The 72089-nt window shown below is 47.9% G+C and overlaps 2 protein-coding genes across 2 annotated transcripts in view; one reads left to right on the top strand and one right to left on the bottom strand.

Moving 5' to 3' along the window:
• LOC129693558 (vitellogenin-like) overlaps positions 1–11447 on the top strand; it is a 40655-nt gene extending 29208 nt beyond the window's left edge. The window contains exons 14-19 of the mRNA XM_055630355.1: positions 1844–2036; positions 4729–4820; positions 8021–8115; positions 9039–9189; positions 9286–9447; positions 10417–11447. Of these exons, the coding sequence (XP_055486330.1) occupies positions 1844–2036; positions 4729–4820; positions 8021–8115; positions 9039–9189; positions 9286–9447; positions 10417–10526 (803 nt within the window). The 3' untranslated portion in view covers positions 10527–11447. The remainder of the gene's footprint in view (positions 1–1843; positions 2037–4728; positions 4821–8020; positions 8116–9038; positions 9190–9285; positions 9448–10416) is intronic.
• Positions 11448–29825: 18378 nt separating this feature from the next.
• LOC129693562 (vitellogenin-like) lies at positions 29826–60933 on the bottom strand. The gene is made up of 34 exons (XM_055630358.1): positions 60762–60933; positions 60385–60635; positions 57696–57947; positions 56960–57121; positions 56039–56187; positions 54869–55028; positions 53366–53523; positions 51998–52163; positions 50930–51055; positions 50613–50831; positions 49786–50003; positions 49513–49610; positions 48554–48678; positions 48364–48465; positions 47870–47989; positions 46926–47109; positions 45645–45729; positions 45350–45535; positions 44241–44391; positions 42931–43153; positions 41822–41976; positions 40846–41376; positions 39902–39955; positions 39276–39422; positions 38257–38469; positions 36842–36984; positions 35971–36109; positions 35633–35762; positions 34153–34345; positions 33256–33341; positions 32427–32521; positions 32192–32342; positions 31936–32097; positions 29826–30656 (listed from the first exon to the last, which is right to left on the bottom strand). Exons 1-34 carry the CDS (start codon positions 60931–60933, stop codon positions 30556–30558), a joined length of 5607 nt encoding a protein of 1868 aa, XP_055486333.1. The 3' UTR covers positions 29826–30555.
• Positions 60934–72089: the final 11156 nt, after the last annotated feature.

Raw genomic sequence — 72089 nt, 5'->3', positions numbered from 1 at the left:
CGGACTCAGCTGTTGAGGACGTCGTCCACTGGCCCGCGGCCGAACCCCGGACTCAGGCCGCCGCCGCCGCCAGAACTCAGGCCGCCCACACGGGAACATCTCAGCCACCCACGGGAGCGCCGTTTCCCTCGGGCTGGGCCGCCCCCATGGGTCCGAGCCCAGGGCGAGTCCTGTCAGGCTGCCTCCGGAGCCTCGAGGTCGCCAGCTCCGCCATTAGGCCTCAGCGCAGACGGAGACAGAGAAGGGTGATACGACAAAAAAGTGACATTCCCCCGAAAGGAGAGACAGCAAGCCCCGTTTCATTCCCCCTGACGGGAGAGACAGCACCCCCCCCCCCCCCCCCCCCCCCCCCCCCCCCCCCCACACATAAACACAGCCTAAAAAAACAAAAACTTAGCCAGGCAAAACGAATAAAACAACACAAAAAAGTAAAAACAAACGGACAGCAGGCGAGCCGCAGCCGTTCCCCAGCCCCGACACTTCCGGACAGTGGAGAAAGTGAAATAAATATCTATCAGGTAACATGATCTTATTTTCCATATTACAAAATGGATACAGTTCAGAGATTAAATTGACGATACTGTAACTGCTGGTAGACACCAAATGCTGGAGAAACTCAACGGGTGAGGCAGCATCTGTGGAGAGAAGGAATAGGCGACGTTTCGTGCCGAGACCCTTCTTCAGACTGATCCCAGGGGAGGGGGCAGAACTAGTTATGGTTTGCGAAGGGCCTTTCCTCTGGAGATAAGGACTATTGAACTGAGTTGCAGTGCAGAAACAGGCCCTTCGGCCCACCGAGTCCGTGCCGACCAGCGATCCCCGCACACTAACACTATCTTGCACACACTAGGGACAATTTACAATTTTACCAAAGTCAATTAACCTACAAAACCTGTGCGTCTGTGGAGTGTAGGAGGAAACCAGAGCCACCGTGCTGCCCTAAGTCAATGTTATTAAAGTGTTTGATAAGGTTTGAGAAGATGCTTTTTCTTGTGGCCACAGCTATGAACTTTCATGAACGAATCCAGGAGGTCCTGAGAGATGAGGAACTTTCTCCCACTAACTGTGGACAGTTCCCTGAAGGTGGAATCTCATGTAGATAGGGTGGTAAAGAAAGCTTTTGATGTGCTGGCCTTTATAAATCAGAGCATTGAGTATAGAAGTTGGGATGTAATGTTAAAATTGTACAAGGCATTGGTGAGGCCAATTCTGGAGTATGGTGTACAATTTTGGTCGCCCAATTATAGGAAGGATGTCAACAAAATAGAGAGAGTACAGAGGAGATTTACTAGAATGTTGCCTGGGTTTTAGCAACTAAGTTACAGAGAAAGGTTGAACAAGTTAGGGCTTTATTCTTTGGAGCGCAGAAGGTTAAGGGGGGACTTGATAGAGGTCTTTAAAATGATGAGAGGGATAGACAGAGTTGACGTGGATAAGCTTTTCCCACTGAGAGTAGGGAAGATTTAAACAAGGGGACATGACTTGAGAATTAAGGGACTGAAGTTTAGGGGTAACATGAGGGGGAACTTCTTTACTCAGAGAGTGGTGGCTGTGTGTGGAATGAGCTTCCAGTGAAGGTGGTGGAGGCAGTATCATTTAAAATAAATTGGATAGTTATATGGACAGGAAAGGTATGGAGGGTTATGGTCTGAGCGCAGGTATATGGGACTAGGGGAGAATACGTGTTCGGCATGGACTAGAAGGGTCGAGATGGCCTGTTTCCGTGCTGTAATTGTTATATGGTTATATGTTATATGTTACATGGTTAAGATGGAAGTTGATGAGATGGGAATTTGGCCCAGACCTTCCACTAAACTTTAGATGTTGCTTTCTTCTTCTGCAGGGGCATGTGAGGCCAACAATGACCAGGTCATCACCTTTGACAGCAACGTGCTGAGTTACAAAATACCCAATGACTGTTTCTACGTTCTGGCCAAAGACTGCTCGACTTCCCCGACCTTTGTGTTGTTGATGAGGCGTGCCACGGGTCAGCGGGACAAGAAGGCGATCAAACTGCTTCTGTCAGCGCCCAACACGTAAGTAACCAACGCTCTGAGATGTTAGTACGGCACGGTGGCGCAACGGGTAGAGCCACTGCCTCACAGCGCCAGAGACCCATGTTCCATCCTGACCACGGGCGCTTGTATGTGACTGCGTGGGTTTTCTCCAGGGGCTCCGGTTTCCTCCCACACTCCAAAGTCGTGCAGGTTAGAATAAAGGGGAGGTCATCTTAGAATAAAGGGGAGGTCATTTAAGACTGAGGTCTTGAGGTGAGAAAAACTTTTTCACCCAGAGAGTTGTGTGAATTTGTGGAATTCCCTGCCACAGAGGGCAGTGGAGGCCAAGTCACTGGATGGATTTAACAGAGAGTTAGATAGAGCTCTAGGGGCTAGTGCAGTCAAGGGATATGGGGAGAAGGCAGGCACGGGTTATTGATAGGGGACGATCAGCCATGATCACAATGAATGGCGGTGCTGGCTCGAAGGGCTGAATGGCCTCCTCCTGCACCTATTTTCTATGTTTCTAAGTTTTTATGTTTCTATGGTTTGTAGGCTAATTAGCTTCTGTAAATTGTAAATTGGATCTTATGGAAACATATATTTATTAAGGGATTGGTCAGGCTAGATGCAGGAATAATGTTCCCCATGTTGGGGGGGTCCAGAACCAGAGGTCACAGTTTAAGAATAAGGGGAAGGTTAGTTAGGAGTGAGATGAGAAAAAAAAAATTTTCGCCCAGAGAGTTGTGAATCTGTGGAAGTCTCTGCCACAGAAGGCAGTGGAGGCCAATTCACTGGATGTTTTCAAGATAGAGTTAGATAGACCTCTTGGGGCTAACCGAATCGAGGCATATGCGGAAAAGGCAGGAATAGGGTACTGATTGTGGATGATCATCCATGATCACATTGAATGGCGGTGCTGGCTCAAAGGGCCGAATGGCCTTCTCCAGCACCTATTGTCTATGTTTCTATGTCCCCAGTGTGTAGGATTAGTGCTGGTGTAAGGGGTGATCGCTGGTGGGCCGAAGGGCCAACTTCTGCACTGGATCTCTAAAGTATCCACTCCAATCAAATCTAACTTTATTTGTTAAGCACTTTAAGACAACCAATGTTGACCAAAGTGCTGTACAGAATAATAAACAAGACATCATAAACAGACAACATAACAGAACATAACATAACAGCTCACATAAAGCACAAAAATTGCATATGAAATACAACATTAAATTAAAAGACATAAAACATGAGTAAAAATAATAACCACGCAATAAAGCAATCATAAAATAAATTAAATCAAGTAAATAAAGTCGACATCTTACTGGGTATCAAAGGCCACGGGGAAGAGATGGGTTTTTAGAAGTGATTTAAAAACAGACAGAGAAGAGGCCTGTTTAATGTGGAGAGGCAGATCGTTCCATAATTTGGGTGCCGACACAGCAAAGGCACACGGTCCCCTCTGAGCTTCCGCTTAGTTTTAGGCCCACTCAGGAGCAGCTGATTATCTGACCTGAGAGAGCGGGCGGGTGTTTTGAGGGATTTGGGGTATCAATAGTCCAACAACCATCAGGCCAGTAAATACTTCAACCCCCAAATGAACTACACTGATGTATCAGGCACTATAATTATTTGTGTTTTTATATAAACTGAACGTTTTGTTATTTATTCTGTTGTTTTACAGCCAATATGTTTACAGACACTGCGGTTCTGCCACTAAGAATGTCTTTGTTCAGTTTCGGGACATGACAATAAAACACTCTTGACTCACAGCAGCTCAGAAACATGGCAATAATTGCCTCATCATTCCCCCTAATTTGATGAGACCGCACTTAGCGTAGTGTGTTCAGTTTAGGTCACTATTCTACAGGGAAAATGCTATGAAACGGGAAAGGGAGCAGAGGAGATTTTTGAAGATGTTGCCAGGACTCGAGGGCTTGAGCTACAGGGAGAGGTTGGCAGGCCAGGACATTGGTCCATGGAGCGTAGGAAGCTGAGGGCTGATCATTGAAACTTACAGAATAGTGAAAGGCCTTGGATAGAGTGGATGTGGGGAGCATGTTTCCACTTGTGGGAGAGTCTAGGACCAGAGGGCACAGCCTCAGAATTAAAGGACGTTCTTTTAGGAAGGAGATGAGGAGCAATTTCTTTAGTCAGATGGTGGTGAATCTGTGGAATTCTTTGCCACAGACGGCTGTGGAAACCAAGTCAATTATATTTTTAAGGCAGTGATAGATAGATTCTTGATTAGTACGGGTGTCAGGAGTTACGGGGAGAAGGCAGGAGAATGGGGTTAGGAGAGATAGATCAGCCATGATTGAATGGCGGAGTAAACTTGATGGGCCGAATGGCCTGATTCTACTGCTATCACATGACCTTATAGAGGTGTGTAAAATGAAGGGGAACAGATAGGATGAATGCAAGGAGTCTTTTACCCAGAGTAGGGGAATCAAGAACCAGACATAGGTTGAAGGTGAGAGTGGAATCCGAGGGGTAACATTTTCACACGGAGGGTGGTTGGTGCATGAAACGAGCTGCCAGAGGAGGTAGTTGAGACTGGGACTATCGCAACGTTTGGACAGGTATATGGACAGGAAAGGTTCAGAGGGCTGCGGGGCAAATGGGGCTAGCTTATGTGGGTCAGGATGGAGAGTCGGGCTGAAGGGCCTGTTTCCGTGCTGAATGACGTTATAATTCCACTTTTACCCAGTGCTGTTCCTGTGTTTAACTTCACCAGCATCATTGAAGCCTTTCCCACACGGGATGGAGTGAAGGTCTTAGTGGATTCCGCTGAAGCCCCTCTGGGTGAACAACCACAGGTGTTGAGAGGTGAGGACCTGGACAATGTTTATTTAACTTTTTATTCCAGAGGATTACAATACATAAAACAGGGATGTCATGCTGAGGCTCTAGAAGGTGCTGGTCAGGCCGCATTTGGAGTATTCTGAGCAATTGTACACAGAAACATAGGCAACAGGTGCAGGAGTAGGCCATGTTATAGCAGAACTATCTGCAGACACACCAACATTACTACCTGCAGTACTACAGAACTATCTGCATACACACCAACATTACTACCTGCAGTACTACAGAACTACCTGCATACACACCAACATTAAGACTTAACCAATGTATTTCTTGTACAATTCGACCACATAAGAACATTGAAAAATAGAAACAATTAACAATCTGAAATTGAAATGGATTCTTAGCATATTTCTATTTTAACAAAATAGTAACACAGCAGATCATGTGGCATGTAAGGCAGGGATACGCACATTTTGGGCCCCATATCTAGTCTAGAGCAGCGGTTCCCAACCATTTTTTGGCCATGCCCCACCTAATCACCTCTAAAATCCTGATGCCCCCCCCCCCCCCCCCCTTGCTTTCCCTTGAGAGAAAACGGAGGAAATAGATATTATAAGGGTAACTTAGCAAAAGCTCTTTGAATCGCATTTCTAAATCCAATTCAATAAATAAGGTTCTCCCATGACCTCGCGCGCTTCGTGCGACGTGCATGAAGAGCGATGGCGCGGTGATTATGTAATAACTACACAATAAAGACCTTTTTTACCCCCAAAAAAATTATTTACTCAAAATAACATCTGAAACATGAACTACATATGTTTACCTGATGGAAAATCCCAAAAAAAAAAAAATCGAAAATTTGGACCCAGACCTCCTCAGTCGCACTCAATTGCCCCCCTTAAAAATCAAATTGCCCCCCTGTGGGGCGTACGCCCCACGTTGGGAACCACTGGTCTAGAGAGAGTCTAGAAGTCTCAGGCTCGGAAAAGAAGGATCTACCTTTAAAAAGGGGATGAGGAGGAAATTCTTTAGAGGATGGTGAATCTGTGGAATTCCTTGCCACACAAGTCAGTGAATACATTTAAGGCAGAGAGAGATAGATTGTTGATTAGTGCTGGTGTCAGGGGTTATGGGGAGAAGGCAGGATAATGGGGTAAAGGATAAAGGAGGGAGAGACAGATCAGCCATGATTGAATGGCGGAGTAGACTGGATGCGCCGAATGGCCTAATTCCGCTACTATGAGCATCCTATTGTCTTAAATGAACATCTTATCTTCAAGGGTCTGTGAACATTCAGGATTATTTTCCGTTAGGAGAGGGTGGTGACACTGGTCAAGGTTGAGGTCAATAGGGTGGAACTCATTGCCACAGACGGCTGTGGAGGCCAAGTCAGTGGATATATTTAAGGCAGAGATAGGCAAATGCTTGATTAGAACAGGTGTCGAGGGTAATGGGGAGAAGGCAGGAGAATGGGATTAGGAGGCAGAGATCGGACTCGATGGGCCGAATGGTGGAGTAGACTCGATGGGCCGAATGGCCTAATTCTACTATAACTTGAGAACTTGTGAACCAAAACATCGTCAAATGTCCCAGGTGTGGATCTGCTATCATTTATTACAATCTCTCAACTCTTAAGTCTTTATTTACCATTATTCCCTTTATCCTGTATCTGTACACTGTGGACGGCCTGATTGTAATCATGTATAGTCTTCCCACTGATTGGATAGCACGCAACAAAAGCTTTTCATTCTACCACGGTACACGTGACAATAATAAACTAAACTCAACCTATCTATGTTCTCCAGTTAGACATAAAATGCTGGAGTAACTCAGCGGGTCAGGCAGCAACTCTGGATTGAAGGATTGGGTGATGTCTCGGGTCAAGACCCTTCTTCAGACTGAGAGTCAGGGGAAAGGGGAATGAGAGATATAGCTGGGGGGCAGTGTTTGCTGTGAGGAGGATGCTAGGAGGCTGCAAGGTGACTTGGATAGGCTGGGTGTGTGGGCAAATGCATGGCAGATGCAGTATAATGTGGATAAATGTGAGGTTATCCACTTTGGTGGCAAAAACAGGAAAGCAGACTATTATCTGAACGGTGGTCGATTAGGAAAAGGGGAGATGCAACGAGACCTGGGTGTCATGGTACACCAGTTATTGAAAGTAGGCATGCAGGTGCAGCAGGCAGTGAAGAAAGCGAATGGTATGTTAGCATTCATAGCAAAAGGATTTGAGTATAGGAGCAGGGAGTTTCTACTGCAGTTGCACAGGGTCTTGGTGAGACCACACCTGGAGTATTGCGTACAGTTTTGGTCTCCTAATCTGAGGAAAGACATTCGTGCCATAGAGGGAGTGCAGAGAAGGTTCACCAGACTGATTCCTGGGATGGCAGGACTTTCATATGAAGACTGGATAGACTCTGCTTGTACTCGCTAGAATTTAGAAGATTGAGGGGGAATCTTATAGGAAATTACAAAATTCTTAAGGAGTTGGACAGGCTAGATGCAGGAAGATTGTTCCCGATGTTGGGGAAGTCCAGAACAAGGGGTCACAGTTTAAGGATAAAGGGGAAATCTTTTAGGACCGAGATGAGATAAACATTTTTCACACAGAGAATGGTGAATCTGTGGAATCCTCTGCCACAGAAGGTAGTTGAGGCCAGTTCATTGGCTATATTTAAGAGGGAGTTAGATGTGGCCCTTGTGCTAAAGGGATCAGGGGGTATGGAGAGAAGGCAGGTACAGGATACTGAGTTGGATGATCAGCCATGATCATATTGAATGGCAGTGCAGGCTCGAAGGGACGAATGGCCTACTCCTGCACCTAATTTCTATATTTATATGTTTTTATGTAGAGAGATATAGAACAAATGAATGAAAGATATGCAAAAAAGTAACGATTTTAAAGGAAATATCCCATTGTTAGCTGTATGTTAGGTGTGAACGAGAAGCTGGTGCAACTTGGGTGGGGGAGGGACAGAGAGGGAGGGGAACGGGGTTACGTCAAGTTAGAGAGATCATGACTCATACCGCTGGGTTGAAAGCTACCCAAGCGAAATATAAGATTCCATCGTGGGTTTAAACCAGCATGTGCCTTCCTTCACACATGTTGTCCAGTTCACTGTTCACTTGCTGTTCTTTCACTTCACGCTGACCTGCGACCTCTGTGCAGAGGATGAAAGTATCTGTTGTACGAAGCGGCCATCTATCTGCCTGTCTTCCAGATATCGTGACCATTCAAAGGGACGGAATGGGAATCACTCTGCAAGCCCCGTCCATCAATATTGAAAGGCTGTACTTCAATGGAGACCAAGTTCAGGTACCTCATCAAGCATGGAACATCGAACGCAGAACAGGAGACCCCAAGAGCACGATGTCCGTGCCCGACATGACGCCTGGTGGAAATAATCCCCTTGGTCTACACGTGATCTATATCGTGCCATTCCCTGCATATCTAAACGCTTCTTACTGTAAACACCACTATTGTATCTGCCTCCACCACCACCACCCCCCAGCAGTGCGTTCCAGACACCCACCTCCCCTGTATGAAACACCTGCCCCGCTCATCTCCATTAAGCTTTGGCCCTCTCTCCTTACAGCTCTGCCATCTAGTCTCTGACATTTCCACCCTGGGATAAAGGTTCTGACTGTCTCTGCCTCCCATTATTTTATAGACTTCTATCAGGTCTCCGCTCAACCTACGATGTTTCACAAAGACCTGTCTGAGTTTGTCAAACCCTTGCTTTATATTTAATGCCCATCAATCCAAGCTGCAACCCTTGTCTAACAATCCCGTCTAACCAAAGTATTATAGTCTGGAGGAGGGTCCCAACCTGAAACATTGTCCTTCCATGTTCTCCACAGATGGTGCCTGCTACACTGAGGTATTCCACCACTTAGTGTTTTGTTTTTTTGTTCACCATCATCTGCAGTTCCTAGTGTCTATAAGCTTTTATAAATGTATTTATAACGTTTCATAAATTTATTTAAAAAACATTATAGACGGACGGAATTGCAGGTGGAGGCTTACAAAAGTAGACGCAATGTATTGGAGTAACTCATATAATTCTTAGACTCAATGCCTTGACCAACGAAGGCTCAATGGTTTGATCTCTGGTCCTAGACTAGGGGAGGTTGGCCGATGATACTCGGCCGAGTCTAATCACCGATCACTAACAGATTGAAACTTTCAGCGGTAACTTTGTGGTTGCACTGTTCTGATGTATCTGCCTTTGTGTGAAGATTGTCGTGGACCAGATGATGAGCAAGACGTGTGGAATCTGTGGCCTTAACAACGATGAGAAGAAAATGATGATGCCCAGCCGGGAGGTGGCCGAGGACCAGGACCGTCTCTTTGAGTCCTGGTTGTGTTCGGGAACGTCGTGCAAGGACGGTAAGAGGCTCCGCCTGGTTGTGTCATCGTTCCCCCCCCCCCCACCCCCAGCCGCTGCTCGGCTCCCTGACAAACCACACTCTGTTTGTCTTTCAGATTGCAAAGTAAGGCGGGACTTTGTGGAACTAGGAACTGTGGTGGAGTTTGAAGGACAGGCATCCAGATGCTATTCTGTAGAACCAGTACAACGGTGCCTGGCAGAATGTACACCCATGGAAACACGATCTCGCCGTGTCCGCTTCCACTGTTTGGCAGCCAGTGAGTTCACACCACCGACCAACACATAACATTACACTTGCACATAATAGTGAGCAGAGAAAGGCCTGGACAGAGTGGGTGTGGAGAGGATGTTTCCACTCGTGGGAGAGTCCAGGCCCAGAGGCCGCAGCCTCAGACGTTCCTTTAAAGGACGTTCCTTTAGGGAGAATTGACTATTGAGGAGGAATTTTATTAGTCAGATGGTGGTGAATCTGTGGGATTCATTGCCACAGACGGCTGTGGAGGCCACAAGTCAGTGGAAATATTTAAGGCAGAGATAGATAGATTCTTGATTAGTACGGGAAGAAGGCAGGAGAATGGGATTAGGAGGGAGAGATGATGATTGAATGGTGGAGTAGACTTGATGGGCCGAATGGCCTAATTCTGCTCCAATCACGTATGAACATGAACTTAAGAGCAGGAACGCAGCTGGTGAGGTCGATTTGTTTGTGCAATAGACCAGGGACCACACACGTTTAGTTTAAATTAGATTATTCATGTCACATATACCAAGGTACAGTGAAAAGGTTTTGTATTGCGTTTCATCCAGTCAACGGGAAGACAATACATGATTCCAAACAAGCTGTCTACACTGTACAGATACAGGATAAAGGGAATAACGTTTAGTGCAAGGTAAAGTCCAGAAATGTCCGATTGAAGATAGTTCGAGGGTCTCCAATGAGGTAGTTGGGAGGTCAGGACCGCTCTCTAGTTGGTGAGAGGACGGTTCAGTTGCCTGATAACAGCCGGGAAGACACTGGAGGTGTGCGTGCGTTTTCACACTTCTGTGCCTCTTGCCCGATGGGAGAGGGGCGAAGAGGGAGTGACCGGGGTGAGACTGGTCCTTGATGATGCTGCTGGACTTGCTACTGAACTTATGGTGATCACGGTGAATGGTGGGGTAGGTTCGAGGGGCCGAATGGCCTTCCCTGCTGTCTGTCACTCACGCCCGTGTTAATCCGTCAACAGATCAGACCGTGACCGCCTCTACCATCTCCACCTTCCGCTGGAAGCCCGGGCACGTGAGTTACCCCACGCAAACCCACGCTGACTGCTGGTGCCAGTGTTCCACAGCGTGAAGACCTCTCGTCCAGCCCGCGTAGACTTGCTCCTTCTCGTCTCCTCTGCCCAGCCCTGCTACACCATGTGGGTCCAGCTCACCATTGATGCTCTGCTCAGCCCTGCGTCGTTGAGCTTCTGCTGATAGCGTGTAATTCATTCTGCAATGTTAAAATCCAAATAAAACATTGATTTCTCAGCGAGTGCGATTAATACATCTGTCGTGGGTGGTTATTTCACTCAACTAATGATGGCACTCAATGCCCTGCCTTCTTTCAAAAAGTATAGTTTAGTTGAGTTTACTTATACAGTGTGGATACAGGCCATTCAGCCCACTGAGTCTATACTGACCACCATCACCCATACACTAGTTGTATCCTCCACACTAGGGGCAATTAACGGACGTCAATTAACCTACAAACCTGCACGTCCTTGGAATGTGGGAGGAAACCGGAGCTCCCGGAGAAAACCCACGTGGTCACAGGGAGAGCATACAGACAGCTCCTGTACTCCAGTTTAGTTTGTTGCCATGTGTACCGAGGTACAGTGAAAAGCTTTGTGCTGTCCAGTCAGCGGAAAGACAAGAACATGGTTACAATGGAACCGTCCACAGTGTACAGATACAGGATAAGGGGAATAACGTTTAGTGCAAGGTAAAGTCCGATCAAAGACAGTCCGAGGGTCTTCGATGAGGTGGGTGGTGGTTCAGGGCTGCTCGCTGGTTGTGCTAGGATAATAATAAATAATAATAATAATTTTATTTATAGAGCACTTTAAAAACAATCATAGCTGCAACAAAGTGCTGTACATCACTAATCATTGACAAAAAAGTTAATACACACCAAAAATAACAATCAAAAGAAATAGTAGGAAAAGACATGCAAAATAAAGAAACATCAAAAACACCAAAAACAGAAGCAAAGCCTCAGGCACGGTCAAAAGCCAGGAAGTACAAATGTGTTTTAACACTGGATTTGAAGATGGACATAACGTCCAGAGTGCCGGGTACCTCAGGAGCAGCAGCAGCGGCAACCAGAGAAGGCTCGGAGCGGAGGCCCATTCAGGATGTTTTTAAAGACAATAAAACAGTTCTTAAAAGAAATCGTCTGGGTGCAGAACTTGGCGATTATAGTGCAAGGGGTAAAGGGTCACCGAGAGAAGGGTGGCCTCCGGTAGACCTCGGTACCTCCAGGGCTGCTCGACCAGGTTGCCTGCTAGGATGGTTGAGTGGAACAGTCAGAGGTAAGGCGGGGCGAGCCCATTCAGAGATTTAAAAACAAATAACAGTATCTTAAAATGAACTCGAAAGTGCACCGGGAGCCAGTGTAGGGAGGCCAGAATTGGCGATATGTGCTCCCTCTTTCGAGTCCCTGTTAAAAGGCGAGCAGCAGCATTCTGAACCAACTGGAGACGAGCCTGAAGAACGAGCAACACCAAAATAGAGCGCGTTACAGTAATCCAGCCTAGATGTAATAAAGGCATGGATTACTGTCTCAAAATGGATGGTTGAGTGAGTCAGGATGGACCCTGTGTCTCTGGCGCTGTCAGGCAGCAGCTCTACCCGCTGCACAACTGGACGGCCAGGACAATGCGTAGATAAATGATTGTACAATTCCCACTCCTCAGTTCACGAGTCTTCAAATGTTGTATGTATTGACAACAGAACAATGAAAGGATCTCTTGCTGCATCTTAACAGGCCAGTAAAAACAATAACTGATTAATATATAATCATTATTTAAAATTCAAGAGAGGTTATTGTCATGTGTCCCAGATAGGACAATGAAATTCTTGCTTTGCTTCAGCACAACAGAACATAGAAGGCATGAATACAGAACAGATCAGTGTGTCCATATACCATTGTATAAATATATATACACATGAATAAATAAAACAGATAAAGTGCAAATTCAATGCATTAATGACTGCAATGCTACTGCAACCACAGACACAGTCCGTATAAGATCACAGTCGCTGAGGTTAGTGTTGTGTTGTGTTCAAGAACCGGGTGGTTGTTGGGAAGAAGTTGTTCTTCAACCTGGAGGTGATGGTTTTCAGGCTCCTGTACCTTCTGCCCCGTGGTAGTAACGAGATGAGAGGGTGGCCAGGGTGTTGTGGGTCTCTGATGATGCTGGCTGCCTTTTGGAAGCAGCGACTCCCATAGATCATTTTGATGCTCATAAGGAATAGGACCCGAATTAGGCCATTTGGCCCATCAAGTCTACTCCGCCATTCAATCATGGCTGATCTATCTCTCCCCCCTAACCCCATTCTCCTGCCTTCTCCCCATAACCCCTGACACCCGCACTAATCAAGAATCTATCTATCTCTGCCTGAAATATATCCACTGACTTGTGGCCTCCACAGCCGCCTGTGGCAAAGAATTCCCACAGATTCACCACCCTCTGGCTGAAGAAATTTCTCCTCATCTCATTCCTGAAAGAACGACCTTTAATTCTGAGGCTGTGCCCTCTAGTCCTAGACTCTCCAACTAGTGGAAACATCCTGCCCACATCCACTCTGTCCGGGCCTTTCACTGTTCAGGTGGGGAGGTCAGCACCTGTGAAGGACCGGGCAGTGTTCACCACTTTTTGCAGTCGTCTTTGACCCTCGGGCGTTCAAGTTGCTGAACCAGGCCGTGATGCAGCCACGAGCCTGGGCCTACTGACTGTCTGCAGCAGCGGCACTCTGCAAATAACCAGGCTGTCCACATCCAAATGCAGCAAGACTTGGATAATATCCAGGCCTCGACAAGAGGTGACAACTACCTCTTCTGCCCAACAACCATCAGTCTCTTGAACACTGCACAACACTAACGTCAGGTGACAAGGTGGGGGAGAAGGCAGGAACGGGATACTGATTGGGGAGGATCAGCCATGATCACATTGAATGGAAGGGCCGAATGGCTCGAAGGGAAATCGAAGGTAGACAAAAGTGCCGGGGGAAACTCAGCGGGTGCAGCAGCATCTATGGAGCGAAGGAAATAGGCAACGTTTCGGGCCGAAACTCAAAGGAAATAGGCAACGTTTCGGGCCGAAACTCAAAGGAAATAGGTAACGTTTCGGGCTGAAACCCGGAAGGGTTTCGGCCCGAAACGTTGCCTATTTCCTTCGCTCCATAGATGCTGGAAAATCGTAGGTAGACAAAAAATGCTGGAGAAACTCAGCAGGTGCAGCAGCATCTATGGAGCGAAGGAAATAGGCAACGTTTCGGGCCGAAACCCTTCTTCACACTGATGGAGGGTGGGAGGGCGGGGAGAAGAAAGGAGAAAGGAAGAGGAGGAGCCCGAGGGCTGAGAGAGAGATGAGAAGGGGAGGAGGGGAGGAGACAGCAAGGGCTACCGGAAATTGGACAAGTCAATGTTTATGCCACTAGGGTGCAGACTGCCCAGGTTGAAACCACATCGCCCAATCTTTACCACGGGCATCCAGCCCCGATACACTTCCCCTCCCAATGAGAAGGTACTAGACTGGGACTGGATATCAGGCATCAATACCGTTTCAGTACATGTTACAATAAACTAAACTTGAAAGCACGCACCACCTGATTCAGGAACAGCTTCTGATGGGTCATAGAGTCGCCCAGCATGGAAACAGGGCCTTTAACATATAGCCATATAACATATAACAATTACAGCACGGAAACAGGCCATCTCGGCCCTACAAGTCCATGCCGAACAAATTTTTTTCCCCTTAGTCCCACCCTTCTGCACTCCAGGTACCTGCCCACCCCTCATTCCCTACTCTCCATATGCCTATCCAATCGTTTTTTAAATGCAAATCTTGCTGGAGGAATTCAAAAACAGAAAAGTGCTGCAAACACTCAGTGGTCGGACAGGTACTGTGGATAGATACATGTGGGAAGGAACTGCAGATGCTGGTTTACACTGAAGATAGACACAGAGTGCTGGAGTAACTCAGCGGGACAGGCAGCATCTCTGGAGAGAAGGGGGTGACGTTTCGGGTCGAGACCCTTGTTCACTCTGTTCCGACCCAAGACGTCACCCATTCCTTCTCTCCAGAGATGCTGCCTGTCCCGCTGAGTTACTCCAGCACTCTTTGGCCCAACATGGCCCCACTGACCAAGCTGCTCCATCTACACAAATCCCACCTGCCCGCGTTTGGCCCATAATCTTTGAAACTTTTCTTATCCAGGTACCTGCCCACCTGCCTCACCTACCTCCTCCGGCAGCTCGTTCCATACACCCACCCCCCTCTGCTGGAGGGACTCCGCTGTGTGTCAGAAAACTGTGGATTGGGAATCAATGCAGAACCTTTGTGGGACGTGCTGATCCCGTGAATGAATTGCCTTTGTGGTGATAGTGTTCACCTGCAAAATCGTCTGGAGTTCCTTCAGCGGGACAGGCCTGTTGACTTGCGATGGCATTGATGTCACAGTGACCCGTGGGACTGACGTGGTGAAGATCGACCACCCTATGTCAACCTATGACTTGGGCCAATCCTGCAGAATCAATGAATATTATTTTTATAAAAGCCGAGGTTACTGGCTTTATAAATGTCAGGTTGTCCTTCTGGAGTTTGTTGAACAATGTCCTTGTCAAATAATCAGAGAGTCCAAAATGAATTTATCAATATATGAAGGACAAAGAGTGGTGTACAATAGACTATAGGTGCAGGAGTAGGCCATTCGGCCCTTCGAGCCAGCACCGCCATTCAATGTGATCATGGCTGATCATCCACAATCAGTACCCCGTTCCTGCCTTCTCCCCATATCCCTTGACTCCGCTATCTTTAAGAGCTTTATCTAACTCTCTCTTGAAAGTATCCAGAGAACCGGCCTCCACCGCCCTCTGAGGCAGAGAATTCCACAACTCTCTGTATGAAACAGTGTTTCCTCGTCTCCGTTCTAAATGGCTTACTCCTTATTCTTAAACTGTGTGTGGCCCCTGGTTCTGGACTCCCCTAACATCGGGAACATGTTTCCTGCCTCCAGCGTGTCCAAACCCTGAATAATCTTATATGTTTCAATAAGATATCCTGTCATCCTTCTAAACTCCAGTGCAGGAGTAGCCCAGCCGCTCCATTCTCTCAGCATATGACAGTCCCGCCATCCCGGGAATTAACCTGGCTGATCATACGCTGCAGTACCCCATTCTGCTTAGCAAGAATGTCCCTTGACTCCACTAAATTTGGAGAGCAAAACTAACACTCTCTCTTTGAAAGTATCTAGAGAACCGGCCTCCAGAAGGGCCCTCTGCTCCTTGAGAGATTCAAAAATCTCAAATGTATGAGAACAATTGTTTCCTGTTTTTTCCGTAATTTAAATATTCTGCAGAATAGGTGCCTCTCCTCTGATGTCCCCTGGTGTGCACAAAGAAAATGGAGATGCTTTCTATCTTTATACCCTTCTCCACTATGGGGACTACCTCATTCTCCCCATCCAGTTTCGTCCAATCATAACATAAAGCCCACATTCCCACGAGAAAGTCCAGGAATGTCTCGGACCATCTCCTGACGTCAAAGACTCCCAAGGCTTCTGCTGAAGTTGTTATCTGTTTGCTACTTTTTATCTAGAATTTCTCTCTGTTCTGTATATTGTTACTTTATTCCTCCAATTTGGAGACCAAAACTGCACACAATACTCCAGGTGTGGTTTCGCTAGAGCCCTGTATAACTGCAGAAGGGCCTCTTTGCTCCTATACCAGGGAAAGAATGGGGGCCCCTCAGAAACCAAACTGGTCAATTCAGCACCGAGCCGCTGAAGATGGAGAAGGTTCTCAATCAGTGTTTCCCTTGTTTTTACCGTGGAGAAGGACATGAAGTCTGGGAAACCTGCGTCACTTAATGGAAATGGCCTTGCCTTTGATAAGGTTCCACATGACAGGGGAGAAGGGTTGAGAGTGGGGGGGGGGGGGGCCGGGGGGTGAGTTGAAGCCCAGCCGAGTGGCACTACCCCACTACTGCACGGTGGCACAGCAGTAGCGTTGCTGCCTTCAGGGACTGTCCCACTGCACGAGTTTACCCAAGAGCTCTCCCGAGTTTAAAAAAAATAATCAAACTCGTGGTAAGTACGTAGAATGTACGTAGCGGGTACGTCGGAGCTCGGGACGTCTCTTAGCGGCTCGTAACGCTAACGGCAGGTACTCGGGAAACCCGGTAAGCTCGTGAGGTTTTTTTCAACATGTTGAAAAATGTCCACGAGAGCCCCGAGTACCTACCACTACCAGTGGCTATTACCGTAATTCTCCCAGTTCAAATCAGGGGAAAATCGGGAGAACTCGTGAATTAATTCATACAGTGGGACAGCCCTTTTAGTTCAAAGTTCAAAGTTCAAAGTAAACTTTATTGTCAATTCAATTATGCAACAGTAATTACACAGAGGATTGAAATTACGTTTCCCCATACTCCAAATGTGCAAGTAATATTAAAAACACAGACAGCCAACATACCAATAAAAATAGACAATAGACATTACATTATTTAAAGGTATTTAAATATTTAAAGAGGTATTTTAAAAAGGGTGCTGATAACTCCCATACGGAGTTTGTACGTTCTCCCCGTGACCTGCGTGGGTTTTCTCTGAGATCTTCGTTTTCCTCCCACACTCTAAAGACGTGCGGGTTTCTAGGTTAATTGGCTTGGTGTGAATGTTTTTGTTAATTGTCCCTATTGTGTGTAGGATTGTGTTAATGTGCAGGGATATGCTGGTTGGTGCGGACTCGATGGGCTGAAGGTAGCCGTGGTAACGGGGATGGAGGCCCAGGCAAGACCCGACCCAAAACGTCACCCCTTCCTTCTCTCCAGAGATGCTGCCTGCCCCGCTCAGTTACTCCAGCATTTTGTGTCTACCTTCGATGGGCTGAAGGGCCTATTTCCGCAGTGTGTACCTCTAAACTAAACTCAACTCAGCTGTGCCCAGTGAAACTCCTTGAGCCAGTTCTGGGCTCACTTGCCCAGCTGACCAAGATCGCACGTGGTTCTTGATAACTAACTTCATCATCTGATCTGCGATCTCCTAAATAAAGGGCCTGTCCCACGATGCGAATTTACACAAGAGCGAGTATTATTTACTCTTGGAAACTTTTCACAGTGTTGAATAAACTTCACGAGTGTTTCACGAGCTTACCGCGTTTCCCGAGTACCTGCCGTTAGCGTTACGAGCCGCTACGAGACGTCCCCGAGCTCTGACGTACCCGCTACCATATAAACCATATAAACCATATAACAATTACAGCACGAAAACAGGCCATCTCGGCCCTACAGGTCCGTGCCGAACAATTATTTTCCCCTAGTCCCATCTGCCTGCACTCAGACCATAACCCTCCATTCCTTTCTCATCCATATACCTATCCAATTTATTTTTAAATGATAAAATCGAACCTGCCTCCACCACTTCCACTGGAAGCTCATTCCACACCGCCACCACTCTCTGAGTAAAGAAGTTCCCCCTCATGTTACCCCTAAACTTCTGTCCCTTAATTCTGAAGCTACGTACATTCTACGTATTGGTGCACTGACCTCCAGGTGGCAACTGTCACACACCTCATGCTGCCTATCCTTGGATCGCAACTCCAGACTACCGCCTAATTTACTATCGGCAGACAAAAAATGCTGGAGAAACTCAGCGGGTGAGGCAGCATCTACGGAGCGAAGGAATTTGTAAATAGAATACAAAGTCTTTGTAAATATAGTTTGTGATGCCCGGGAGATTTATCTACCTTCATATGTCCCGCAAATCTGTAATGTGGGCTGTGCACGAGACATTTCATGTTCAGAAGCCATAGGAGCAGCAGTAGGCCATTCGGCCCATCCAGTCTACTGCGCCATTCAATGATGGCTGATCTATCTTTCCCCCTCAACACTATTCTCCCACCTTCTCCCCATAACCCCTGACACCTGTACAAATCAAGAATCCATCTGTCTTAATAAATATCCACTGACGGCCTCCACAGCCGTCTGTGGCAATGAATTCCACAGATTCACCACCCTCTGACTAAAGGAGTTCCTCCTCACCTCCTTTCTAGGGGTGTGTCCTGTTACCCTCTCCTAAATTCAACATTTCCTTTAAATGAAGCCCAGTTTCCCAGTTTTCATGTCTTTCTCTGCGATAAAAAACAGGGGAGACACTGATAGAGAACCTTGTCCATCATCTGAGGCTTGATACAGAGTTGACCAGTTAGGTTTCTGAGGGGTGCCATTCATATAACCATATAACCATATAACAATTACAGCACGGAAACAGGCCATCTCGGCCCTACAAGTCCGTGCCAAATAACTTTTTTTTTCCCTTAGTCCCACCTGCCTGCACTCATACCATAACCCTCCATTCCCTTCTCATCCATATGCCTATCCAATTTATTTTTAAATGATACCAACGAACCTGCCTCCACCACTTCCACTGGAAGCTCATTCCACACCACTACCACTCTCTGAGTAAAGAAGTTCCCCCTCATGTTACCCCTAAACTTCTGTCCCTTAATTCTGAAGTCATCTCCCTAGTCATCCCTCTTTTCCCTTCATATATTGATAAATTCATTTTGGACTCTGATTATTTGACAAAGACATTGTTCAACAAACTCCAGAAGGACAACCTGACATTTATAAAAGTAACCTCGGCTTTTTAAAAATAATATTCATTGATTCTGCAGGATTGGCCCAAGAGATAGGTTGACATAGGGTGGTTGATCTTCACCACGTCAGTACCACGGGTCACTGTGACATCAATGTCATCGCAAGTCAACAGGTTGTTGTGAAGGAACACGGGACGATGACGCAGGTGAACACTATGTCACCACACAGGCAATTATTCACGGGATCAGCACGTCTACACAGGTTCTGCATTTATTTCGACAATCCCAAGTTTTCTCACACACAGCATCATTAAGAACTTTGAAAGATCGCAAATCTTCAAATGGAATTCAAAAAGAGAAAATGCTGCAAACTGGTCAGACAAGTTCTGTGGATAGATATATGTGGGAAGTAACTGCAGATGCTGGTTTACACTGAAGATAGACACAGAGTGCTGGAGTAACTCAGCGGGGCAGGCAGCATCTGCGGAGAGAAGGAATGGGTGACGTTTCGGGCCTGTGATTAGCCCACATCCCAGTGAACCAATCCTATCCATGCACCTGTCCAAATGTATCTCAGACGTTATGATAGTACCTGCCTCAACTACCTCTTCCAGCAGCTCGTTCCATACACCCTTTGTGTAAACAGGTCTCCTATTAAATCTTGTTCAAGAAGGAACTGCAGATGCTGGAAAATCGAAGGTACACAAAATTGCTGGAGAAACTCAGCGGGTGCAGCACCATCTATGGAGCGAAGGAAATAGGGAGTGAAGGAACTAACCTATTTCCTTCGCTCCATAGATGCTGCTGCACCCGCTGAGTTTCTCCAGCAATTTTGTGTACCTTCCTATTAAATCTTTCCCCTTTCACCTTAAACTTATGCCCTCTGGTTCTCGATTCCCCAACTCTGGGCAAGAGACTCTGTGCATCTACCTGATCTATTCCGCTCATGATTTTGTACACCTCTAATAGATCAACCCTCATCCTCCTACGCTCCAAGGAATAGAGTCCCAGCCTACTCAACCTCTCCCTGTAGCTCACACCCTCAAGTCCTGGCAACATCCTCGTAAACGCAACATCCTCATAAATGCCCCATGTGTTTTCCCCAGTGTTTTGCTCAGCGTCTCAGCATCTGCAGTTCTTTGAGTCTCTGTGGGAAGGCAAACTGATTGAATGTGAAGTTTGGTCCACCAAGTCTGTGCCGACAGTTCAGGACCCACTTCATACATTGATCCTAATAACCCATGATATTGTCTTCTCATTCCCATCAACTACTCCAGATACCACCCCTCGTCTAGATTAGTGCAGCATTTACAGTGCAGCACCCAATTAACCCATTACGTTCGTTCGACAGATACTTCTCTTGAGCTGGAGAGAGTGCAGAGGCGACTCAGTTGAATGGCGGAGCAGACTCGATGTGCTGAATTGCCTAATTCTGCTCCTATGTCATGGACTTATGAGAAGAGGTGAAGATCTCAGCTCTTGCTTGTTGGTGAATGTTTCGAATTCTCTTCCCTGGGGAACCAGTCACTGATTACGTGGTCGGAGGTGGGTCGATGACTGGACATTGAAGGAGATAGGGGGTACATTCATAAATCCATGTAACAGGAGCAGATGTAAACCATTCGGCCCATCGAGTCCACTCCGCCATTCAATCATGACGGATCTATCTCTCCCTCCTAACCCTATTCTCCCGCCTTCACCCCATAACCCCTGACACCCGCACTAACCAAGAGTCTATCTCTCCACCTTAAAAATATCCATTGACTTGGCCTCCACAGCTGACTGTGGCAATGAATTCCACAGATTCACCACCCTCTGACTAAAGAAATTCCTCCCCATCTCCTACCCAAAGGGTGATGGACAATGAAGAGGAAGATCAACTATGATCTGGAGCAAAACACACGGTGCTGGAAGAACCCAGCGGGTCAGGCAGCATCTGTGGAGGGAATGGACAGGCAACGTTTCGGGACCCATCTTCAGACGGGTGAAGTAAAGGGGAGGGATGGCGGGACAAAGCCGGGCGACTGATAGGTGGATACAGGTGAGCGGGAGGTTGGCAGATGGGCGAAGCGAGTGGCAAAGGCTGGAGGTGACAAAGGGGACAAAAGGGTGTCAGCTACAGAGAGATGACGAGGAGTGGAGTGTGAAGCCGGATGAGGGATGTGGGTGGAAGGGGACGGGGCGGGGAGGGAAATGAAAGAGGGAGAATAAAACGGAAATGAGAGATTCATGGATGGGAGATGAGCATAGAAGAGGAAAGGAGCAGGGAGTCTGGGGGAGTGGGAGATGGTGAGAGAGATGGGAATATTAGGCTTGGGAGAGGGCGGAGAGGGAAGAGATTAGGAGCGTGCTGCTTGAAATTCTTGGATCACTGAGTAAGCATTATGGGCCGAATGGCCTTTTATCCCATCTCTTATGCTTTAATTTTCTTATGCGCCTCTTATGTACAAGGGCGGTCACGGTGGGGCAGCGGGTAGAGCTGCTGCCTAATGCCCCTGTCCCACTTAAGAAACCTGAACGGAAATCTCTGGAGACTTTGCGCCCCACCCAAGGTTTCCGTGCGGTTCCTGGAGGTTGCAGGTGGTTGCTGGAGGTTGCAGGTAGTGGAAGCAGGTAGGGAGACTGACAAAAACCTCTGGGAACCTCCGGGAACCGCATGGAAACCTAGGGTGGGGCACAAAGTCTCCAGAGGTTTCCGTTCAGGTTTCCTAAGTGGGACAGGGGCATTGCAGCGCTTGCAGCACCGGAGACCCGGGTTCCATCCAACTACGGGCGCTGTCTGTACGGAGTCTGTACGTTCTCCCCGTGACATGCTTGGGTTTTCTCCGAGATCTTCGGTTTCCTCCCACACTCCAAAGACGTGCAGGTTTGTAGGTTAATTGGCTTGGTAAGAGAATAAATGGTCTTTAGTGTACTGGGTGATCACTGGTCGGTGTGGACTCAATGGGCTGAAGGGACTGTTTCCACGCTGTATCTCTAAACTAAACCAAAACATGTCAAGGTAGTTCTGCCCATTACATGTATACCATATTTTAGCGTTTATGTCCATAAGCACGAGGAGCAGAATGAGCCCATTCGGCCCATCAAGTCCACTGCTCCATTCAATCGTGTCTGATCTATCTTTCCTTCTCAACCCCATTCTCCAGCCTTCTCCCCATAACCCCTAACACCTGTACTAATCAATCTCCGTCTTAAAAATATCCACTGACTTGGCCTCCACAAGGAATTCCACAGATTCACCACCCTCTGACTAAAGAAATTCCTCCTCATCTCCTTCCTAAAGGAACGCCCTTTAATTCTGAGGCTGTGCCCTCTGGTCCTAGACTCTCCCACTAGTGGAAACATTCTCTCCACACCCGCTCTATCCAGGCCACCCACTATTCGGTTTATTTTTCATTTTTATTTCATTTCTTTGGAACACTTAATGGTGTTGTGTGGGGTAGTGTTCATGTTGGGAGAGACAGCCTCTCCCTCCCATCCTCACATGCTCAGGATTGAACTGTGCTGTACAGCCTTGAACTGTGTTCCAGTCTCATTGGGCGCAGCCATGTTGACCAGTTGGCATCCACTAGAGACACTTGACATTGTCTCTGTTTGAACGTCATGTTGTAATCTACCATCAGTCTCGCCAAACTCTCTATCCTTATCACATCTTGGCGTCGATTCTTTGGCCCCTGGTGGAGTTTAGTTTAGTTTAGCGATACAGCGCGGAAACAGGCCCTTCGGCCCACCGAGTCCGCACCGACCAGCGACCCCCGCACACTAACACTATCCTACACACACTAGGGACATAGAAACATAGAAACATAGAAATTAGGTGCAGGAGTAGGCCATTCGGCCCTTCGAGCCAGCACCGCCATTCAATATGATCATGGCTGATCATCCAAAATCAGTACCCCGTTCCTGCTTTCTCCCCATATCCCTCGATTCTAATTAGATTTAGCCCTTAGAGCTAAATCTAACTCTCTCTTGAACATGTCCGGTGAATTGGCCTCCGCTGCCTTCTGTGGCAGAGAATTCCACAGATTCATAACTCTCTGGGTGAAAAGGTTTTTCCTCATCTCAGTCCTAAATGGTCGACCCCTTATTCTTAAACTGTGAGCCCTGGTTCTGGACTCCCCCAACATCGGGAACATTTTTCCTGCATCTTGCCTGTCCAATCCCTTAATCATTTTATGTTTCTCATCCTTCTAAATTCCAGTGAATACAAGCCCAGTCAATCCAGTCTTCCATCATATGACAGTCCCGCCATCCTGGGAATTAACCTGGTGAACCTACGCTGCACTCCCTCAATAAAAAGAATGTCCTTCCTCAAATTAGGAGACCAAAAATGCACACAATACTCCAGGTGTTGTGAGATACAGAGAAAAGGAAGTGTAAGGTGTGAAAATCAGACAAAGGGAATGGAGATCCAGGAGAATGTTGAATAGAACGTTGTTAGGTAGGAGAAGGTAACAACAAAGCAAACAGAGATAAAAGTAAACGAGGACAGTCAGAAGAATCGGAGAACTGGGAAGGGGGAGGGATGGAGAGAGAGGGAAAGCAAGGGCTATCTGAAGTTAGAGAAGTCAATGTTCATACCGCTGGGGTGTAAACTACCCAAGCAAAATATGAGGCGCTGTTCCTCCAATTTGTGCCGGGTCTCACTCTGACAATGGAGGAGGCCCAGGACTGAAAGGTCGGTGGGAATGGGAGTGGGAGTTGAAGTGCTGGGCAACTGGGAGATCAGGTAGGTTAAGGCGGAGTGAGCGGAGGTGTTCAGCGACACGATCGCCGAGCCTGCGCTTGGTCAACGCTTGTGTATTGGAGGTGGCAAAATCATGGGAGACCCCTTCCACCCCGGCAACGGACTGTTCCAGCTGCTACGGTCAGGGAAACGCCTCCGTTGCCATGCTGTGAGAACGGAGAGGTTGAGAAGGAGTTTCTTCCCAGAGGCCGTTAGGACTGTAAACTCCAATCTCACCAGGGACTAACCTTACTGGACCACTCTACTGCTTTTTAAAAAAATTGCTGTTTTTTCCCTTTTTCCTTCTGCCACAATATTTAATATGGAAAAGAATATGTGATTCTGTTCCATTCTGTTTGTAGTTAGAAACATAGAAATTAGGTGCAGGAGTAGGCCATTCGGCCCTTCGAGCCTGCATCGCCATTCAATATGATCATGGCTGATCATCCAACTCAGTATCCCGTACATGCCTTCTCTCCATACCCTCTGATCCCCTTAGCCACAAGGGCCACATCTAACTCCCTCTTAAATATAGCCAATGAACTGGCCTCGACTACCCTCTGTGGCAGAGAGTTCCAGAGATTCACCACTCTCTGTGTGAAAAAAGTTCTTCTCATCTCGGTTTTAAAGGATTTCCCCCTTATCCTTAAGCTGCGACCCCTTGTCCTGGACTTCCCTAACATCGGGAACAATCTTCCTGCATCTAGCCTGTCCAACCCCTTAAGAATTTTGTAAGTTTCTATAAGATATTCCGAATACAGACTGCAGCTAACAACGTCGTGAAGGACAGCTGTATCCTGTTGATCACGGAGACCTGGCTTCATTCTTTCATTCCGGACTCTGCTATCGAGCTAGCAGGCTACACAGCACAGCGTCATGACAGGACAAGAGACTCTGGTAAGAGCAGAGGTGGAGGGCTCTGTGTGTACGTGAACAACACCTGGTGTACAAACACAGTGATTGTGGACAGTCACTGCTCCCCGAACCTGGAGTATGTGACTGTTAAATGCAGGCCTATTTACCTCCCTAGAGAGTTTACTGTTGTCATGATAACTGCTGTGTACATACCACCGGATGCTAATGCTAACTCGGCTATCGGTCATTTGTATGGTAGCATTAGCAGCCAACAGAGCACATATCCTGACGGTGTTCACATCATAGCAGGGGACTTTAACCACGCGGACTTGAAGAAAATGCTGCCCAAATTCTACCAGCATGTTAAATGTGCTACAAGAGGAGCAAACACCCTGGACAAGGTCTACTCCAACATCAAGCTGGGCTATAGGGCTAGACCACTACCACACCTGGGCCAGTCTGACCATATGTCCCTGCTCTTAATTCCTGCATATGCCCCCCTCAGGAAAACCGCTCCTACCATTACAAAGACCATCACAACCTGGCCTGATGGTGCTTCTCAGCAGCTGCAGGACTGTTTCGACAGGACCAACTGGGAGGTGTTTGAACACCGGGACCTGGAGGTGTTCACAGACAGTGTACTGTGCTACATAAAAAACTGCATGGACACGGTCACAGTGGACAAACAGATCCGGGTCTACCCCAACCAGAAGCCCTGGATGACCCGGGAGGTCCAGCGGCTGTTGAAAGAGAGGAACACCGCTTTTAGGTCTGGCGATAGGGCTTTATACAGCACCGCCCGAGCTAACCTGAAGAGAGGCACCAGAGAGGCCAAATCAAACTACAGGAGGAAGATAGAGGACCACCTGGACAGTAATAACAGCAGGCAGGTGTGGCAGGGGATCCAGTATCTCACCAACTATAAGACCAACCTTGGAGCTGTTGAAGGTGACGCCTCGCTGGCAGAGGAGCTGAACCACTTCTTTGCTCGCTTTGAAGTGGAGCCACCCGAGACAGCCACATCACAGCACATGGTCCACAGCAGCCTACCCCTCAAGATAGAGGAGCATGAGGTGAGGCGCACTCTGCGGGCCATCAATCCAAGGAAGGCCACTGGTCCGGACGGCGTATCTGGACGCGTGTTGAAGGACTGCGCAGACCAGCTGGCTGGAGTCCTTACAAGGATTTTTAACCAATCTCTGGCCCAGTCCACTGTTCCACCCTGTCTGAAGTCCTCCACCATAGTCCCCTTGCCCAAAAAAACCAACATCTCCAGCCTCAACGACTACCGGCCAGTCGCACTCACACCAGTGGTGATGAAACATAGAAACATACAAACATAGAAATTAGGTGCAGGAGTAGGCCATTCGGCCCTTCGAGCTTGCACCGCCATTCAATATGATCATGGCTGATCATCCAACTCAGTATCCCGTACCTGCCTTCTCTCCATACCCCCTGATCCCCTTAGCCACAAGGGCCACATCTAACTCCCTCTTAAATATAGCCAATGAACTGGCCTCAACTACCCTCTGTGGCAGAGAGTTCCAGAGATTCACCACTCTCTGTGTGAAAAAAGTTCTTCTCATCTCGGTTTTAAAGGATTTCCCCCTTATCCTTAAGCTGTGACCCCTTGTCCTGGACTTCCCCAACATCGGGAACAATCTTCCTGCATCTAGCCTGTCCAACCCCTTAAGAATTTTGTAAGTTTCTATAAGATCCCCTCTCAATCTTCTAAATTCTAGAGAGTATAAACCAAGTCTATCCAGTCTTTCTTCATAAGACAGTCCTGACATCCCAGGAATCAGTCTGATGAACCGTCTCTGCACTCCCTCTATGGCAATAATGTCCTTCCTCAGATTTGGAGATGAAGTGTTTTGAAAAACTGGTCCGGGGTCATATCACATCACTCCTGCCCCGAAGCTTTGACCCCCACCAGTTTGCGTACAGAGCAAATAGATCTACAGAGGACGCTGTAACCACAGCTCTCCATGCTGCACTGTCTCACCTGGAGCAGCAGGGGAGCTACGTGCGGATGCTCTTTGTGGACTACAGTTCTGCTTTTAATACCATCCTTCCCCACAAACTGGTGGACAAACTGGGGGACTTGGGACTTCCACACTCCACCTGTACGTGGATAAATAGCTTCCTGTCGGGTCGCAGCCAGAGAGTCAGAGTGGGCCATCACACATCCACGGCCCTCAGCCTCAGTACCGGCTCTCCACAGGGCTGCGTACTGAGCCCCCTGCTCTACACCATCTACACACATGACTGCACCCCCGCCCACCACAGCAACACCATTGTCAAATTTGCGGATGACACTACGGTGGTGGGACTCATCTCTGGGGGGGGGGGGACGAGTACGCCTACCGGGATGAGGTGGAGCAGCTGATGGTGTGGTGTGAAGAAAATAACCTGCTCCTCAACACCTCAAAGACAAAGGAATTAATAATAGACTTCAGGAAGAATAAAACGGACATGGTACCACTGACCATCAGAGGGGACTGTGTAGAGAGGGTGGCGGATTTCCGCTTCCTGGGAATCCATATTGAGGAGGACCTGACGTGGAGCGTGAACACCTCTGCGCTGCTGAAAAAGGTCCAGCAGAGACTGCACTTCCTGAGGGAGCTCAGGAAGAACAACATCACTCAGAGACTGCTGCTGTCCTTTTATCGGTGCTCCATTGAGAGCATACTAACATACTGTGTATGCGTGTGGTACACCAGCTGCACAGCGGCTCAGAGGAAAGCGCTCCAGAGGGCCATTGACAACGCCCAGAGGATTGTCGGCTGCCCTCTCCTTACCTTGGAGGACTTACACAGTTCCCGCTGCACCAAAAAATCCCAGAATATCATAAAGGACATTTCCCACCCCGGACACTCCCTGTTTGAACTGTTGCCGTCAGGCAGACGGTACAGATCTACAAGGACAAGGACAAATAGACTAAAAAACAGTTTTTACCCCACTGCTATAAAAGCACTAAATGTAGCTGCCAAGGAACGCAGGGGCGAGACATACTAAGGGACTGTGGTAACTGTGAAATCGACAGAAGGATGGAGGGTTGGGTGTTTATGCGTGGAGCTATTTTTGTGATATTTATTTTAGTTATTTATCTTTTAATATTTTCCCTTGTATGTATCGTTAGCTTTTAGAAATGTTTGAATGGTGCACTGACTGGCTGACATTTTTAAATTTTGTTGTACATGGTTCATGTTACAATGACAATAAAGAAACTATTCTATTCTATTCTATTCTAAGATCCCCTCTCAATCTCCTAAATTCTAGAGAGTATAAACCAAGTCTATCCAGTCTTTCTTCATAAGACAGTCCTGACATCCCAGGAATCAGTCTGGTGAACCTTCTCTGCACTCCTTCTATGGCAATAATGTCCTTCCTCAGATTTGGAGACCAAAACTGTACGCAATACTCCAGGTGTGGTCTCACCAAGACCCTGTACAACTGCAGTAGAAAGGGTTCCCTGCTCTTATACTCAAATCCTTTTGCTAGTTTGTTTGGTTGTTTGTTTGTTTTGTCTTTTTGCACAAAGTCCACGAGCGAGCATTTGCCACTTTTCATTTCACTGCACATCTCGTATGTGTATGTGACGAATAAACTTGACTTGACTTGACTTGGTCTCGCCGATGTACAGGAGTCCTCACCTGGAACAGCAGATACAGTAGATGAGGTTGGAGGAGGTGCAAGTGAACCGCTGCCTCACCTGGAATGACTGTCGGGGTCCTTGGATGGAGTCGAGGGGGGGGGTAAAGGGACAGGTGTTGCATCTCCTGTGGTTGCAGGGGAAAGTACCTGGGGAGGGGGTGGTTTGGGTGGGAAGGGACGAGTTGACCAGGGAGTTGCGGAGGGAGCGGTCTCTGCGGAAAGCAGAAAGGGGCGGAGATGGGAAGATGTGGCCAGTAGTGGGATCCCGTTGGAGGTGGCGAAACTGTTGGAGGATTATGTGCTGTATGTGACGGCTGATGGGTTGGAAGGTGAGGACAAGGGGGACTCGGTCCTGGTTATGAATGTGGGGGAGGGGGAACTGATCAAGGTGTCGACTCCTGTACATCAGCGAGACCAAGCGCAGGCTCGGCGATCGTTTAGCTGAACACCTCCGCTCACTCCGCCTTAACCTACCTGATCTCCCGGTTGCTCAGCACTTCAACTCCCCCTCCCATTCCCAATCTGAACTTTCTGTCCTGGGCCTCCTCCAGTGTCAGAGTGAGGCCCAGCGCAAATTGGAGGAACAGCACTTCATATTTTGTTTGGGTAGTTTACACCCCAGCGGTGTGAACATTGACTTCTCTAACTTCAAATAGCCCTTGCTTTCCCCCTCTCTCCATCCCCCCTCCCCCTTCCCAATTCTCCCACCAGTCTGACTGTCTCCAACTACATGCTATCTCTGTTTGCTTTGTTGTCAACTTCTCCGAACTAACAAAGATCTACTCCACATTTGCCTTGATCTCCATTCCCTTTGACCTATTTTCGCACCTGACACTTCCTTTCCCCTGGCATCAGTCTGAAGAAAGGTCTTGACCAGAAACGTCACTCGTTCCTGCTCTCCAGAGATGTTATCTGTCCCGCTGAGTTACTCCAGGATTTTGTGTCTATTCTCTGAACCCTTTCCAGCTTGACAACGTCTTTCCTATAACATGGTGCCCAGAGCTGAACACAATATTCTAAATGCGGTCTCACCAACGTCTTATACAACTGCAACATGACCTCCCAACCTCTAGACTCAATACTCTGACTGATGAAGGCCAAAGTGCCAAAAGCCTTTTTGACCACCTTATCTACCTGCGACTCAACCTTCATAGAACCATGCACCTGTACTCCTAGATCCCTCTGCTCTACAACACTACCCAGAGGCCGACCATTCACTGTGTAGGTCCTGCCCTTGTTCGACTTTACAAAATGCAACACCTCACACTTCTCTGTATTAAATCCCATCAACCATTCCTCCGCCCACCTGGCCAATCGATCCAGATCCTGCTGCAATCGTTCACAACCATCTTCACTATCTGCAAAACCACCCAATTTTATATCAGCACCCGTGGTCAGGATGAAACCCGGGTCCTGACTACGGGCGCTGTCTGTACGGAGTTTGTACGTTGTCCCCGTGACCTGCGTGGGTTTTCCCCGGGATCTCCCGCTTCCTCCCACTCTCCAAAGACGTACAGGCTTGTAGATTAATTGGCTTTGTATAAATGTAAATTATCCCTAGTGTGTGTAGGATAGTTTCAGTGTGCGGGGATCACTGCTCGGTGCAGAATCGGTTGGCCGAAGGGTCTATTTCCACGCTGTATCTCTAAACTAAACTAAACTAAACTTGAGGGAGGACCTCATTGAAACTGTCTGAATAGTGAAAGTCCTAGATCGAGTGGATGTGTAGAGTATGTTTCCACTAGTGGGCGAGTCTAGGACCAGAGCCTACAGCCTTAGAAAGGAGATGAGGATGAATTTTTTCAGTCAGTGGGTGGTGAATCTGTGGAATTATTTGCCACAGACGGCTGTGGAGGCCAAGTCAATGGGTATTTTTAAGGCAGAGATAGATAGATTCTCGATTAGTCCGGGTGACAGGGGTTATGGGGAGAAGGCAGGAGAATGGGGTTAGGAGGGAGAGTTAGATCAGGCACGATTGAATGGTGGAGTAGACTTGATGACTTATGACCTGTGGACTTATGGGCGGACGGGCCAATGTCTGCTCTGGGAACTAATAAACATATGAGAGCAGGTTCAGCACCATCTATTACTTCCATAAAACTACCGTTGTTACACAAACGATACACAAACTGTTTTTTGGATGCTGTGAAAATCTTTATTAGTGTTTTTGAAAGAACAATTCAAGATGTTGAATTTACTTTTTTACATCGTGATAATTTGCAAATGATTGTAATATTCCAAGGTTGCTGATGCAGCAGGTGTGAAGGTTGCTGTTGATCTTGATCATTGGGAACAGCGACACATGCAGTCAGTGTGGGAGTCGACAGATCGACTGATGTCCACTGACTTCTTGTTAAAGAGACTCATGTCAGTCACTGTGTAATCTGTCGAGAAACAAACTCCTGATTAGTTGCACAACTCCCAGCAACAACTTGACACATTTAGGCGGCACGGTGGTGCAGCGGGTCGAGCTGCTGCCTCGCAGCTCCAGTGAGCCGGGTTCCATCCTGACCTCAGGTGCTGTCTGTGTGGAGTTTGCATGCTCTCCCCGTGACCTTATCCCAGAGTCATGCAGGTGTGTAGTTTAGTACTCATCCGTAAATTGCAGAATGTCCTTTTGTTTCACACCTTCAGTCTCTAATGTCTGGCGTCTAATGTCTCACAATCCCCCCCCCCCCCCCCCCCCCCACTTCAGCGATGTCCACCCATTATCTGCCCGACCCTCTCCCAGCTTTCGTACCCACCCAGTACAATCAGTATGAAGAAGGATCCCCACCCGAAACGTCACCTATCCATGTTCTCCACAGATACTGCCTGACCCGCTGAGTTACTCCAGCACTCTGTGAAACGTCACCTATCCCTGTTCTCCACAGATGCTGCCTGACCCGCTGAGTTACTCCAACACTCTGTGAAACGTCACCTATCCATGTTCTCCACAGATGTTGCCTGACCCACTGAGTTACTCCAACACTCTGTGTCCTTATCTGTAAATTGGCGCTAGTACGTCGGGAATGGATGTGTAAGTGGATTGATATAGAACTGGTGTGAACGAGAGCTCGATGGCTGGTGTGGACTCAGGGGGCTGGAGGGACATTTGTAATTCTGTATCTTGCAATTTAATTCACTTCAATTCAAGTATGACTATTTTCCTCAATGTTGTATAGAGATACAGCATGGAAGAGACCCTTCGGTCCAACTAGTCCATGCTGACCCATCTAAACTATCATTATTTGCCTGTCCCTGGCCCAGATCCCTCTAAACCTTCCCACTCATGCAGCTGTCACTGTATTTCAATGTATCTCACGGTACCTTGCTACAGGTGATAATAATTAAACCATTTCAACCATTGATACCCATCCAAGTGTCTTTCTAATGTTGTTATTGTACCTGCCTCAACTACCTCCTCCAGCAGCTTGTTCCATTCACCCACCACCCTCTGAATGTTAAAGTTGTCCCTCAGGTTGTGATTCAATCTTTCCCTCTCATCTTAAACCCATTTCCCTCCAGTTCCTGATTCCACTTCCCTGGGATGAAGCAGTTGCTGAGATTTTTCACGGTACGACTGTAACTGGAATTCTCTAGCATGGTAGTGAGACTGGATGTTCTACACAACACCAGGTGTATATAAAGGTTGTGAATGGGATGTGAAGTAAGTGAACTCACTGGCTGCCAAACAGTGGAAGCGGACACGGCGAGATCGTGTTTCCATGGGTGTACATTCTGCCAGGCACCGTTGTACTGGTTCTACAGAATAGCATCTGGATGCCTGTCCTTCAAACTCCACCACAGTTCCTAGTTCCACAAAGTCCCGCCTTACTTTGCAATCTGAAAGACAAACAGAGTGTGGTTTGTCAGGGAGCCGAGCAGCGGCCGGGGGGGGGGGGGGGGAACGATGACACAACCAGGCGGAGCCTCTTACCGTCCTTGCACGACGTTCCCGAACACAACCAGGACTCAAAGAGACGGTCCTGGTCCTCGGCCACCTCCCGGCTGGGCATCATCATTTTCTTCTCATCGTTGTTAAGGCCACAGATTCCACACGTCTTGCTCATCATCTGGTCCACGACAATCTTCACACAAAGGCAGATACATCAGAACAGTGCAACCACAAAGTTACCGCTGAAAGTTTCAATCTGTTAGTGAGGGTGAGCTACCTGGACACGTTCTCCATCAAAGTACAACTTCTCGATGTTCACAGACGGGATCCGCAGAGTGATTCCAGTTACGTTTTGTACAACTTCTACAACAGCTGGAAGACAGGACAGTCTTTTGTTCAACAGATACTTTCATCTTGTGACACCTTGTACTGACACATTGTAATAAGCTCACCTGCTAAAGGTTCATGAGTGATAGGAGCAGAATTAGGCCATTCGGCCCATCAAGTCTACTCTGCCATTCAATCATGGCTGATCTATCTCTCCCTCTAAACCCCATTCACCTGCCTTCTCCATGAATTCTACAGATTGTCCACTGACTGACCAGATGGACATGTCCAGATTATTAGCACTGGGTCTATTTCGCTTTGTATTAAACTATATTGATTTTCTCATTGTGATAAATCTGTGACAAAGAAACGCTTGTGTTTGTGATTTCCCTGCTCTACAATGATCCCAGGATCAGAAGTTACTGCAAGAACATAGAATGTAGAACAGTACCGCACAGGAACAGGCCCTTCGGCCCACAATGTCCATGCTGTACATGATGCCAAGTTAAACTGATCTAAAGTTGAGGTCTTGGTTGGATTGCTCTTTGTCAGAGACCTCCCCCTCGACCTTACCGCCATGTGTGGCCCTACCAGGAGCATAGCTCCAGACGGCATCACTCTCAGGATCTCAGGACCACACAAGCTTCTCCACCATGACAAGGTTACAGTCCCTACCTGCTCGCTAATTCAGGCAGGTTAACAGCGCTGTTGCAGTTTGAAGAGGCATTTAAAGTGTGACTGTCTCACCACATCCCCTCAATAAGGGAAAGGCCACTCACCTGGTAGAATCGGTTGCCCTGCAGTCTGTTTCCTTCCATTCACCAATAATATCATTCGGTCTGAAGAAGGAACTACCTCAATGGTCCTGTTATAAAGCAAACACATTGTCTTAGATACAAATAGCTGGAGTAACTCAGCGGGACAGGCAGCATCTCTGGAGAGAAGGAATGGGTGACGTTTCGAGTGTAGAATCAGAGTAAGTGTTGAACAACACACCACCGATGGAGAATTTCTCCCCATCCAGCCGTCATTCCACTGTTTCCATTCATGTAACAGCTTCCTCCCGACTCCTGCATCAGTGTGACCCAGAATGTCACCTGTCCATATCCTCCCTCCACAGATGCTGCCCGCCCTGCTGAGTGACCCCAGCACTGTGTCCATCCACACGTATAAATACTTCTCCATCACAGTTAGGGGTGTAAGGTGAAGAATTAGTAACAGGGCGGAACAGTGGTGCAGCGGGTAGAGCTGCTACCTCACGGCACCAGAGACCCGGGTTCTATCCTGACCTTGGCTGCTACTGTGTGTGTGGAGTTTGCACGTCCTCCCTGTGACCACGTGGGTTTCCCCCGGGTGATCCGGTTTCCTCCCACCTCTCACAGACCTGCAGGGTTGGTGGGCTAAAGGGCTGCTGTAAAATGTGCCCCCAGTGTGTGAGTGGGAGGTGGAATCTGTGGGCTGATGATGAGAATGCAGGGAGAATAATATGTAGGAATAGCACAATGGGTGGTTGATGGATGGCCTGGACTCGATGGGCTGAAGGGCCTGTTTCTGTATGGGTGACTTCAACACCAATGGATGTTTGTAGAGTTGTCACCAATGTTCTCACCTAAGGCTCCGTCTGTGAAACTTTACTGTGAAGGGTCACCGCGCACATTAAACCCGCAGACACTCACAAGTTTTTCACGGACACAATCAGTTTGATGGACTTCTTCGTCTTATCGGTTTGTGCACGCTTCATCAACAGCATAAACTTGGGACTATCGGAGCAGTCTTGGGTCAGGACATAGTAGCAATCGTTGGAAAGACTGTGGTTGAGTCTGTTCCCGTCATATGTCCAAACTGTATCGTTTTCAGCAACGCATTGTCCTGAAGAAAAGTTAAAGGTCATCACATTAGAAGGGAGGAAGGAGTTGGAGATGTCTCTCTGACCTCCCACATCTGCTCCACCACTGGAACAGTCATAGAGTCAACAAGGTTATATGTTGACCTCTCAGGCAAGGCCAACATGTGTATGAACTTCAAATGACTGTCTGTACGGTGTTTGTACCTTCTCCCCATCACCACGTGGGTTTTCTCCGGGTGCTCCGGTTTCCTCCCACACTCCAAAGATGTACAGGTTTGTAGATTAGTTTGGCTTCAGTAAAAAGGGGAAAGCCACACTGTCATGGGGAGAAGGTACAAACGTACGAATCAGGGCGAGACTACAAACTGCTGGAGTAACTCAGCGGGACAGGCAGCATCTATGGAGAGAAGCAATCAGTGGTACTGATCCAAATTTAACCCGGATCATCTTGGTTGGTGAACATATCTAGCCTGAAACAATACACAAGATGTTTGCTGTGGATATTCCCAGTTATAGGACATGGGTAGAGGAGAGGAATCAAGATCTTCAGGCAGACCAGAGGGGGGCAGACATACCCCCATCCATATAAACGGGACTGAGGTGGAGCGCGTCTCCAGCTATAAATTCCTCGGAGTACATATCTCGGAGGATTTGTCCTGGTCCCTCAACACCTCCAAGCTGATCAAAAAGGCGCAGCAGCGCCTTTACTTCCTGAGGAGGCTGAAGAAAGCCCACCTGTCCCCCCGGATCCTGACCAACTTTTACTGCTGTACCATAGAGAGTATCCTGACCACCTGCTTCACGGTATGGTACAGCAGCTGCACTGCTGCGGACAGGAAGGCACTACAACGGGTGGTGAAAACCGCGCAGCACATCATCGGTGCCCCGCTCCCTGCCATGGATGCCCTCCACCGAAAACGGTGTCTGAGACGGGCTGGGAAGATCATCAAAGACCCCACACACCCCAACCATGGACTGTTTGCCCTCCTCCCATCAGGGAGGTGGTACAGGAGCCTCAGGTCACGTACTAGTAGGATGAGGAACAGCTTCTACAACAATACAATTACACTGCTGAACTCGGAGTCCCCGCCGATAGATTTCTCCGGCCCCTCCGTCCCCATTGTTTAATTATTCTGTATTTTTTGATTATTCTGTATCTTCTCTCTTTCTATTTTTCTTTATTTCTTTATGTACAACTACTACGGACTGACGCAAAACTGCATTTCGTTGTACTCATACTTGTATTTGTGCGATGACATTAAAGTTGAATTGAATTGAATCTGGAGACAAGAACATTGAAGAATACTAACGTTGGTTCATTGTGAGGAAGGTCTCTGAGAGTTCGGCGATGCTGTGGAATCCGGCCTCCTGCATCCGTTTGGTGACAGCATGGACTGGCAGGGATGTGGGGATACGGAGACCCTGATAGAACGCTGTCATCTGTAACCAAAGCAAAACGGTTTGTTCACCCTCTGGCTCCATTGTAATCATGTATTGTCTTTCCGCTGCCCGGTTAGCACGCAACAAAACGCTTTTCACTTGGTACACGTGACATTAAACTGGACTGAAGCTGAAGCAACGGTGTAACTGGGGCCCAGATGGTCGATCCAGCCAAACTTGGACAGAAAGAAATAAAGTTGCTTGTTACCTTGGGCAAGCGGATTATTGTGTCGATGGTTTGTGGGGAGGTTAGTGCGACCAGCACAGTAATCTGACGGTCACGATTACGTTTGTAGCTCTGTGATAATCCCAGTGAATAGGCCAGTCCTGGGAGGTAGTCGCCAACCCTGAGACAAGGAGCAAATGGTTGCAGTAAGACCACAAGTTCTTAAGACACAGGAGCAGAATTAGGCCATTCGGCCCATCAAGTCTACTCCACCATTCAATCATGGCTGATCTATCTCTCCCTCTCAAACCCATTCTCCTGCCTTCTCCCTGTGACCTTTGGCACCCGTACTAATCAATTTCCTGTCAACCTCCGCTTTAAGAATGCCCACTGACTTGTCCTCCACATCCGTCTGTGGCAATGTTTCCCACAGATTCACCACCCTCTGACTAAAGAGTTGAATACTTTATTGTAACATGTGACAAGTCACTGTGTAATTCTTCGTTGGCACATCCAATATCAGCAAATGGTCGCCCATAGATGTCCTTTAATTCTGAGTCTGTGACCTCTGGTTCTAGACTCTCCCATTAGTGGAAACATCCTCTCCACATCCACTCCATCCAGGCCTTTCACTATTCTGTACATTTCAATGAGGTTGCCCCTCATCTAAACTCCAGCGAGTACGTTTTGTACGGTTGAGCAACGTTTTTTTGTTTCCTCTGGGTATGCGAATACTCAGGAAATGACAATAAAGATATACAATACAATACAATACAGGCCCAGTGCCGTCAAACACTCATCAAGTGTGAAGCCAATCTGTGTGTGATGATTCTATGTGTTCAGTATAGAGCATATATAACAAAGAGGTGATGATATCAGGCCAGTTCAGGCAATGACATGACTAAGGACTTACATTCTGCCACCATATTTCAAGTTCTCGTTGATTCTAGACCACTGCATCTTGACCTTTGTAGCTGGGTGACTTGCAAGTTGACCAGTGGAGACTGTAACTGCAACGCGGTATTTCTCACAGTTTTCACCCCATCTTGCCAACGTCTGCAGAAAGTAAAAGAAGTTGCAATGAAACCACGAAGCTCGACACCTGGAAACATCGGATACCTGGAGATGGATCCACGAGCAACGGCAGATGGCAGGATCTTGTGTTGAACACACAGAGTGCTGGAGTAACTCAACGGGTCAGGCAGCATCTGTGGAGAACATGGATAGGTGACGTTTCACAGAGTGTTGGAGTAACTCAGCGGGTCAGGCAGCATCTGTGGAGAACATGGATAGGTGACGTTTCACAGAGTGCTGGAGTAACTCAGCGGGTCAGGCAGCATCTGTGGAAAACATGGATAGGTGACGTTTCACGTCAGGACCTTTCTTCAGATGCTTTCTTCTGATGTCATCTATCTGTTTCCTCCTTAGAACTGAAGTTCTCTCTGAGTTGTCTCCCATGAGGCCTAAATGTGAGCTTGCTGCCCTTGTACTTCAGTCACAGGCCCTTCAGCCCAACTCCATCAATGATGCCCCATCCAAGCTAGTCCCATTATCCAAGTTTGATCCAATAGTCTTTTAAATACGACCTGCTTCAAATCCCTCCTCCAGCCGCTCGTTCCATTTGTGTAAAACAAGTTGCCCCTTAGGTTCCAATTAAATCTGTCCCCTCTCATCTTAAACCTAGACCCTCTGGTTCTCGATTGCCCTACTCTGGGTAATAGATCATCATCATATAAACCTCTGTATGATCACCAGTCTCTGCCTGTACTCCAAGCACCAAAGTCCCAGCCTGCCCATCCTCTCCATGTAGCTCAGACTCTCGAGTCCTGACAAAAGACTGCATTCACCCTGTCTAAGCCCCAAGATTTTATATACCTCTCTCAGATTGCTGCTCATCCTCCTGCGCTCCAAGGAATAATGTCCCAGCCTGCCCTTCCTCTCGCATTGCTCCATGCCTGAGCTGATGAAGTCCTCTCTCCTAATCACTAGCGACCCTTTCAAAGTCCCATGTGGGCGGCACGGTGGCGCAGCGGTAGAGTTGCTGCCTGACAGCGCCAGAGACCTGGGTTCGATCCTGACTACGGGTGCTGTCTATACGGGGATGGTACGTTCTCCCTGTGACCTGTGTGGGTTTTCTCCAGGTCTCCGGTTTCCTCCCACACTACAAAGACGTACAGGTAGGTACATTAAATTGGCCTCTGTAAGAAATTGTGAATTGTGGCGAGTGTGTGTAGGATGGCGTTAGTGTACTGGTCGGCACGGACTCAGTGGGCCGAAGGGCCTGTTTCCGTGCTGTATCTCTAAAGATAAAGGAATGGAAAGCCTTACCAAGAGTTTGTGGGATCGGGGTAGTAATGCATCAGCACAGATCTTCCAGTTGTTCTTGGGCTCCAGGTCCACCAGGCGTACGTGCATCCTGGGAATCCGTGATGAAATCTTGCCGTATCCCGTCAGCTGATAACCTTGTTGTGTTCCATCTGTACGTCTGACCCGGAGAAGCACCACCAGTAATGGAGTTCCAGCTTTGCCCACCAAGTAACGCTGCAATATCAAAGACAATCCCCAGTGGCACAGTCACAGAGTCAGAGAGTGTGCAAACAGGCCCTTCAGCCCACCTTGTCCATGCTGACCCAGTTGGCATGTTGGGTTAGTACCTGTAAGCCCATTGCCCTCTAAACCCTTCCTATCCATAGAACTGTCCAGTTGTATTTTATAAGTCATGATAGCATCCACTTCTCCAGCTTCTTGTGGCAGCTCGTTCCAGACACGGACCACCCTGTGGGTGAAAATGTTGCCCCTCAGCTCTCTCTTAAATCTCTCCCTTCTCACCTTAAGCCTGAGCCCTCTGGTTTTAGAATCCTCTACCCTGGGTTAAAGACAGAGTGTTCACTGTATCCACACCCCTCGTGACCTTGTACACCTCAATAAGGTCATCCCTCAGCCTCCTACGCCCCAAAGAATAAAGTCCCAGCCTCTCCCGATACCTCAAGCCCACAAGCCCAGGTAACATCCTGGTCAATCTCTCCTGAACCCTTTCCGACATAATGACATCCCCCCTGTAGCTGGTCGATCACAACTGTACACAGTATCTCCAAGTGTGGTCTCACCAACCCCTTGTACACGAGCATCAACATGTGGCAATGTGTGTATCAGTTCCCCGTCCCAATGGAGGCAGGCTGACCCCCCCACACTGACCCCCCCCCTTGACCCCACCCTGACCCCCCTGACCCCCCCACCCTGACCCCCCGACCCCACCCTGACCCCACCCTGACCCCCCCCCCCCACCCTGCCCCCCCCCCCCCCACCCTGACCCTTTGAGGGAGGGGGAGTCGGTGGCCTAGACCCACCTGAGTGGATGAGCGGAGGATGGATGAGCTGAGTCTGCTGCGTCTAGACGTGCTTCCAGACGAGTGCCTGAGTTTGCTGATGAGACGAGAGCTGGAGCGTTGAGATGTCGAGCGGCTGACTTGGATTGACCGCCTGCTGGCTGTGGACTGAGCACACACAGACAACACAATGAACATTTGCAGCAAACTGCATCACTGCCCACCAGACACCTTCACCATTTACTTCTAAATCCCAACATCCATTCAAGTAAAGACAAATGGCCCAAAATGGCCACAGTTTTATATTTATAAAGGCACCTTCACAATAAATAATTAATCTGATTCCAGGCTGCATCACTGGGTCAGTTCATCATCTTCAGTGATAACAGGATTAGGCCATTCGGCCCATCAGGTCTACTCCATCATTCAATCATGGCTGATCTATCTCTCCCTCCAAACCCCATTCTACTGCCTTCTCCCCATAACCCCTGACCCCCGCACTAATCAACAATCTGTCAATCTCCACCTTAAAAATGCCCAATGTCTTGGCCTCCACAGCCGTCTGTGGCAAAGAATTCCACAGATTCATGGAGGGGAGGAGGGAGGGGGAGGGAGGAGGGGGGGTGGCATGGGGAAGATCAACTTACCCGACTGACATGTCCAGACTTAAATCGAAGTTCCAGGATGTCACGGCGTGAACTCTGTGGAAATGATATTTGAATAAAAAGCATTAGCCTCCTCTTTCTGCTGCCCACTGTCCATCACTGTTATGTCCAGGCTCATTATTGTGGGGACATCACCTGGACCTTGTCTGGGGGTCGGGGGGGACAGCTGAGGGGAGGCATGGTGAGGGGGGGGGGGCAAGATGAGGTGGGGGGGGTAGGGTGGGGGGGGGCAGTGTGAGGGGGAGGTCTCTCAAGTAGAGACTTCAGCAGTGGAAAGGGCAGGGGATGGTACCTGTGATCTCAGACTCTTTAATCAGACTACACTTTGCACTAAACGCAATTCCCTTTATCCTGCAACTGTACACTGTTGACAGTTTGCCTGTAATCGTGTATAATCTTTCTGCTGCTGGACACAACATGCTGGAGTAACTCAGCGGGACAGGCAGCATCTCTGGAGAGAAGGGATGGGTGACGTCTGGGCCCGAGACCCTTCTTCTAACCCCATTCTCCTGCCTTCTCCCCATAACCACTGACACCCGTACTAATCAAGAATCTGCCATAAATATATCCACTGACTTTGGCCTCCACAGCCTCCTGTGGCAAAGAATTCCACAGATTCACCACCCTCTGACTAAAGAAATTCCGCCTCATCTCATTCCTTAAGGTACGTCCTTTAATTCTGAGGCTGTGACCTCTGGTCCTAGACTCTCCCACTAGTGGAAACATCCTCTCCACATCCACTGACTTCACCATGTGTGATGTGGGCAGGGTTGGGCAGGTGGGCAGGGTTGGGCAGGTGGGCAGGTGGGCAGGGTTGGGCAGGTGGGCAGGGTTGGGCAGGTGGGCAGGGTTGGGCAGGTGGGCAGGGTTGGGCAGGTGGGCAGGGTTGGGCAGGTGGGTACCATGGATCGCCTCATGCTACTGACCCTGCGGCTGCTCCTGTGCATGCTGGAGGTCCCACGGCTGCCGCTGCGATGGAGGCTGCTGCGAGGTTTGCTGCTGCTGCGACGGAGGCTGCGACGGAGGCTGCGACGGAGGCCGCTGCGAGGTTTGCTGCTGCTGCGACGGAGGGTGAGACGACGGCTGCGATGGAGGCTGCTGCGAGGTTTGCTGCTGCTGCGACGGAGGCTGCGACGGAGGCTGCGATGGAGGCCGCTGCGAGGTTTGCTGCTGCTGCGACGGAGGCTGCGACGGAGGCTGCTGCTGCTGCTGCTGCTGCTGCTGAGACGGAGGCTGCCGCTGCGCCTGGTGCTGCCACGGAGATTGAGCTTGCTGCTGTGTCGCATGCTGCGGGTCTGCCCCTTGCTGTGTTTGTTGCTCTTCCTGATGCTGCTGCTGCTGCTGCTGCTGCTGCTGCTACTGATGATGCTGCCAGCCCGCAAGTGTCTGTTGCCCGACAGGTGGCCGGATCTGCTGGAACTGGAACTGGAACTGGACCGACCCAGTGTTCTGTTACCCTGGGAGGAGAAACACAACAGGGTCACACACATTAGGAGATAACTGTGACACTGCTGGTAGAGTGGGCAGTGCCAGAGACCCGGGTTCAATCCTGACTACGGGTGCTGTCTGTACAGAGTTTGCACGCTCTCCCCGTGACCTGGGTGGGTTTTCTCCGGGTTCCCCAGTTTCCTCCCACACTCCAAAGACGTGCAGGTTTGTGGGTTAATTAGGCTTCAGTGAAGATTATAAACTGTTCCCAGTGTGTAGAGGATAGTGCTGGTGTACGGGGTGATCATTGGTCGGCACAGACACAGTGGCCATGTTCTCTGCAACAGCATGAGATTCATTGTAAACATTGCCAGGGGTGAACTGTCCTGGCTTTACCCAGCCCAGCCACTATTTACTCATCAGCACAAGATGGTGTGGTCAGGTGGTGTAACATGTGGATGAATCAGTACGTACCTTAGCCTGCTTCATCAGAATCCTCCCCAGTCTATCTGAGCTCATTACAGATGGAGCTCTTATCTCCTTATCCTCAAGCTTTATCATCTTGGTCAGAGACTTGGCTCCAGCCTGTATCTCCAGCACAATCTTCTCAATGTCTGCTGCTGAGCTGACTGCAAGATGAGACAAGATGAAGATCATCAGACCCTTGTTAGCAAAGACTGGTCCCAATCCCGTTAACCTACAAGGTTCTACCGTAAGGTTCTTCGAGTCAGCTACTACCACACCAACATTGGCCAACTAAGGAGGACATGATCTCTACTTTACCATTACCTTGACGTTGAAGGTGCCAGGAAGGAGATTTAAAGGGAAGCCGAGGATTTTTCACACAGAGAGTGGTTGAAATCTGGAACTCACTGCCCGAGGAATCAGACACATTCACTATGTTTACGAGGCACATAGATAGAGACTTGGTGTAAGGCATTAGTATTGTAGAGAGTTGTGGACGCAGCCCAGACCATCACACAAACCAACCTCCCTTCCATCGCCTCCATCTACACCTCACGCTGCCTCGGCAAGGCCAGCAGCATCATCAAGGACCAGTCTCACCCCGGTCACTCCCTCTTCTCCCCTCTCCCATCAGGCAAGAGGTACAGAAGTGTGAAAACACACACCTCCAGATTCAGGGACAGTTTCTTCCCGGCTGTTATCAGGCAACTGAACCGCCCTCTCACCATCTAGAGAGCGGTCCTGACCTCCCATCTATCATTAACTTGGACTTTATCTGACCTCCGTGTTACATCTTTGCACTAAATCTTGTTCCCTTTCTCCTGTATCTGTACACTGCGGACGGCTCGATTGTAATCATGTACAGTCTTCCCGCTGACTGGATGGAACGCAACAAAAGCTTTTCACTGTACCTCGCTACACGTGACAATAATAAACTCAACTAAACCAAAGAAGGCAAGTGCGATTAGTGTAGATGGACATAAAGGTCAGCATGGACGTGGTGGGCCGAAGGGCCTGTTTCTGTGCTGTATCACTCTGTGACTCTGTGCTGCCGACCTGTAACAACAAAGACTTTTTGTTGGAGATTTGTTAAAGGAGGGAGATGAATGTTCGTTCACCTGGGATAATGGTGATATTCAGCTGGTGTCGGCCAATCAGTCGGTACAGTGGGATGTGTTTGATGGAAAGAGCATTCTCCATTCTTCCATCAATACAAGCCTGCACTCCGATCTTGTCCGCTCTCATGCACGCACGATAGGCAGCTTTGGTCGGGACCCTCGGATGCTGATCCTCTCCAGAGCATGGGACTTGGTCAGCAAGGGTTTCTGGGGCAACCTGTGCCTGTGGACACAATGGTGATGAGCCAGGAGAATCAAGAGTTTTGCATTAACGCTGCACGGACGGGGAAATACAAAGCATCGACACCAGGAGCTGCCTGAAGATGGCGGCATCTCTCATCACGGTACCCCCCCTTCTCACTGCTGCCGCTGGGCAGGAGGTACACAAGCCTCACCACCCACATCACCAGGCTCAGCAACAGATACTTTCCCACAACCACCAGGTTCCTGAACCCACCCACACATCCCTAATCCCACCTCAACAATGGAACACTATGGACTAACTCTGGCACTACTGAGGATGCCACCTAATTGTGGTTTACACTAATGTCTCATGTTTTCAACATCATTTTCTTTCCACTGGCTTGTAAACGTGATGGAAAATTTATGTGTGATTTATGTGTAATTTATGTGTGATTTATGTGTAATTTATGTGTGATTTATGTGTGATTTATGTGTGATTTATGTAATTTATATGTAATTTATATGTAATTTGTGTGTAATTTATGTGATTTATGTGTAATTTATGTGTGATTTATGTGTAATTTATGTGATTTATGTGATTTATGTGTAATTTATGTGTGATTTATATGTAATTTATATGTAATTTGTGTGTAATTTATGTGATTTATGTGTAATTTATGTGTGATTTATGTGTGATTTATGTGATTTATGTGTGATTTATGTGTCATTTATGTGTCATTTATGTGTCATTTATAGGTAATGTATGGGTACTTTGCATACTTTATATGTAATTTCTGTACAATGTGTGCTATTGACGTATATGAACTGACTTGGTTACACTAAGGACTTTAGATTTTTGCATTAATATTAGGTTTTTCCAATTTATATATTTTTTGGTTAATTGTGTTATCTTTAAGCCTTGAGTTTACAGACCGGATAAACTGCAGCAAGTTGGAATTCCATTGTTGTGTTTCCAGCACATAGGACAATGAAAGACTGTTTTGTTGTGTGTCAGAGTGTATGTGTGTGTGTGATACTGCTACGAGCAAGGTTCACAATGTAGCTGTACCTCACCACATGGAAGAGAACACGACCTGTGAAGCGTGTATTTTGTGGAGAATACTTACTACATTCCTCTCATCTGGGACCCTCCCTGACTGAGCCGACGACCGGAATCTTTGGCTGGAAATGTCCCTTCTTGTCGACAGAGGCAAGATGGCCACCCGTCTCACTGCGGAAAGGTTCTCCATATTGGCTGAGACGGCATAGACCTGAGAACTGGATATCGTAGATCATGTCAGTAAATAATGCAAACGCAAACAGCAATGGGCCATAAACACAAACACTAAATGTCCTGCATTAAACTGCATTTGCCGTTCCTCAAACCACTTGCCCAGCCGCTCAAGATCACGCTGCACTGTACAGCTCATGGTCAGACATATGTTCACAAGTTCAGAAGTGACAGGAGCAGAATTAGGCCATTCGGCCCATCAAGTCTACTCCGGCTGGTCTATCTCTCCTTCCTAACCCCATTATCCTGCCTTCTCCCCATAACCTCTGACACCCGTACTAATCAACAATCTGTCTCTGCCTTAAATATAACCCCTGATGGTCTCCACAGCAAAGAATTCCACAGATTCACCACCGTCTGAATAAATAAATTCCTCCATATTTCTTTCTTAAAGGTACGATCTTTTATTCTGAGGTTATGGCCTCTGGTCTTAGACTCTCCCACTAGTGGAAACATCCTCTCCATTCCCCGTCATTCTAGTAAACTCCAGCGAGTACAGGCCCAGTGCCGACAAACACTCATCATATGTTAACCCTATCATCCCTGGGATAATTTGGTTTAGTTTAGAGATAATTTAGTTTAGTTTAGCACGGAAACAGGCCCTTTGCCCCACCGAGTCCACATCGACCAGCGATCCCCGCACACTAACAATACCCTACACACACTGGGGACAAGTTGCATTTATACCAAGCCAATTAACCTACAAACCAGTACGTCTTTGGAGAGTGGGAGGAAACTGAAGATCTCGGAGAAAACGCACATGGTGATGGGGATGACGCACAAACTCCGTACAGACAGCACCCGTAGTCAGGATTGAACTGGGATCTCTAGTGCTGTAAGCGCTATAAGGCAGCAACTCTACCGCTGTGTCACTGTGCCACTCACAAATACATTTAGTGCCACCCGTCATTGTGCTAAACAAGAGGATATGGTGAGTGAACTCACTCAATGCTGACAATCTTGTTTTCCTTCTGAGCGGGAGTGGTGTCGATCCTGAAGCTGCCCTCTTTCAGGTTGATCTTGGTGGTTATGTCCATGGGGATAGTTGAGCGGACGTTGGCCTGAAGACTCACTCCTGAGCGGATGTAACGCATGTTGATGCCCATGAAGGCCCTGGTGTGAATGGCCACACTGTAGAGAAGAAAGGAAGTCTTGGTGAGTGGATGAGGGCAGAGGTTGGCACCATCGGCTCAATGAGGCAGTCATGATCTCAGGAACTAAAGTCCTTGCTAGTCCCTACCTTGGGGCCAGACGAGCCTTCAGCTGAATCTTGGAGGTGAGTAACTGAGGAAGTCGGGAAATGGGAGGATCAGAGCGGACTTCAACTGTATTGAGGGAAAGAGAATGAAAACCATGTTAAGTGTGATTAACGTTATACGTTGACCATAACCACGCAAAGTTCCTTGAATGTTATCCGTGTCACATTCAGACTTTGGGCTTTGATTTCTTTTGCACCAGATTAGGTGTTTTATTTATTTATTTATTGCTGCCTATTCAGTACTTGCTTCAAACCCAGTTTTGCTGGTGGAAGTAACAATATCATTGTTGCATGTTGATCCTTGTCACAATTAAACACTCTTGGCTCGAGATCTGCCCCAGAGGCGCGGACCCTGTGCAGCGGGTAGTGCTGCTCCACCATCTATCTCTCCAGCGACCTGGGTTTGACCCTGACCAGTGTGGAAATGCCAAAGACCAGAGGGCAAAGCTTTAAGGTGAGAGGGACAAGGTTTTAATGCAGATGTGCGGGGCATTTGATTTTTTACACAGAGGGTGGTGGGTGCCTGGAACGTGCTGCCATGGGTGGTGGTGGAGGCCGATACAATAGTGGTGTTTGACAGGCTTTAGGGTGTGGAGGGATATGGATCACGTGCAGGTAGAGGAGACTAGTTTAACTAGTTTAACTAGGCTTCATGTTTGGTGTTGACTTGCCCACACTGACCAGCGATTGACAGATTCTTGATTAGTACGGGTGTCGGGGTTATGGGGAGAAGGCAGGAGAATGGGCTTGAGAGGGGGAGATAGATCAGCTATGATTGAATGATGGAGTAGACGATGGGCTGAATGGCCTCATTCTGCTCCTAGAACCTATGGACTGATGAAGATTGTGGGCCAAAGGGATGTTCTTGTGTGGTACTGTCCGATCATCTCTGGGACCCAGCATAGACCCTGTTTTCACAAAGGTATACAGGTTCATGGATGGGAAAGGTTTAGAGGGATGTGGGCAAACGTGAGCAGGTGGCACTAGTGTAGGTGGGACATGAGTCAGATACAGCTCTTAGACTGAATCAAGGGATATGGGGAGAGAGCAGGAACGGGGTACTGATTGTGGATGATCAGCCATGATCATATTGAATGGCTCGAAGGGCTGAATGGCCAACTCCTGCACCTATTGTCTTTCTTCCTATGTTTCTATGACATGTTGGTCAGCTTTGAGTATGACTCCAGGACTCAGGTTCCCAGCCTGGGAGACAGGATGGAGAAGCAGGAGGATGGGTCCATCAAGATGGGAAGAGAGCCTTACTGCTTCCTTTGGCCACAGCCAGACCAGTTGAGATGAAGTTGAGTTCCATGGGGAGACCGACGGCAGTCGGAACAACACGGCGAACCTCGGCGGCCATGATGGCCTTGACGGGCTGGAAATTGATGCCATTGTTGAGTTGCTGCAGGTAACTCCTCCACTGGCCACTGAGTGGTTCCGTCATGAACTGTAACACCAAGGCCAGTGTTTAGTGTGACCATCCCACCTCTAGGATCAATACACACAAACCAACCTCCCTTCCATTGTCTCCATCTACACCTCACGCTGCCTCCGCAAGGCCAGCAGCATCATCAAGGACCAGTCTCACCCCGGTCACTCCCTCTTCTCCCCTCTCCCATCAGGCAAGAGGTACAGAAGTGTGAAAACCAACACACACCTCCAGATTCAGAGACAGTTTCTTCCCAGAGAGCGGTCCTGATCTCCCATCTACCTCATTGGTGACCCACGGACTCTCTTTAATCTGACTTCACTGGACTTTATCTTGCACTAAATGTTATTCCCTTTATCCTGTATCTGTACACTGTAGACGGCTCGATAGTAATCATGTACAGTCTTTACGCTGACTGGATAGCACGCAACAAAAACGCTTTTCACTGCAGCTCGACACACATGGTAATAAACCACACTAAACCAAACCAAGACTGTTGCTAAACTGAAGGAAGACATTGCTGGTTGTGGTCCTGACCTCCCATCTATCTCATTGTAGATCTTTGAACTATCTATAATCGGACTTTATCACACACTCAATGTTGGCCCCTTCCTCTTGTATCTGTGCACTGTGGATGGCTCGTCTGTATTCATTAATAGTCTTTACATTGACTAGATCGCAGGCTAACAAAAGCTTTTCACTCGAGCTCAGTACAGGTGAGGATAAACTAAACCAAACCAAATCCAACCCCCACTGGCTTTGCCCACCACCTCCGTACCTGGCCAATTTGATCGATGATGTCTTTGCGGATTTGGACAAAGGCCAGTTCCTGTCCGAACACTCTGACGAAAGCTGAGCCCAGGATTTCCTCCTCGGGGAAGTCCTTCCAGTTAACAATCTGGAGAAGAGAGTGAACTTGGTGTGAGTGTAGGCACCCCAGGGGCAGAGGTCAAGGGTTAAAGGTGAGCGGGGAAAGGGTTTCATGGGAACCTGAGGGGCAACGTTTTAACACAGAGGAGGAGCAGGTGTAGGGAACGAGCTGCCGGAGGAAGTAGTTGAAGCCGGTACTATAATAACATTTCATCGCCACTTGGGCAGGTACATGGATAGGATAGGTTTAGAGGGATATGGGCCAAACGTGGGCAGGTGTGGCCAGTGTGGATGGGGCATGTTGGTCGACGTGGGCAGGTTGAGATGAAGGGCCTGTTTCCACACTGTGTGACTCTGGGACTGGCGAGAGAATAACGTTGGTGTACTGGCACCCAGCCTCACCTTGCTCAAGATACGACGGATGGATCTGTTCTCTGTGATCCTGATGTCTGTTGATCGAGACTTTGTGATGACTTCCTGTAGACCCTCAGCTCTCAAACCAACCTTTAGGGATGGACATAGATGGTGAGAATGCTTTCATTCATTGAATCAATGTGTGTTACACCTGTAGCCTCACAGCTTGAGTCATTACCTGAATGAGATCCACCTCACCACCCAAAGCATGACCCTTGATCTTGCCCATCAAGGCTGTTGGAATGACGGTGCTGGATGACTTGATCAGAAGTAGTTTGGCCGATATTCCTGCCATCACACGGTCTGCAGCACAAGGACACAACAATGATTTATCACCTCACACAAACTCTTACCTTTACATTAGTTTAGTACGGTCGAGATACAACGTGGAAACAGGCCCTTCGGCCCACCGAGTCCGCACTGACCAATGACCACCCTGTACACTAGCACGACCCTACACACACACACACACACATTGTAGACAAATTACACAAACCAATTAACCTACGAACTTGCACGTCTTTGGCGTGTGGGAGGAAACCGGAGCACCCGGAGAAAACCCACGTGGTCACAGGGAGTACGTGCAAACTCCGCACAGACTGCACCCGTAGTCGGGATTGAACCTGGGTGTCTAACGATGTAAGGCAGCAACTCTACTGTGACACTCCATAGAAACGTCCCAACCTCTCTCTGTAACTCAAGTCCAGGTAACATCCTACACAATCTCTTCCGTACCCTTTCCAATTTAGTGACACCCTTCCTGTAGCTGAGTGCCACGAACTGCACACAGTATTGCCATTACCGGAGGGGTAACTCTGTCACATAGTGGGTGGTGGGTGAAGGGAACCAGCTGCCAGACTGTGGTCTCACCAGTGACTTGTACAATTGCATCATGATGTCCCAACTAATGAAACAAATGAGAATCAAACAACAGGCCGGTCGGTTCTGCAGCATTTGACATGTTGGACATCCCGTGCATGATGAGAATGTACATGGAGCAAACTCCCAATTGCAGGCTCAGCTGTCAGCTGCAATATTCCATGCCACTATCTTGCATTCAAAACTCTCATGGTTCAGTCTTTGTGTTTGTGTAGCTGGCGTTGGAAATGCCACTGAGGGTGGGAGCCAGGTACTTACACATGAAGGTGTCCATGCGGTAAACCTTGCTGAATCGGTTACCCAACTGCTCAAGCTTGGGGCTGAGGATGTTCAGTGCCAGATTGCAGGAGGTTGCTCTGTGGGAACAAGAAGCAGTGATGCTGACTAGGCTGGCGGATTCATACCTTGAGAAGGTCTATACTCTATGATGGATGTATTGGTGAGATGCACCCTGCCTTCAGCACTCAGCACGGTGCTGCCACTGTGGAGCGGGCGTGCGTGGATGAATGAACCAGTGCCTTGGGTACTCACAGTGTGTGGATGCCGGGCAGGGAGCTCCTGGACAGCGCTGTGATGTGTGAATGGGTGAAGCTGGCCACTTGTAGGCTGGTCTCAGTCAGCAGTGAGTTGGCCACCATGGAGACCAGGGTGAGTGGAGGCTTGGTGAGGAAGAGCACGGCACACGCCATCATCCGCTCCTCTGGGTGGTTCTTGCGATTCAGGAAGATTTGCACAGCAATGCGTTGTACCTGGAGAGAGAGAGAGATGACAAGGAACTGTCTTAGTAACTGCCCTGGACTGGTCATAGAGTCTACAGGTCAGAAACAGCCTGAATCCCAATTATAGAGTCATAGAGTCTACAGGTCAGAAACAGGCCCTTTGGCCCAACTCTTCCATGCTGACCATTAATGGAGGCTTACAACATGGACACAGGCCCTTCGGCCCAACTCATCCTCATTGACATCATTCTAGATCTGTAGCTCATCAGTATCGAACCCGGGTCTCTGGCGCCATGAGGCAGGGCTTTACCCACTGCACTGCCATTGGATCATAAGATCATAAGTGATAGGAGTAGAATTAGGCCATTCGGCCCATCAAGTCTACTCCAGCATTCAATCATGGCTGATCTATCTCTCCCCCCTAACCCCATTCTCCTGCCTTCTCCCCATAACCCCTGACCCCCGCACTAATCAATGAGGCAAGTAGTAAGTTGGACGGTCAAGACTCTTGACTCCTGACTGGACTCTTGGAGTCCACTTCCAGCCACAATTCACCGGGCGTATCAACAAGTTGCCCATCTGGGGGATGTCACTAAACAAAGACTACATTGGCCACAAGTGAAGGTAACCAAGCCGTACCATTTTGGGGTCCTTGTGTACGATGTTGCGCAGAGCCATGATGGCGTCCACACGGATCTTGAGTGGGAGGTTGGTGGAGACGGTTCCGAAGTACGGCAACAGTTTGACGATACTCTTGATGCTGCCGGGCTGCCCCGCATTGCCGATGGCTTTCAGGCCCAGCACGATGTTCTCATCGTTACGTTGGCTGGTGGCTTCAGCCAGCAGGTTGTGAAGTGGCTGCAAGAGACGCCTTGTGTTTAGGCTGGTGCACAGTAGTATGACTGGGGGACAGGGGGGGGGGGGGGGACCAGACGGGGTCGGTTGCAGGAACTCACCTTCAACACATCATCGGAGCAAGTAGACTTGTCGGCACAGAATCGGAAGACCATGGAACCGTACGCCAGGAGCGTGGCCTTGCGCAGGAACGGGATTTCTTTGATCGCACTGAGGTTGATGATCTCCTACAGCAAGAGAAAGCAAACGAGATGTCAAAACAAAACTTCCAGCTGCTGGGACTAGAACATAGAGCAGTACAGCACAGGAACAGGCCCTTTGGCCCACAATGCCCATGCCCAACATGATGCTGAGATAACCGAATCTCCTCTGCCTGCACATCAACCCTATCCCTCCATTCCCTGCATATATACGTATGTGCCCATCTAAACCTCTTCAACGCAGTCCCAGCTAAAGACCAAGGGTCCAGACCCAAAATATCATCTTCTCTCCAATGGACAGATGCAGGGAATGTGCCTGAGCTGCTGAGACAACAGCAGTTTGTGTTTAGCTCAGGATTCCAGCATCTTCAGTCCCTTGAGTCTAGTTTGGGAGATTAATTACTTTCCTTCCTCAATTAGGTTTAAGTGCGACTCTGGTCACAGCTCGGTGAAGTTTACACTGAGGCAGGTTGTGTGGACAGCTAAAGGTTCTCACAATAAGTTCATCAGTTCTAGCAGCAAAATGAGGCCATCCAACCTATCCAGTCTACTCCTCCATTCAATCAAGGCTGATCTATCTTTCCCTCTCAACCCCATTCTCCTGCCTTCTCCCCATAACCCCTGGCACCCGTACTAATCAAGAATCTGTCAATCTTCACCTTAAACATATCCAATGACTTGGCCTCCACAGCCGCCTGTGGCAATGAATTCCATAGATTCACCACCCTGTGACTAAACATTGTGTTACCTTGCACTAAACGTTATTCCCTTATCATGTATCTATACACTGTGAAGGCTCGATTGTAATCGTGTATTGTCTTTCCCCTGACTGGTTAGCCCGCAACAGAAGCTTTTCACTGTACCTCGGTACACAGGACAATAAACTACACTGAACTGAACTGAGTCAGTTGAGCTGCTGACTTGGTACATCAAGGAGACATCAAACAGATGGATAATGGGAATACTCACGATGGCTAAGTTCATAACTGGCCGATCGGTCTTGACTTGGTGCATTGCCAGCAGTAAAGTCTGCAGGATCTCCAAGCGACTGATCTCCGATTCTTGGATGCGGCTCTTGAGGCATCTCAGTGAGTCGATCGTCCCGACGGCAGGAAGTGCTTCAATGAACCAACGCCTGCAATCATGGAACAACACAAGCTCCTTGAATCAATATTGGTCTGGCCAACTCTAGATGGCTCACTGGACCTTTCCTCCAGTCAACCCCCTGGCACAGATTTCCTTTTTCCACTTGTGCAGTCTAGCCATTACTGTCGGCAATGTGTTACCCTGACAAGCAAACTTCTGAAGAACGATGGCAGAAACGTCCGAGTTTGAAGAAGGGACCTGACCCGAAACTTTATCCCATAGAGTCATAGAGCATGGAGACAGGCCCTTCAGCCCAACTTGCCCACGCCGACCAACATGTCCCATCTACACCACTGACATGCCCACGTTTGGCCCTTCTAAACCTGTCCTATCCATGTCCTTGTATGAATGTATTTTAAATGTTGCTATAGCACCTGCATCATTTCCTTCCACAGATGCTGCCTGACCTGCTGAGTTCCTTTGTGCTTTTCTCAAGAATCTGGCACAGGATTCCCCTATTTACACCTCACGCTGCCTCGGCAAGGCCAGCAGCATCATCACGGACCAGTCTCACCCCGGTCACTCCCTCTTCTCCCCTCTCCCATCGGGCAAGAGGTACAGAAGTGTGAAAACGAACGCACACCTCCAGATTCAGGGACAGTTTCTTCCCAGTAGTTATCAGGCAACTGAACCGTCCTCTCACCAACTAGAGAGCAGTCCTGACCTCCCTCATTGGTGACCCTTGGACTACCTTTAATAACTTCACTGGACTCTATCTTCCACTAAATGTTACTCCCTTTCTCCTGTATCTGTACACTGTGGACGGCTCGATTGTAATCATGTACAGTCTATTTGCTGACTGGATAGCAGGCAACATGAAAGCATTTCACTGTACCTCAGTACACGTGACAATAAACTAAACTAAACGACAGGTCAAAAAGAGTTGTAGTTCCTCGTGTCTCCAGGGAAAGGTAATGTGAGGCAAACTGCTACAACACTGCTGTCTGTATTATGTCAGCAGGTGTAATGAGGGAAGGTTGCACAGGCCGGGCGAACACTGGCTGGAATGTAGGTGAGTGAGACAAGGCTAGATGGAAACAGATACATCCTGTTGTGTTTTCACCCAGTGTATGATTCCCCTCCCCCCATGGAGCCATCTAGAACTAGGGTCACTCGCTTCTAAATAACAAGTTTGCAATTACGAAAGACTATTATTTTCTCCACACAAAGTGGCAGAATACGATGGCTTACCTTAACTCAGGCTGGCTTTTCACCAGTCTCCAAATCTCAGCCAGGCTGGAATGATCCGCGGATCGCAGGAGCTGAATGAGCTCCAGGAATCGAGAGGGAGCATCACTGTGGATAGTCTGTACATTGTGTTGGGCAATGTGGTTCAGTGTGTCCTTCACCTACACACAACAAATGGGAGACAAGGTGAAGTCCAGGACTTTAACTAATACAGGCTTAGAGTCACACCACACAGCCACAGGCCCAACTAGTCCTTGCCGACCAACATGCCCCATCAATGGTCCAACCTGCCCGCATTTAGCCCGTATCCTTCTAAACCTTACCTCACCATGTCCCTGTCCACACATCTGAAGAAGGGTCTCAACCTGAAACATCACCCATTCCTTCTATACAGAGATGCTGCCTGTCCCGCTGAGTTACTCCAGCATTTTGTGTCTATCTTTGGTGTAAATCAGCATCTGCAGTTCCTTCCCACACATCCTTTAAATGTTGTTCATGTTCCTGCCTCAACCACTTCCTCTGGCAGCTGGTTCCATACAGCCCACCCAAGTGAAAAACCTTTGTAGTTCTCTGTGTAAAAGTTCCTCAAAACTTATCTTAAACTTACATCCTCTGGTTCTTGATTCCTCTACTCTGGGGACAAAGACTGTGCATTCACCCTATCTATTCCCCTCATTATTTTGTACATCTCTATAAGATCACCCCTCAACTTCCTGTGCTCCAAGGAATAAAGTCCCAACCTGCCCAATCTCTCCCGATAGCTCAATCACTCAAATCCTGACAACATCCTTGTAAATCTTCTCTTTTTCCAGCCAAACGACTGCCTTCACACAGCAGGGTGACCAATACTGAGCACAATATTCCAAGTGTGGTCTCACCAACATAGAGTGACAGTCACACAGCATGGAAACAGGTCTTATGGCCCAACTTTCCCACGCCGACCAAGATGCCTCATCTACACTAGCCCCACCTGCCCACATCCCTCTAAATCTTCCTTATCCATGAACCCGTCCAAATGTCCTTTACATGATGTTATAAGACAAACGTTTTGTACATATTGCCCCAAATTCAATACTCTGTTTCAATATTCAGTTCCCTGCTTGATAAAGGGCAGTGTGCCAAATATATTCTTCACCTCCCTATACCATACTGTCTGATGTGAAAACACACACCTCCAGATTCAGGGATAGTTTCTTCCCACCTGTTATCAGGCAACTGAACCATCCCATCACCAGCTAGAGAGCAGTCCTGAACTGTCTACCTCATTGGATCTCCTCAGACTATCTTTGATTAGACTTTACTGGCTTTATGTTGCACTAAACGTTATTCACTTTATATCCTTCATCATGTATCTGTACATTGTGGATCGTTCAATTGTAATCATGTATTGACTTTCCGCTGACTGGTTGGGGCACAACAAAAGCTTTTCACTGTACCTCGGTACACGTGACAATAAACTAAACTAAACTCAGAGGTTTCCTATCTCCCCGTGAGCAGTGAGGAGGCGCTGAGCTTCACCTTAAGGATGATGTTCTGGTCACGGATGAGCGTGAAGGGCTGCTGGAGAACGTTGCTGTCACTGCGGAACTGAAGGGTGCGTTGGATCTGGAAGTCGGGCACTTCACTCACGGTTGCTGTGGTGATCTGCTCCAAGATCAGGCTCTGTCTGCAATGGGAAACATTCATCACAAGGTCTCTGTCACCAACATGGCCGCCACGGAATCTCAAACATGCTCTACAGCCCACTGCCGCCCCAGGGCAGTGCCACACGGTTGGCAGTGCCAGCTTTGGATCACGGCCTGGCTCAGTAACTCCAACGCCCAGGGATGATGGAGACTACAGAGAATGGTGGTCACTGGCCGGTCCATCACAGTACTGACCCCCTGACCCCCCCCACCATCGAAGGTCCATCACAGTACTGACCCCCCCCCCCACCATCGAAGGTCCATCACAGTACTGACCCTGACCCCCACCACATCGAAGGTCCATCACATCGAAGGTCCAGTACTGACCCCCCCCCCACCATCGAAGGTCCATCCCCCCCCCCCCATCGAAGGTCCATCGACCCCCCCCCCCCCCCACCATCGAAGGTCCCCCCTGACCCCCCCCCCCCCACCATCGAAGGTCCATCACAGTACTGACCCCCCCCCCCCACCATCGAAGGTCCCACACATACTGACCCCCCCCCCCCCATCCCCCCAGTACTCACCATCGAAGGTCCATCACAATACTGACCATCGAAGGTCCCCCCCCCCCACCATCGAAGGTCCATCCATCACCATACATCACAATACTGACCCCCCCACCATTGAAGGGATCTACCCAGTCATCTCAGAGTGCTCCAGTTTGCTCCCATCTCCCAAAGATGTGCGGGTTTGTAGATTAATCGGCCTCTGTAAATTGTCCCTAGTGTGCAGGGAGTGGATGAGAAAGTGGGATAAGATAGAACTAGTGTGAATGGGTGATCGGGGGTCAGCATGGACTGGATGGGCCGAAGGGGCTGTTTCCATGCTGCATCATTCAATCAATCAATCAATAATTGGTTGTCCATCAGACAAGGTTGATTTAATCAGAACACAGCAGAGGGAGCAGTAATCATGGCGGTGACATGAGAATCCGAGATGTTGGGAATGATTGGACATTGGTCAGCGGAGGGTTGAGTGTGTGAGTACATACCTGGCCTCAACGCGCATTGTTCCGTCCAGTTCATGGAAGGGAGTGAACTGATGCACCTCCCGGACCTTGGCTTCCTGCAGGATTGCCCCGGCAGCGGTGGGCTTCAGGACGTGGGTGAAGGTGACGGAGGCTCGGATATTCCTGCCTCTCTGTTGGTGGGAGAAGAACATGGTGGTTACCGGTCTTCAGCCCAACTTGCCCACGTCCACCAACATGTCCCATCCACATTAGTCCCACCAGCCTGCGTTTGGCCCATATCCCACCAAACCTGCCCTATCCATGCACCTGTCCAAATGTTTTTTACACATTGTGATAGTCCCATCCCCAACTGCCTCCTCTGGCAGCTCATTCCATACACCCACCACCCTTTGTGTAAAAATGTTACCTCCCTGATTCCTATTAAATCTTTCCCCCTCTCACCTTAAACCTATGTCCTCTGGTTCTTGATTCCTCTACTCTGGGCAAGAGACTGTGCATTCACCCTATCTATTCCCCTGATGATCTTGTGCACCTCCTGAGATCACCACATCTTCCTGCGCTCCAGGGAATAAAGTCCAAACCTGCCCAACATCTCCCTGGAACTCAGGCCCTCATGTCCTGGCAACATCCTCGTAAATCTTCTCTGCACTTTTCAAAGCTGGATATAAAGAGCAGGGAACTGGGACTCTGGTAAGAAGCAGGTGGCTGTTACAATGCTTAGAAGGGCGTCAGTGAAAGGAACAGAATTAGGCCATTCGGCCCATCAAGTCTACTCCGCCATTCAATCATAGCTGATCTAACTCTCCTCTCAACCCCATTCTCCTGCCTTCTCCCCATATCCCCTAACATCTGTGTCCGTGCTGTATCTCTAAAGGAAACTAAGCCTCTGATGGTCACATTGGGTTCTGTTGACCTGAGATGGATGAACAATGAAAGACTCACCAGTTGGCAGCTGGGGCAGAGTTGGGTGTACGCCATGCCAGTGTGCTTCACCACCTTCTCCTGGCAATTGTTCAGGTCCTTGGACTTAATGATGGTTACACGTTCCTTCCTCTTGTCTTCTTGGACCAGGTATCTCGCATGGCAGATCCCTTCAATCCCAGCCTGCACAGGAGCAACTCCAAGTGTTATTGGACAAGAAGGGGGAAGAGCAGCAAATTGTGGACGCAGCCCAGACCATCACACAAACCAACCTCCCTTCCATTGACTCCATCTACACCTCACGCTGCCTCGGCAAGGCCAGCAGCATCATCAAGGACCAGTCTCACCCCGGTCACTCCCTCTTCTCCCCTCTCCCATCGGGCAAGAGGTACAGAAGTGTGAAAACGAACGCACACCTCCAGATTCAGGGACAGTTTCTTCCTGGCTGTTATCAGGCAACTGAACCGTCCTCTCACCAACTAGAGAGCGGTCCTGAACTACTATCTACCTTATTGGAGACCCTCGGACTATCTTTGAAAGGACTTTGCTGGCTTTACCTTGCACTACACGTTATTCCCTTCTCATGTATCTGTACACTGTGGACGGCTCGATTGTAATCATGTCTTGTCTTTCCGCTGACTGGTTAGCACGAAACAGAAGCTTTTCACTGTACCTCAGTACACGGGACAATAAACTAAAGGGAATGTGAAAGTGAGCGACTGTGGAGCGAGAGTAAGGATGGAGAACAAATCCTTACCTCTTGCAGGTCGTAGGCAGACTGAGACTTCTTGATGGTGATCTGGAAGATGTTGAGGATCCCTCTGTGGATGTTGAGGATGTCTTCAGGCAGGTTGGCCGGGACAGAGATGGTCCCCACACGTCCATTGATGTACTCGAACTTCACGGCTTTGGTCAAGAGTGGAGCCAATCGTTCCGTCAGCTTCTTGGCGGAAGTGAACGGGTCCTTTGGCCAAATCCCATTGAGTTCTTGGATGCGGGGTTCTTCAATCTGAGAAAGCAAGTTGACATCAGTCCATGCACAAACAAGGTTCTAACCACATCGTATGATCAACTCATTAGGAAGGTGTTTGTTTGCACCCATCCATTGAAGTTTAGACCACACACACACACTACATACTTTGTGAAGAAGGCAGCTAAGACAAAAGTCATGTTCTGCTTAGCCAGTTGACCAGATTGCAAGTTGTGCAAGAGTTATAATGTGATAGAACATGAAACAGGACAGACCAGGCATAGGCCCTTCGGCCCACCTTGACTGTTCCAGACATGATGCCAATTTAAACTGCACATGGTTCTATCTCACCATTCCCCAGCTGTTCATGTGTCTGGCTCAATGCCTCTTAAACATCACTGTTGTATCTGCTTCCACCATCTCCCCGGCAGTGTGTTCCAGGCACCCACCTCTCTGTGTGTAAAACACTTGTCCCACACATCTCCTTGCACCTTCCCCCTCTCACCTTCTGGTCTTTGACATTTCCACCTGGGGAACAAGGTTCTACCCAATCTCTGCCTCTCATCATTCTCTATAATCAGGTCTCCCCTCAGCCTCCGATGCTCCAGAGTAAACAATCCAAGTGTGTCCAACCTGTCCTGTGTTGCAAGGACCATTAAAGTCCAGTCATTCAACTGTGGGGAAACTGCTAGAGTCAGTTATTAAAGATGGGATAGCAGCACATTTGGAAAGTGGTGAAATCATTGGACAAAGTCAGCATGGATTTACGAAAGGTAAATCATGTCTGACAAATCTTATAGAATTTTTCAAGGATGTAACTAGTAGCGTGGATAAGGGAGAACCAGTGGATGTGTTATTTCTGGACTTTCAGAAGGCTTTCGACAAGGTCCCACATAAGAGATTAGTATACAAACTTAAAGCACACGGTTTTGGGGTTCAGTATTGATGTGGATAGAGAACTGTCTGGCAGACAGGAAGCAAAGAGTAGGAGTGAACGGGTCCTTTTCAGAATGGCAGGCAGTGACTAGTGGGGTACCGCAAGGCTCAGTGCTGGGACCCCAGCTATTTACAACATATATTAATGATTTGGACGAGGGAATTGAATGCAACATCTCCAAGTTTGCGGATGACACAAAGCTGGGGGGCAGTGTTAGCTGTGGGGAGGATGCTAGGAGGCTGCAAGGTGACTTGGATAGGCTGGGTAAGTGGGCAAATGCATGGCAGATGCAGTATTATGTGGATAACTGTGAGGTTATCCACTTTGGCGACAAAAACAGGAAAGTAGTCTATTATCTGAATGGTGGCCGATTAGGAAAAGGGGAGATGCCACGAGACCTGGGTGTCACGGTACACTAGTCATTGAAAGTAGGCATGTAGGTGCAGCAGGCAGTGAAGAAAGCGAATGGTATATTAGCATTCATAGCAAAAGGATTTAAGTATAGGAGCAGGGAGGTTCTACTGCAGTTTTACAGGGTCTTGGTAAGGCCACATCTGAAGTATTGTGTACAGTTTTGGTCTCCTAATCTGAGGAAAGACATTTATGATCTATGATCTATGATCACCCATGATCATATTGAATGGCGGTGCAGGCTCAAAGGGCCGAATGGCCTACTTCTGCACCTAATTTCTATGTTTCTATGTTTCTATTCTTGCCATAGAGGGAGTACAGAGAAGGTTCACTAGACTGATTCCTGGGATGTCAGGAATTTCGTATGAAGAAAGACTGGATAGACTCGGCTAGAATTTAGAAGATTGAGGGGGGATCTTATAGAAACTTACAAAATTCTTAAGGGGTTGGACAGGCTAGATACAGGAAGATTGTTCCCGATGTTGGGGAAGTCCAGAATAAGGGGTCACAGTTTAAAGGATATGGGGAAATCTTTTAGCACCGAGATGAGAAAAACATTTTTCATACAGAGAGTGGTGAATCTCTGAAATTCTCTGCCACAGAAGGCAGTTGAGGCCAGTTCATTGGCTATATTTAAGAGGGAGTTAGATGTAGCCATTGTGGCTAAAGGGATCAGGGGGTATGGAGAGAAGGCAGGTACAGGATACTGAGTTGGATAATCAGCCATGATCATATTGAATGGCGGTGCAGGCTCGAAGGACCGAATGGCCTACTCCTGCAACTATTTTCTATGTTTCTATGTTTCTATGTTTCTATAAGATCCAGGAGTAGACGTCGGCCATTTGGCCCATTGCATCTTCTCCGCCATTCAATCATGGCTGATCTATCTTTCTCTCCCAATCCCATTCTCCTGCCTTCTCCCCATGATCCTTGACACCCGCACTAATCAAGAAACCTTCTGCTGGGAGGTTGTACAAGTCCCTACTGAAGAAAGCTCTTGACCTGAAACGTCACCCATTCCTTCTCTGCAGAGATGCTGCCAGTCCCGCTGAGTTACTCCAGCATTCTGTGTCCACCTTCACTACAACATGCTCTGGCAGCTGAAACATTGCAGGATTGTCCACCTACCTGCAGCAGGTATTGTCTTTGTCCAACGCCCCTGATTTTCACTTTGCAGATCAGCCTAACTCCAGCTTGGCTCAATCCTCTCTCGGGCAGTCCGGACAGAATCACACCTTCATACCTGTAGATGTGAAGGCTGTTTTCGGAGAAGCTGGGATCTGTGCAAAGAGAAAAAACAAAGGTGGCATGGGGATAAAGATGGGCCTGGCTAGGAAAGTCTCTGCGGATTGAGGGAGAGGAAGGATATACGTACCATATTTACTGACACGATCACTCCCTGTGGAAGGAAGGAAGAAGCAGAAATGAACATCGGAAATGAATTGAACAGACACTCACAAAGTTGGTTTGAGAGGTGGACAAGGTAGACCAAAGCCTTGACTTACCCACAAGGGCGAGAGCCAACAGGAAGATGAGGGACTTCATGTTGAATCTGCCTTCTCTGGGTTTTGCTGCCCAATATATAGCCGGCTCTTCTGGGTCAGCTGACCACGAGTGCTGAGTCGGCCACTTCTTGTCGGGTTCAACAGTCGAGATGTTTGGCTCATCTCCTCCCATCCAGAGTCATGTTGAAGAGAAGGTGAAAACTTGCCACCATCAGATGTTTGTGAGATGATGTGGCTTGACATCAGGTGTGACGTGACCCCGTAGGTCAGGGTGACCGGACTAGATCGAGATAACTCGCCCCTTATCAACGCAGTGACTTTGGGGACATACGGTGTGTGTTCATTCCACAAGTTTGTTGTAGACTTTGTTCAGCTTGGCATTGGGTTGGGAGAACCTTATCGAAACGGTAAACAATTCAACCAGTTGCCACCAATCTAACGGCCAAAGGGAAAGTGTGTCCACTTGCTAGATTCTGCACGTAAATGCAACATGATTGTGATGATATAGAAGTGTGATCAGGAGAAGGATGTTGTTATTATATTATTATTATTCATATTATTAACATTATACTTATGGGCGCCTTTAAAGACTCTCACGGATCGCCTTACAAAATGTAATAAGCAGATTACTAAACATATAAGCAGAATAAAACAAAAAACAAAACAAAACAAAATAGTAGCCCAACTTGCCCATCCGGCCAACGTCTCCCATCTACACTAGTCCCACCTGCCCGCGTTTGGCCCACATCCATCTAAACTTGTCCTATCCGTGTAGCTGTCAAACTGTTTCTTAAACATTGTGATAGTGGGAGCCTCAACTCCCTTCTCTGGCAGCTCGTTCCATACGCCCACCACCCTTGGGGTGTAAACAAAAGGATGATACTTTGGTTTAACTAGATTGCATCTATGTCCAGTATTGTCTGATCTGTTTGGACAGCGTGTAAAACGAAGCTTTTCTTTGTACATTGTTTCACTTGACAATGATGAGGGAGTGCAGCGTAGGTTCACCAGGTTAATTCCCAGGATGGCAGGACTGACACATGATGAAAGAATGGGTCGACTGGGCTTGTATTCACTGGAATTTAGAAGGATGAGAGGGCAACATAGAAACATATAAAATTCTTATGGGATTGGACAGGGTAGATGCAGGAAACATGTTCCCCATGTTGGGGGAGTCCAGAACCAGGGGTCACAGTTTAAGAATAAGTGGTGGGCCATTTAGGACTGAGATGAGGAAAAACATTTTCACCCAGAGAGACATACAAACATAGAACAATAAGTGCAGGATAAGGCCATTCAGCCCTTCGAGCCAACACCACCATTTAATATGATCATGCCTGATCATTTAAAATCAGTACCCCGTTCCTGCTTTTTCCCCATATCCCTTGATTCCCTTAGGCCTAAGAGCTAAATCTAACTCTCTCTTGAAAACATCCAGTGAATTGGTCTCCACTGCCTTCTGTGGCAGAGAATTCCACAGATTCACAACTCTCTGGGTGAAAAGGTTTTTCCTCATCTCAGTCCTAAATGGCCAACCCCTTATTCTTACACTGTGATCCCTGGTTTTGGACTCACCCAACATCGATAAAACATTTCCTGCATCTAGCCTGTCCAATCCCTTAAGAACTTTATACTCCCTCAATAGCAATAATGTCATTCCTCAATTTCAGAGATCAAAATTGCACACAATACTCCAGGTGCGGTCTCAACAGGGCCCTGAACAACTGCAGTAGGACCTCCTTGCTCCCAAACTCAAATCCTTGTGCAATGAAGGCCAACATGCCATTGGCTTTCTTCACTGCCTGCTGTACCTGCATGCTTAATTTCAGTGACTGATGTACAAGCACACCCAGGTCTCATTGCACCTCTCCTTTTCCTAATCTGACACCATTCAGATAATAATCTGCCTTCCTGTTCTTGCCACCAAAGTGGATAACCTCACATTTATCTGCATTATACTGCATCTGCCATGCTTCTGCCCATTCATCTAACCTATCCAAATCACCCTGCAGCCTGATAGCATCCTCCTCACGGCTCACACTGCCACCCAGCTTTGTGTCATCTGCAAACTTGGAACGGGATTCTGATTCTGGATGATCAGCCATGATCACATTGAATGGCGGTGCTGGCCTGAAGGGCCGAATGGCCTATTCCTGCACCTAATTCTGTTTCTATGTTTCTATGATTACCCTAAACCTAAAGGAGGGAGAGAAATGTTTGGAAGATGGGGGGAACTGGCATTGAAGAGATGAGGTGTGTGTCAGATCAGCTGTGATCATGTGTGATACAGTGAGTGGAGCCACTGCCTCTCAGTACCAGGGACCCGGGCTCCATCCTGACCTCGGCTGCTGCCTGTGTCGAGTTTGCATATAACCATATAACCATATAACAGCTACAGCACGGAAACAGACCATCTCGGCCCTACAAGTCGGTGCCGAACAATTGTTTTCCCTTAGTCCCACCTGCCTGCACTCATGCCATAACCCTCCATTTCCTTCTCATCCATATGCCTATCCAATTTATTTTTAAATGATACCAACGAACCTGCCTCCACCACTTCCACTGGAAGCTCATTCCACACCGCTACCACTCTCTGAGTAAATAAGTTCCCCCTCATATTACCCCTAAACTTCTGTCCCTTAATTCTGAAGTCATGTCCTCTTGTTTGAATCTTCCCTATTCTCAAAGGGAAAAGCTGATCCACATCAACTCTGTCTATCCCTCTCATCATTTTAAAGACCTCTATCAAGTTCCCCCTTAACCTTCTGCGCTCCAGAGAATAAAGACCTAACTTATTCAACCTTTCTCTGTAACTTAGTTGTTGAAACCCAGGCACCCCACTAGTCACCTGCCTCCAACCCGACAAACAACCATCCACCATTACCCTCTGGCTTCTCCCATTCAGCCACTGTTGAATCCCTTGCTATTCCTGCATTTATACCCAACAGTTGAACCTTCTTAACCAACCTTCAATGAGGAACCTTGCCAAAGGCCTTACTAAAGTCCATATAGACAACATCCACTGCTTTACCCTCGTCAATTTCCCTAGTAACCGCTTCATAAAATTCAAGAAGATTAGTCAAACAAGACCTTCCAGGCACAAATCCATGCTGACTGTTCCTAATCAGACCCTGTTTATCCAGGTGCTTATATATATTATCTCTAAGTATCTTTTCCATTAATTTGCCCACCACTGAAGTCAAGCTAACAGGCCTATAATTACTAGGTTTACTCTTAGAACCCTTTTTAAACAATGGAACAACATGCACAGTACGCCAATCCTCGGATATCTGCCCGGGACCACGTGGGTTTCCTCTGGGTACTCTGGATTCCCCCCACATCCCAACGACATGCAGAGAATGAAGGTTTGAGGTGTGAGGGGAAGTTTCAAAAGAGACCTGAGGGGCAACTATTTCACTCAGAGGGTGGTGGGTGTAGGGAACGAGCTGCCAGAGGAGGTGGATGAGGCTGGGCCTATAACAACGTTTAATGGTCATTTGGACAGGTACATGGATTGGACAGGATCAGAGGGAGGAAACATTGGCAAATATGAATAGCTTAAATGTGGCATCTTGGTCAATATGAACAAGTTAGGCTGAGGGACCTGTATCTGTGCTGAATGACTCTACGACTCCATGACATTTCAGGTCGACTCGTTACAGTCTGAAGATGGTTCCGACCTGAAATGTTGATTGTGCATTGTCGTGACAGATGCTGCCTGACCTGCTGAGTTCCTTCAATACTTTGTGTTAGAGTCTTAGATTCATAGAGTGATACACTATGGAAACAGGCCCTTGCACCCAACTTGCCCACACCAGCCAACATGTCCCAGCCACACGAGTGTCACTTGCCCAGCGTTTGGTCCATATCCCTCCAAACCTGTCCTACCCATGTACCTGTCCAACTGTTTCTTAAACGTTGGGATAGTCCCAGCCTCAACTACCTCCTCTGGCAGCTCGTTCCACACACCCACCACCCTTTGTGTGGAAAAGTTACCCATCAGATTCCTATTAAATCTTTTCCCCTTCACCTTAAACCTATGTCTATTAGCAAGGTTGCTGATGATACAACAGTGGGTGGTTTTGCAGACAGTGAAGATTATTGTGAACGATTGCAGCCGGATCTGGATCGATTGGCCAGGTACGCTGAGGAATAGTTGGTGGAAATTAATACAGAGAAGTGTGAGGTGTTGCATTTTGGAATGTCAAACAAGGACAGGACCTACACAGTAAATGGTAGTCCTCTGGGCACCATGTTATAGGGAAGATATTGTCAAGCTTGAAAGGATTCAGAGAAGATTGATGAGGATGTTGCCAGGACTAGAGGGTGTGAGCTACAGGGAGAGGTTGAGTAGGCTGGGTCTCTATTCCATGGAGCACAGGAGGATGAGGGGAGATCTTATAGAGGTGTACAAAATCATGAGAGGAATAGATCGGGTAGATGCACAGAGTCTCTTGCCCAGAGTAGGGGAATCGAGGACCAGAGGACATAGGTTCAAGGTGAAGGGGAAAAGAATGAATAGGAATCTGAGGGGTAACTTTTTCACACAAAGGGTGGTGGTTGTATGGAATAAACTTCCAGAGGAGATAGTTGAGGAAAATAAGGAAATGGCAGACCAGTTAAACAAGTACTTTGGTTCTGTCTTCACTAAGGAAGACACAAACAATCTCCTGGAAATACTAGGGGACCGAGGATCTAGTGCAAGGGAGGAACTCCGCATTAGTCAGGAGATGGTGTTAGCAGATGCTGCCTGTCCCACTGAGTTACTCCAGCATTTTGTGTCTACTATCAATTTAAACCAGCATCTGCAGTTCTTTCCTACATACGTTTCCCACTGTATCACTCTATGACTCTATTTCCTCAGGGTAGTTGAAAATCCAAGGAAGAGGCATAGAAATTGGCCAGAGGAAGCAGTAAACCAGGGGACTGGGAGAAATTTAGAGGACAAATGGGTTAATTAAGAGGAGGAAAAAAGAGTGTGAAAGAAAGCTTGTGGGGGATATATCAACTGACTGTAAAATCTTCTTTTGATGTGTAAAAAGGAAAAGATTAGTGCAGACAAATGTAGGTCCCTTAAGGGCCAGTCCCACTTGGCAATTGTTTCGGAGACTGCCAGCGTCATATCAGTGTCGCCAAAAGATTTTGAACATTTCTAAATCCAACGGCGACAAAAAAATGTTGCAACACATGAAAAAACATTGCGCGTCTATACGTTACCACGCCGCATCACGCCGCATCACGCACGATTTTTCTCGGTGACCTGATACGCCAGTCAATGATGCCAGCAGTCTCCGAAAATATCTCCAAGTGGGACAGGGCCTTTGCAGTCAGAGACAGGTGAATTTATATTGGGAAAACGAGGAAATGGCAAACCAGTACTTTGGTTCTGTCTTCACTAAGGAAGACACAAACAATCTCCCGGAAATACTAGGGGGCCAAGGATCTAGTGGGAGGGAGGAACTGAAGGGAATCCACATTAGTCAGGAAATGGTATTAGATAAACTGTTGGGACTGAAGGCAGGTAAATCCCCAGGGCCTGACGGTCTGCATCCCAGAGTACTCAAGGAGTTGGCCCTAGAAATCGTGGATGCATTGGTGATCATTTTCCAATGTTCTATAGACTCTGGATCAGTTCCTGTGTAACTCCACTTTTTAATAAAGAAAGGAGAGAGAAAACAGGGAATTTTACTTCGGAGTCACGTGAGTGACTACGTGAAGAACCCCGCTGTGAAGCATGCGTGTCATATCGCATACACGCATTGTACGAGTCAGACATGGGAGAGGACGTCTCCCTAGAGGTAAATGGAAAGAAGCAGGTAAGAGACTGCAAAATTTTTGCCACTTACCTTGCAGGTAGGAAACTGCAGGATGAAGAAGCTGCGGGAAAGCTGGAGGGGAGAACCGCGGAGACAGCGGGCAGGCATCAACATCAGCAGCCGACGGCACGCGAATCCTCCGGAGAGGAAACAGCTGTGCCCGACGTCGCTCCCCGCACCGGCAAGATTCACTTCTGCCGGGCGGGAAGCGAAGAACAAGTCCCGGGTTGGATCTCGGACAGCAGCCCAAGGACCTACGCTACGGGTTCCGAGGGGCTGCGGGAGGAAGGACGTTCCTCCCAAACGGCAGGCTGAGAACCAGCACAGGTAAGAACAATTTTTCCTTACCTTTTTTCTTTACAGACGTCGCTGCCGTTTTCTGAAGAGCAGCAGGCAGCCAGCTACGGACGTCAGGGCAGAGCCACAGAGGGCGCTGCTGTTTTCTGAACAGCAGGCAGCTAGCTACGGACGTCAGTACAGAACTGAAGTCGCCGCCACACAGATATCGCTGCTGTTTAATGACCAGCAGCAGGCAGCAATGAATGTCGGCACCAGTATCTCCCATAAGGGAGCAAGTGCCAAACTTCACCCTAAATGGGTAGAGGTGCCCGTGAGTACCGGGACCATGAGGAGCGGCATGAGTATATCGGGAGGCCGGGAGCGACCAGTGCCTGTAGGCATGGGGACCGGCTGCGGGAAAAAAACGCGTGCGACTAGTGCCCGAGAGCACCAAGGTCGGCAGGAGCGGTCCGATATATTAAAGCACCCGCGATCGACTAGTGCCCGAGAGCATGTAAGTCGGCTGGAGCGGTTGCTGGAGTAAATTTCTCCACAGTGGCAGGCTCCGGAATTGGAGGATAGCCACAGTGGGCAAAAAATATAAGTCCCACAGCAGTTTTCCCATAAGGGCTGCATGAAATATCAGACGCCTCTGAGGAGGTTATTGAAGGTCTGACGGGGTCAAAATCTGAGCAGGTGATGGAGCCACCTTCCCCTATTGAAGGGGGGGGGGGGGGGGGGGAAAAACAACCTTCTGGACATGATGAGCCAGTACTTACAGCAGAAACACACTGAGAATGATCTCGAGGAGGAAACATAGAAACATAGAAACATAGAAATTAGGTGCAGGAGTAGGCCATTCAGCCCTTCGAGCCTGCACCGCCATTTAATATTATCATGGCTGATCATCCAACTCAGTATCCCGTACCTGCCTTCTCTCCATACCCTCTGATCCCCTTGGCCACAAGGGCCACATCTAACTCCCTCTTAAATATAGCCAATGAACTGGCCTCAACTACCCTCTGTGGCAGAGAGTTCCAGAGATTCACCACTCTCTGTGTGAAAAAAAAGTTCTCCTCATCTCGGTTTTAAAGGATTTCCCCCTTATCCTTAAGCTATGACCCCTTGTCCTGGACTTCCCCAACATCGGGAACAATCTTCCTGCACCTAGCCTGTCCAACCCCTTAAGAATTTTGTAAGTTTCTATAAGATCCCCTGTCAATCTCCTAAATTCTAGAGAATATAAACCAAGTCTATCCAGTCTTTCTTCATAAGACAGTCCTGACATCCCAGGAATCAGTCTGGTGAACCTTCTCTGCACTCCCTCTATGGCAATAATGTCCTTCCTCAGATTTGGAGACCAAAACTGCACGCAATACTCCAGGTGTGGTCTCACCAAGACCCTGTACAACTGCAGTAGAACCTCCCTGCTCCTATACTCAAATCCTCTTGCTATGAAAGCCAACATACCATTCGCTTTCTTTACTGCCTGCTGCACCTGCATGCCTACCTTCAATGACTGGTGTACCATGACACCCAGGTCTCGCTGCATCTCCCCCTTTCCCAATCGGCCACCATTTAGATAATAATCTGCTTTCCCGTTTTTGCCACCAAAATGGATAACCTCACATTTATCCACATTATACTGCATCTGCCAAACATTTGCCCACTCACCCAGCCTATCCAAGTCACCTTGCAGTCTCCTAGCATCATCCTCACACCTAACACTGCCCCCCAGCTTAGTGTCATCCGCAATCTTGGAGATATTGCCTTCAATTCCCTCATCCAGATCATTAATATATATTGTAAATAGCTGGGGTCCCAGTACTGAGCCTTGCGGTACCCCACTAGTCACTGCCTGCCATTGTGAAAAGGACCCGTTTACTCCTACTCTTTGCTTCCTGTTTGCCAGCCAGTTCTCTATCCACATCAATACTGAACCCCCAAAACCGTGTGCTTTAAGTTTGTATACTAATCTCTTATGTGGGACCTTGTCGAAAGCCTTCTGGAAGTCCAGATACACCACATCCACTGGTTCTCCCCTATCCACGCTACTAGTTACATCCTCGAAAAATTCTATAAGATTCGTCAGACATGATTTACCTTTCGTAAATCCATGCTGACTTTGTCCAATGATTTCACCACTTTCCAAATGTGCTGCTATCCCATCTTTAATAACTGACTCTAGCAGTTTCCCCACTACCGATGTTAGGCTAACTGGTCTGTAATTCCCCGTTTTCTCTCTCCCTCCCTTCTTAAAAAGTGGGGTTACGTTTGCTACCCGCCAATCCTCTGGAACTACTCCATAATCTAAAGAGTTTTGAAAGGATGGCTGTAAGTATTGAATATATGTCCACCCATCAACTTCTAGCTAATACTTTTGCTGAAGTGTTGGCAAGGCATTTATACCCCAGGAAATTGTGGTGCTCTTAATGTAGCCAGTGTTACAGGTGCATTTGCAGACATGTTGGGCAGGCCGTTAGGAGTCGGGATATTAAAATCCAAAATACTCTGAAAGGTCTCATGGCGGGCATAACAGCTTTGGCCCGCACGTTAGAAAAGGTGGACATGACTAGTGACCACAAGGATGCCATTAGCACTATTTTTGCAACGTGCAGTTTGAACTAAATAATATTAGAAAGAGGGCCATTCAGCCAGCTCTAGACCCTAAGTTCGCTATACTATGTAAGCAAAGGGCTATAGATCCTGTTATTTGGGGGAGACCTGTCCAAACAGGTTAAAGATTTGGATGAGGAGGCCAAGACTTTGGGGCTGATTAGAGCATCCAAAGGATATCTGGGGAAAAGAGATTAACCTTATGGGCATCCTAAGAAAGGTAGTTTTTTGTAATAATACTACAAAGAATTGGGCAGAGGTACCCAGCAGCAGCGTCCTTTTTAGGGTTTGGCCCAGGACGACCACTGTGGAAGATGCAAAAGCCTCTACTTCAGCATCTACCCCAACCTAAACCTCAAGGCCTCCACAACCACGAATGAAATCAAGAAAATAACTTGGTTACCACCGATAACCATGGAGGTAGGTGAATCTGGGGCTCCAGAATTAATAGGGAGCTCGGAAGTTGGAGGGACATTGCAACTTCATTTGGAAGCATGGTGTAATATAACTATGGACAGATATATCCTTAGCAGTATTAAGGGATATCTGATAGAGTTTCTACACAAACAAAACCCTCCAGTACAACATACACCGGACAGAATATACATGCTTACTAAAAGGGAACTACAAAGATTATTCACTAAAGGGGTAATGGAACAAACCAAACCTGAACAACAGGATTTTGTCTCAAACATATTTATTAGAAATAAGAAAAATGGGGGTTGCCGTATTATTATGGATTTATCAACGCTTCACAATGTTGTGCAATATGTTCATTTTAAAAATGGATACTTTTAGCAGTGCTAAAGAGTTAGTTTCAGCAGGCTACTTTATGGCAAGTATTGATCTTAAAGATGCTTACTATACAATACCCATCAGAGGGAAAAAAAAAAAAAAAAAAAACAATTTTAAACCAGCTTTTGTATTGCCGCAACACCAAAATTATAGAGTAATGGCATAGTTGGATGATATACTTGTTGTGGGAATAACTTATAGAAACATAGAAACATAGAAATTAGGTGCAGGAGTAGGCCATTCGGCCCTTCGAGCCTGCACCGCCATTTAATATGATCATGGCTGAATTGGCATGTTAGGCAGTGGTTGCCACTAAACAATTGTTTGAACAGCTGGGATTCATTATCCATCCACTTGTCAAAATTGGCACCATTAACACATTTAATATGTTAATGACTTTACTAATAGGGAAAGCCACAGAGTTACAAAAGGATTAGAGCACTCAAAATTAATAGAGGCCATTTTTTGATGGCCAATGGAGCTAACAATAGAAGCCATAAAAGAATTACAATGGTGGGAACACAATGTTAAGTATTGCTCCAACCCAATAGTTATTCACAACCCGTCTGTGCTATTACAAACAGATGCCAGTGCAATTGGTTGGGGTACAACTGATACCATCTCGAGCTATGGGGGAGATGGAATATACAAGAAGCTAACCTACTTAACACTAAGGGTATAAGTACTTAGAAATGTTAAGTGCATTTCATGGGCTAAAATCTTATTGCTCAGGAATGAAACAGCAGCATGTTAGATTGTAGATAGATAATACCTCGGTGGTGGCATATATAAGTCATATGGGTGGAAATATATCAACATCTTGTGATGAATTGGCAAACTCAATTTGGCAATGGTGTGTCCAAAGGAATAATAATAATAATAATAATAATAATAATGTTTATTTATATAGCACATTTATAGTCAATTTTTCATTGACCCCAAAGTGCTTTACATAATTTAAAAATCAGTTCCATACAAAGCATAAAGATGGGTTAACAAAATAATAAAATGCATAAACAGGACACAACATGTAACATAAACATCCACCACAGCATTCATCACTGTGGTGGAAGGCACAAAAAATTTTGGCCGTCCTCCTCCATTCCCCCCCCCCCCCGTGGACAAGACCAGAGTCCAGAGTCCAGTCCAGGATCGGTCTTTCGTCACCGGAGACCGCGGCTTCAAGATTCTGTAGGCCGCAGGCCGGCGGTTGAGATATAAAGTCCCCGCCGCAGCCAGAAGCACCGTAGACTGCAGGGCCGGCGGTCGATGCTCCCCTCCAGGGGGTGATGGTAAGTCCATGCCGGGCCTGCGGTAGAAGTTATCCGCGGGCCGGCAATGGCGGCTTCTTCTTCCCCCGGGTCCCCCACGAGGGATCCCGGGCAGTAGACACCACAGCAGCTGGAACTCTGCAGGCTGCGACTTCAGGCTGCCGGCTGCCCCGGGCCAGTGAAACGGAGCACTCCCCTCCGGCGAGCCCCAGCGAGGGCTCACCCGCTCCACGCCGAGTCCACGCTGCGAATATTTGGTTATCGGCTACGTATCTACCAGGGATACTAATTCAGTGGCAGACACCAGGTCACAAAAATTTATTGAAAGTACTGAATGGATGTTGGATAGAACGGTATTTGCTGAAATCACAGTAAAGTATGGAAGGCCGGATATTAGATTTGCATCCAGGTTTAAATCACCAGTTACCGAGGTATGTATCATTGGAACCAGATCCTGGGGCAGAAGCTACAGATGCATTTTCACTGCACTGGGGGGGAAATGGTTCATTTATGTATTTCCTCCTTTTCTGCCTAATCAATCGGGTACTAAG

Source organism: Leucoraja erinacea, unplaced genomic scaffold (assembly GCF_028641065.1).
Source record: "Leucoraja erinacea ecotype New England unplaced genomic scaffold, Leri_hhj_1 Leri_347S, whole genome shotgun sequence".
Classification (NCBI taxonomy): Eukaryota; Metazoa; Chordata; class Chondrichthyes; order Rajiformes; family Rajidae; genus Leucoraja; species Leucoraja erinaceus.
This window is presented reverse-complemented; position numbering and strand designations above follow the sequence as displayed.

What these genes read in the sequence shown, in the direction of transcription:
- LOC129693562 (XM_055630358.1), bottom strand. Translation starts at nt 60,933, where the DNA reads ATGGGAGGAGATGAGCCAAACATCTCGACTGTTGAACCCGACAAGAAG. An exon ending in ACAATGCGCGTTGAGGCCAG is followed by an intron (nt 55,029 to 56,038) that starts GTATGTACTCAC and finishes TTCCCATTGCAG; the next exon opens with ACAGAGCCTGATCTTGGAGC. An exon ending in TACACAAGGACCCCAAAATG is followed by an intron (nt 50,004 to 50,612) that starts GTACGGCTTGGT and finishes CTCTCTCTCCAG; the next exon opens with GTACAACGCATTGCTGTGCA.